The sequence below is a fragment of the Camelus bactrianus genome, chromosome X (genome assembly GCF_048773025.1).
Source record: "Camelus bactrianus isolate YW-2024 breed Bactrian camel chromosome X, ASM4877302v1, whole genome shotgun sequence".
Taxonomy (NCBI): domain Eukaryota; kingdom Metazoa; phylum Chordata; class Mammalia; order Artiodactyla; family Camelidae; genus Camelus; species Camelus bactrianus.
Window position 1 is genome coordinate 48,536,999 of NC_133575.1, and position 72,089 is coordinate 48,609,087.

Consider the following 72,089-nt stretch of genomic DNA (forward strand, 5'->3'; position numbering starts at 1 on the left):
CAGTATGCCCATTTTAATAATATTGATTCTTCCATTCCAGAAGCATGGGGTATCTTTCCATTTTTTAAAGTTTTTAAAAACTTAATAAAAGAATTTTTTAATAGACTTTATAATTTTAGAGCAGTTTCAGGTTCACAACAAAAGTGAGCAAAAAATAAAGAGCTCCCTCAAAGCCCTCCCCACCCATACATATATATTCCCCTACCCTCAAGATTCCTCATCAGTGTGGTATATTTGGTACAATCAATGAACCAACATGGGCACATTATTATAAACCAAAGTCCATAGTTTACATTAAGGTTTACTCTTGATGTTGTACATTCTATGGGTTTTGAGAAATACATAATGACATGTAGGCAATATAGTATCATATAGAATAATTTTATTGCCCTAAAAATCACTTGTGCTCCATCTATTCATTCCTCCCAACCTCCCTCTCCCCAAACCCCTGGAAACCATAATCATTTTATTGTTTCTGTAGCTGTGTCTTTTCCAGAATGTCAATTTGTTGGAATCATATAGTTTTCAGCCTATTCAGACTGCCTTTTTTAATTTAGTAATATGTCTTTTAAGATTCTTCTGTCTTATGTGGTTAGATGGATCATTTTTTTACTGCACATATATTTTTAATTTACATGTATGTACTGTTCATTGTTTCTAAGAATGTTTAGAGCTTCACCTTTTTTTTTACATTTTTATTGATTTATAATCATTTTACAATGTTGTGTCAAATTCCAGTGTACAGCACAATTTTTCAGTCATACATGAACATATATATATATTCGTTGTCACATTTTTTCTCTGTGAGCTACCATAAGATCTTGTATATATTTCCCTGTGATATACAGTATAATCTTGTTTATCTATTCTACAATTTTGAAAACCTGTCTATCCCTTCCCACCCTCCACCCCCTTGGTAACTGCAAGTTTGTATTCTATGTCCATGAGTCTGTTTCTGTTATGTATTTATGCTTTGTTTGTTTTTGTTTTTGTTTTTTTAGATGCCACATATGAGCGATCTCATGTGGTATTTTTCTTTCTCTTTCTGGCTTACTTCACTTAGAATGACATTCACAGAAGCATCCATGTTGATGCAAATGGCATTATGTTGTCGGTTTTTATGGCTGAGTAGCATTTAAATCTAAATATACCATTTCTTCTTTATCCAGTCATCTGTTGATGGATATTTAGGCTGTTTCCATGTCTTGGCTATTGTAAATAGTGCTGCTATGAGCATTGGGGTGCAGGTGTCATTTTGAAATAGGGTTCCTTCTGGATATATGCTGAGGAGTGGGATTCCTGGGTCATATGGGAAGTCTATTCCTAGTCTTTTGAGGAATCGCCATACTGTTTTCCACAGTGGCTGTACCAAACTGCATTCCTGCCAGCAGTGTAGGAAGATTCCCCTTTCTCCATAGCCTCTCCAGCATTTGTCATTTGTGGATTTTGGAATGATGGCCATTCTGACTGGTGTGAGGTGATACCTCACTGTAGTTGTGATTTGCATTTCTCTGACAATTACTGATATTGAACATTTTTTAATGTGTCTATTGATCATTTGTAAGTCTTCCTTGGAGAATTGCTTGTTTAGGTCTTCTGCCCATTTTTGGATTGGGTTGTTTGTTTTTTTCTTATTAAGTCATATGTGCTGTTTATATATTCTGGAGATCAAGCCTTTGTCTGTTTCATTTGCAAAAATTTTCTCCCAATCCATAGGCTGTCTTTTTGTTTTACTTATGGTTTCCTTTGCTGTGCAGAAGCTTGTAAGTTTCATTAGGTCTCATTTGTTTATTCTTGCTTTTGTTTGTATTGCTTCAGTGGACTGTTCTAGGAGAACATTTTTGAGATGTATTTCAGATAATGTTTTGCCTATATTTTCTTCTGGGATGTTTACTGTCTCTTGTCTTCTGTTTAAGTCTTTGATCCATTTTGAGTTTATTTTTGTGTATGGTGTAAAGGAGTGTTCTAGCTTCAGTGATTTACATGCTGCTGTCCAGTTTTCCTAACACCATTTGCTGAAGTGACTGTCTTTATTCCATTGTATATTCTTGCCTCCTTTCTCAAAGATTAGTTGACCAAAAGTTTGTGGGTTAATGTCTGGGCTCTCTATTCTGTTCCATTGGTCTATATGTCTGTTTTTGCACCAACACCATGCTGTCTTAATGAATGTGGCTCTATAGTATTCACTGAAAACTGGAAGAGATATTCCTCCAGCCTCTTTCTTTCTCTTCAGTAATGCTTTGACAATTGTAGGTCTTTGATGGTTCCATATAAATTTTAATATAATTTGTTCTAGTTCTCTGAAATATGTCCTGGCCAGTTTCATAGGGATTGCATTAAATCTGTAGATTGTCATGGGCAGTGTGATAATTTTAACAATATTGATTCTTCAAATCAAAGAGCATGGAATATTGTTCCATTTTTAAAATTCTTCTTTCATTTCCTTCATCAAAGGTTTATAGTTTTCTGTGTATAAGTCTTTCACCTCTTTTGGATAGATTTATTCTGAGGTATTTTATTTCTTTGGGTGCTATTTTAAAGGTGATTATTTCTTTACTTTCTTATCTGTTGATTCATCACTAGTGTAAAGTAATGCAAATGATTTTTGAACGTTAATCTTGTAATCTGCTGCCTTGCTGAATTCTTTGATCAGCTCTAGCAGTTTTTCTGTAGACCTTTTAGGGTTTTAAATATATAGTAACATGTCATCAGCATATAGTGACACTTTTACCTATTCTTTTCCAACTTGGATGCCTTTTATTTCTCTCTCTTGCCTGAATGCTGTGGCTAGGACTTCCAAAACGATGTTGAGTAGGAGTGGTGATAGTAGGCATCCTTGTCTTGTCCCAGATTTTAGTGGGAAAGTTTTTAGTCTTTCACCATTGAGTACTATGCTGGCTGTAGGTTTGTCATATGTAGCTTTTATGTTGAGATATACTCCCTCTATACCCACTTTGGTGAGAGTTTTTATCATAAATGGGAATTGAATTTTATCAAATGCTTTTTCTGCATCTATTGAGAGAATCACATGGTTTTTGTCCTTTCTCTTGTTGATGTGATATATTACATTGATTGATTTGCATATGTTGAACCCGCCTTGTGTCCCTTGGATGAACCCCACTTGGTCATGGTTTATAATCCTTTTTATGTGTTGTTGGATTTTATTTACTAATATTTTGGTGAGGATTTTGGCGTCTATGTTCATCAGTGATATTGGCCTATAATTCTCTTTTTTGGTAGTGTCTTTGCCTGGTTTTGGTATCAGGGTGATGGTGGCTTCATAGAATGGGTTTGGGAGTATTCCCTCCTTTTCAATCTTCTGGAAGAGTTTGAGAAGGACTGGTATGAATTCTTCTTTGTATGTTTGGTAGAATTCCCCAGTGAAGCCGTCTGGTCCTGGACTTTTATTTGTAGGGAGGTTTTTAATTGCTCTTTCTAGTGATCGGATTGTTCAAGTGTTCAGATTCTTCTTGATTCAGTTTTGGTGGACAGTATGTTTCCAGAAACTTGTCCATCTCCTCTAGGTTATCCAATTTGTTTCCATATGGTTTTTCATATTATTCTCGTATGATATTCTGTATTTCTGTTTTATTTGTTGTAATTTCTTCATTTTCCTTTCTTATTTTGCTAATTTGTGCTCTCTCTTATTTCTTCTTTGTGAGTTTGGCCAGAAATTTGTCGATTTTATTTACTTTTTCAAATAAACAGCTTTTGGTTACATTGATTTTTTTCTAGTTTATTTTTAATCTGTATTTTAATTATTTCCTCCCAGCTCTTAATAATTTCCTTCCTTCTGCTGCCTTTTGGGAATTTTTGTTCTTTTTCCAGTTCATTCAGGTGTGGGTTAAATTGTTTATTTCAGATTGTCCTTCTTTTTTGAGGAAGGCCTGTATCGCTATAAACTTCCCTCTTAGCACTGCCTTTGCTATGTCCCATAAATTTTGAGTGGTTGTGCTTTCATTTTCATTTGTCTCAAGGTATTTTTTAATTTCAACTTTGATTTCCTCATTGACCCATTGGTTATTTAATAGCATGTTGTTTAATCTCCATGCTTTCCCTTTTTTCTCCTTTGTTTCTCTGTTGTTGATTTCTAGTTTCATGGCATTGTGGTCAGTAAAGATGCTTGATGTAATTTCTATCTTCTTAAATTTGTTGAGGTTTCTTTTCTGCCCAATTACATGATCAATCCTAGAAAATGTTCCATGTGCACTTGAAAAGAATGTATATCCTATTTTTTGGAAGTGTAATACTCTGAATATACCCACCAAATCTAGTTGTTCTGTTGTATTATTTAGTTTCTCTGTTGCCTATTTTATTTTGTGTCTGGAAGATCTGTCTAGTGATGTTAACGTGGTATTAAATCTCCAACTATGATTGTATTCCCATCAATATCCCCCTTTATCTCTGTTAGTAATTGTTTTATGTATTTAGGTGCTCCGATATTGGGTGCATATATATTAATGAGTTTAATATCCTCGTCTTGTATTACTCCTTTAATCACTATAAAATGTCCTTCTTTAACTTTATGGCCTTTGTTTTAAAGTCTATTTTGCCTGAAATCAGTAATGCAACACCAGCTTTTTCAGCTTTTCCATTTGCATGGAATATCCTTTTCCATCCTTCCACTCTCAATCTATATGTGTCCTTCTCCCTAAAGTGTGTCTCTTGTATGCAGCATATTGAAGGCTCTTGCTTTTTTATCCAGGCTGCCGCTTTTGATTGGAGCATTTAGTCCATTAACATTTGCCATCATTAATGATAGATGTGTGTTTATTGCCATTTTGAACTTGTTTTTGCAGTTGATTTTGTATTTACTCTTTGTTCCTTTCTTCTTCCTTTTGTGGTTTGGTAATTTTCCTTTGTATTATCATGGATTTCGTTTAGTTTTTGTGACTCCCTTGTAAGTTTTTGGCTTTTGGTTACCCTTTTCTGTATGTCTATTAGCCCATTACAATATCTTGAACACATTCTGCCATAAAGAAAAAAATTTAAAAAGAAAGAGAAATAAATACTCTATATTTTCTTCCTTCCCTCTCCCACTCCTAATGGTTTAGACATCTTCATTAACAATTTCTTGTTCATTTTATTTGTAATTCATGAGTTATCACCTTTCCAGTTGTGATTTTCTCATTTCTGTAGCATCCTGCTGCTTTTCTACTTAGATTAGACCTTAGACCTTTCAATATTTCTTTTAGCATGGATTTAGTGTTGGTAAACTCTTTAAGTTTTCACTTGTCTGTGAAATTCTTTATCTCTCCTTCTATTCTAAAGGATAGCCTTGCTGGAATGAGTATCCTAGGCTGCATCTTTTTTTCATTCAGGACTTTGAATATATCTTGCCACTCACTTCTGGCCTGTAGTGTTTGTGTAGAGAAATCAGCTGAGAGCCTTATGGGGGTTCCCTTGTAACTCACTATTTTCTTTTCTCTTGCTGCCTTTAGGATCATTTCTTTATCCTTGTTTCTGGCCATCTTGATTATGATATGTCCTGGTGTGGGTCTGTTTGGGTTCTTCCTGTTTGGGACCCTTTAATCTTCCTGTATTGGATATCTGATTCCTTCTTTAAGTTTGGGAAGTTTTCAGTCATGATTTCTTCAAAAACCTTTTCAATCCCCTTTGATCTTTCTTCCCCTTCTGGGACCCTTATTATGCAAAAATTGGTATGCCTTATATTATCCTATAGGTCCCTTATGTTGCTTTCATTTGTTTTTATTTGTTTATCTTGCAGTTGTTCTGATTATGTGCTTTCTGTTTTCCTGTCTTCTAGGTCACTAATTCATTCCTCTGCATTATCTGTTCTTCTTTGCACAGCCTTTATATCTGTGCTCTTCTCAGCCAATGTGTTTACCAATTCTACTTGGCTCTTCTTTATAGCTTCAATTTCACTTTTGTCATATTTTATATCTCTAAACACTATGTCTTTTAGTTCCTTTAATTCTTTGATCACTCCTTTTTTGAAATCTTGATCAAGTAAGCTATTGATGCCTATTTCATTGATCATTCTTTCAGGGGATTTCTCATTTTAATTGGGAATGGTTTATCTGCTTCTTCATCTTGCTCATATCTCTCTGGCACTGTGGCTTATGGGGTATCAGTTATCTATTGTGGTCCTTAAAGGAGTTCATTTATTTGTCTATCTAATGCCTATGTAGGAATAAAACAGATTTTTGGCGTCTTTGTCTTTTGAAGAGGACAATGTTCTGTCGCACTTCTGCAGGTGCTCTGGTTGGCTGAGTGGGTCTTTGGATGTGAGTCTTGGTGCATCTGTGGGAGAGGGAGAGCCACGAGTGTCCTATACTCCACCATCTTGGCCTCATTCTTAGAGCTTCAGCTTTTTAAACTTACATAGGTATCAAAGAAATAAAGCCAACCACGAAATCAGAATTAACTCAAAAAGTTACATTCACCTTTCTATTAACAGAAATATTTATAATTGCCAAGCCATGGAAGCATCCTAAGTGCACATCAATAGTTGAATAATGGAGATTCAGTATATATATTTGCATACAACTCACCCATAAAAAAGAAGGATAATTTGCCAGTTGTAGCCCTTCATTCTCTTTGTTTTCATTTCAAAAACTAGAACTTTATAATGGGCAGAGGCATTTCCATTACATCAAAAACAATAAAATACCCAGAAATAGACTTAATCAAGGATATTACCTATACTCTGAAAACAGAAATGACACAAAGAATTGGAAAGATTTCATGTGCTCTTGGATTGGAAGAATCAACACTATCAAAATGGCCACACTATCCAAGGCATTCCACAGATCTAACACAACCCCTGTCAAAACACTTGTGAGATTCCTCACAGAAGTAGAACAAACAAATCCAAAATTTATAAGGAACCACAAAAGACCCAGAACAGCCAAAGAAATCTTTTGTAGGTCTCTCTCTCTCTCTTTTTTTTTTTCTTTCTTTCTTGGTTTTGTTCTCTTTTCTTATGGTTTGATGACTAGAGAAGGTCCTTTAACATTGGTTGTAAAGCTGGTTTTGGTGGTCCTAGAATCTTTTAGCTTTTCTTTATCTGTTTAGCTTTTAATTTCTCCATCAAGTTTGAATGAGAGCCTTGTTGGATAGTGTATTCTTGGTTGTGTGTTTCCCCCATGCATCACTTTAAATATATCATGCCACTCCCTTCTGGCCTGAAGGGTTTCTACTGAAAAATCAGCTGATAACTTTATGGGAATTGCTTGTATGTTATTCATTGCTTTTCTCTTGCTAATTTTAATATTTTCTCCTTATCCTTAATTGATGTCAATTTGATGACTATGTGCCTTGCTGTGTTCCTTTTTGGGTTGATTCTGTGTGGTAGTCTCTGTGCTTCCAGGACTTGGGTGACTGTTTCCTTTCCTAAGTTGGCTTAGTTTTTGCTTATTATCTCTCCAAAATTTTTCTCAGGTCCTTTCTCTCCCTCTTATCTTTCTGTAATGCTATAATGCAAATATTAGAGCACTTCATATTGTTCCAGATTTCTCTTAAATTATCCTCATTACTTTTTATTCTTTTTCTATTTTTTCTGTTCTGAAGTAGTGATTTCCACTGATCTGTCTTTAGCTCACTGATCTTTTATTCTGCCTCATTAATCTATTCTTGGTTCCTTCAAGTGTATTGTTCATTTCAGCAATTTTATTCTTCAACTCTGTTTGGGTATTCTTTATATTTTCCAACTGTTTGCTAAAAGTTTCACTCTGTGCATCTATACTCCTCTTGAGTTCTCTGAACATCTTGGCCATCATTACTTTAAACTGTTTCTCAGATAAATTGCCTATTTTTTCATCACTTATTTTTTCTGGGATTCTATCTTGTGCCTTGGCATGGGAGATATTCCTTTGCCTCTTCATATTATCTATCTTTCTATGTGCTTGTGGATTCCTTCTGCAGGCTTTTGGATTATTGTTTTCTTATTTCTAGTATCTGCCCCTGGTGGATAAGGCTGGACTAGAGGCTTATGCATTTTCCCTGGCAGGAGGAGCAAGTGTCTGCCCACTGCTGGGTGAAGCTTGGTCCTGGACCACTGGTGGTTTTGGGTTTGTCTAGTGGCTTTTGTGGCTTAGGAAGTCTCATGATGGTTGTGGCTGTGTTCCCACCCTGTATGTTGTTTGGTCTGAGGCTTCCCTACAGTCTGTTGTGTGGGGCTAGGTCTTGGTGCCAATGATCCAATCAATATGTCAACCTCAAGGAAAACTCATGTAGATTAACGCTCCCAGGATATCTACCCCCAGGTTTTATGTCCCTTGAGTGAGCCACAGCCATCCACTATGTCCCCAGAAGACCCTCCAAATCCAGCAGGCAGGTCTGGTCCCAGTTCCTATGAAATCACTGCCTCTTCCCTCTGACCTGGTACACGTGAGTTTCTGTGTATGCTTCTTAAGCAAATGGAGTCTCTGTTTTCCCCAGTCCTGTGAGGCTCCCAGAGCCAAGCCCCGCTGGCCTCCAAAACCAGATGTCCTGGGGTCTCCTTCTGTTCCCAATGCCAAGACCCAAGCTGGAGAGCCTGAACTGGGGCTTAGAGCTTTCACTCCTATGGAAGTGCCTCTGTGATTTAACAAATCTTCAGCTTGTGGGTCACCCACCTGGGGGGGTTGGGGCCCAATTATATCACAAGCACACTCCTCCTACCATCCTGCCGTGGTTCCCTCTTTATATTTCCAGTTGTAGGACATCTTTTTTGCTCGGTTCCAATCTTTTTTTGGTGGTTGTTTTGCATTCAGCTGTGGTTTTGTTGTATTTACAAGGCAAGCTCGTGGTCCTACCACTCCACCATCTTGACCGGAATTCTCTTAATGAATGTTTTGTAGTTTTCCATGTATAAGTCTTTCATCATTTTGGTTAGATTTATTCCTAGGTATTTTATTACTTTGGGTGCTACTTTAAAAGGGATTGTTTCCTTACTTTCTCTTCTTGTTGATTCATCATTAGTGTAAAGAAATGCAACTGATTTTTGTGCATTAACCTTGTATCCTGCTATCTTGCTGAATTCTTTTATTAGTTCTAGTAGTTTATGTGTGGAGCTTTTTAGGGTTTTCTATATATAGTATCATGTCTTCTGCATATAGTGTTGATTTTACCTCTTCTTGTCCAATTTGGATCCCTTTTATTTCTTTTTCTTCCCTGATTGCTGTAGCTAGGACTTCCAAGTCCATGTTCAATAGGTCCAAGTGGTGACACTGGACAGTTTTGTCCCAGATTTTAGTGGGAAGGTTTTCAGTTTTTCTCCATTGGGTACTATGCTGGTTGTAGGTCTGTCATAAATAGCTTTTATTATGTTGAGATATGTTTCCTGTATACCCACCTTTCTGAAGGTTTTTATCACAAATTGTGTTGAATTTTATTAAATGCTTTTTCTTCATCTATTGAGATGACCATGTGATTTTTGTTCTTTCTCTTGTTGATGTGGTTTATTACATTGATTGATTTGCATATGTTGAATCATGCTTGTATTCCTGGGCTGAACCCAACTTGATCCTGGTGTATGATCTTCTTTATGTGCTGTTCAATTGTGTTTGTTAATATTTTGTTGAAGATTTTTGCATATATGTTCAACAGTAATATTGGTCTGTAATTCTCTTTTTTGGTAGTGTCTTTGTCTGGTTTTGGTATCAGGGTGATGGTGGCTTCACAGAATGAGTTTGGGAGTACTCCCTCCTTTTCAATCTTCTGGAAGAGTTCGAGAAGGACTGGTATGAATTCTTCTTTGTATGTTTGGTTGAATTCCCCAGTGAAGCCATCCAGCCCTTGACTTTTGTTTGTAGGAAGGTATTTTATTGCTAATTCTTTTTCATTTCTAGTGATTGGTCTTTTCAAGTGGTCAGTCTCTTCTTGATTCTGTTATGGTGGACTCTATGTTTCCAGAAACTTACCAGTTTCTTCTAGGTTATCTGGTTTGTTTCCAGAGTTGTTCATAGTATTCTTATATGATATTTTATATTTTTCTGGTATTAATTGTAATTTCTCCATTTTCCTTTCTTATTTTGTTTATTTGTGCTCTCTCTTTTCTCTTCTTCATGAGCTTGGCCAAAGGTTTGTCAATTTTGTTTGCGCTTTCAGAAAAACAGCTCTTGGTTTGATTAATTTTTAATTGTATTTTTTTAGATCTATAGTTTATGTATTTCCTCCCTGATTGTTATTTTCTTCCTTCTGCTGACTTTTGGTTTTGTTTGCTCTTCTTTTTCTAATTGTCTTAGCTGGTAGGTTCAATTGTTTATGTGAAGTTGTTCTTCTTTTTTGAGAAAGGCCTGTATATCTATAAAGTTCCCTCTTAGCACTGCCTTTGCTGCATTCCAGGATTCTGTGTGATTGTGTTTTCATCATTTGTCTCAAAGTATTTTTTAATTTCTTTTTTGATTTTATCATTGACCCATTGGTTTTTTAGTAGCATGTAGTATAATCTCCATGCTGTCTTTTTATTTTCCTTTGTTTTTCTGTAGTTGACTTCTAATTTCAAGGTATTGTGGTCAGTAAAAATGTTTGAAATAAATTCTATCTTCTTAAGATCATTGAGGCTTCTTTTGTGTCCAAGTACATGATCTGTCCTAGAAAATGCTCCACGTGCACTTGAAAAGAATATATATCCTATTTTGGGGGGATGTAATGTTCTGAAAATATCAACCAAGTCTAGTTTTTCTATTATATCATTTAATTTCTCTGTTGCCTTATTAATTTTTTGTCTGGAAGATCTGTCCAGTGATGTTAATCAGGTGTTAGTCTCCTACAGTGATAGTATTCTCATCATTTTCTCCCTTTAAATATGTTAGTAGTTGCTTTGTGTATTTAGGTGCTCCTCTATTGGATGCATATATGTTAATGAATGTAATACCCTCATCTTGTATTGCTCCTTTAATCTTTAAAATATCCTTCTTTATCTTTATAGCCTTTGTTTTAAAGTCTATTTTTTTCTGAAATCTGCTTTCTTGTCATTTCGATTTCTGTTGAATATATTTTTCCATCCTCTCACTCTCCATAATATACTGTTTTAATTACTGTAGCTTTGTAAAATGTTTTGAAATCAGAAGTGTGATGTCTCCAGCTTTGTTTTCCTTATTCAGGATTTCTTAGACTATTTGGGATTTTTTGTGGTTCAAAATTAATATTAAGTTTTTTTTAATACTTCTGTGAAAATGCCATTGGAATTTTGATAGGGATTGCTTTACATCTGTAAATCACTTTGGGTATTGTAGACATTTTAACAATGTTAAGTATTCCAATCCATGAATACAGAAAATATCTCCATGTCTCTTGTTTTCTTTAATATTTTTAATCAATATTTTGTAGTTTCCAGTGTAAGTCTTTTACCTGCTTGGTGATGTTTATTCCTAAATATTTTTGATGGTATTCCAAACAAGCTTTTTTTTCTTGATGTCCTTTTCAGATGGTTTGTTACTAGTTTTTAGGAGCACAATTCATTTTTTGTGTGTTGTTTTGGTATATGTTACATAATTTTTTTATTAGTCATAACAGTTTTTCATGGTGTATTTAGGGTTTTCTACATATAATATGATGTAATATTAAAAACAAAAATTAATTTCTTTCCAATGTATATATCAATTATTTAATTTTCTTCTCTAATTGTTGCAGCTAAGACTCCCACTAAATGTTGAATAGAAGTGATATGAGTAGACATCTTCATCTTCTCCCTAACATTAGAAAAAAAGCTTACAGGGTTTATTTTATTTTATTTTATTATTTTATTTTGCCATTTATTATAGTAGTTCTAGGTTTTTCATATGTGGTCATTCTTTCTATACTTAGTTTGTTGAAAGTTTTATCATGAAAGTGTGTTGAATTTTTCAAATGCTTTTTATGCATCAAATGACACAATAATGTGATTTTTAAATAATTATTTTTCTGTTCATATGCTGTGTCACATTAATTGATTTGTAAATGCTGAGACATTCTTGCATCCTAGAGGTAAGTAATGCTTGGACATGATAAATAATCTTTTAAATATGCTGTTGAATTAAGTTTACTAGTATTTTATTGAGAAGTTTTTTAATACATTTCTCAGGGATTTTGCCATCTAGGTTTTTCATGATTTCAATGAAGTATAGTTGATGTACAGTATTACATAAGTTTCAGGTGTACAAAATAGTGATTCACAATGTTTAAAGGTTATATTCCATTTATAGTTATTACAAAATATTGAATATAGTCCTTGAGTTGTACAATGCATCCTTGTTGCTTATTAATTTTATACTCAGTAGACTGTACCTATTAAACCTCTATCTCTGTCTTGCCCTCCTTCCTTCTCCCCACTGTTAATGACTAGTTTGTTCTCTATATCTGTGAGTCTGCTTCTTTTTTGTTATATTCACTTTTAAAAAAATTTTTTTGGATTATGCATATTACTTTATTGTACTTGTTAAATTACACATATATGTGATATCATGCAATTTTTGTCTTTCTTTTACTTATTTCACTTAGTGTAATACCCTCCATGTCCATCTATGTTGTTGCAAATGTTTGACATCTGTTTTGTTTTGTTTTTTTGTTTTTGTTTTTTCTTTTTATAGTGGGTTTTACTGGCTTTTGTATCAGATTACTGTTGGTTTCATAAAATCAGTTTGGAAATGTTCCATCTTTCTTAACTTTTGGAAGAGTCTGAGATGAATTGTATTAATTTCTTCTCCTTCTCCTCCTCCTCCTCCTTCTCGTCCTTCTCCTCCCTCTTCTCTGTCTTCTCCTTCTCCTTCTACTTCTCCTCCTCCTTCTCCTTCCTCTTCCTCTTCTTCTGTTGTTGTAATGTAATATTTACTTTTCTGAAATGGATCTGCAGTTCTGCTTGTCCATGTTTTTCAGACTTTAAAGCACCCATACAGCTTTCACTTACCTTAGGGGAGTACAGAGGAATAATAAAATATCTTCACTTTTGCAATTTAATTTTCCTTTAAGAATCCATTCCAGAGCCAGAAAAATTTCCAATGCAGCTTTTGGAGGAAGAAACAAAAATGAATGAATTTGTATGAATTAAGCTCTATAGACATACTTTTTTACGTATAATATCATCTCTTTATTATGATACAGTATCAACTAACACTTGCTTTTTTCCCTTGGAAGGAGTTGAATTGGACTTTATGATTATGAAAGAAATGCTCCACAGTCTCAGATCACACATTGAAGAGATTTATATCTAGTCTAAAGAGAAAACTGACCTCATAAAGGGAAGTTGTGTTCATCTCTTCTAATTTATGAATACATTACCTGAACACTTACAAACTCAGTAACTACAGTCAAATTTCATGGAAGAGAAATTATTGCACTACTATCTTCCCCAATTAATATTTTTTCTAATTCTAAGATCTGCTGTCATAAAACATTTTAACAATCCTGTTCTTGACATGTTTGATAGAATTCACCAGTGAAACTATCTGGTCTTGAGCTTTAACTTTTTGTTAAATCTTTATTTTTATTAGTGATGAAAGCTTATTCATTATTGGTCAGCTAAGATTTTCTATTTCCTTATGATTCAGTCTTGGGTAGGTTGTATATTTCTAAGAATTTATTATTTTTTCTATAGTATCCAATTTGTTGGTGTATAATTGTTCATAGTAGTATCCTACAATCTATTTTATTTATGTGACATCTGTTGTAATGTCTCCTCTTTTATTTCTGATTTTATTTACTTGAGTCTTTTCCCAGTTGGTCTAAATAAGGGAATTTCAATTTTGTTTACCTTTTCATAAAAACTAACTCTTAGTCTTATTGATTTTTTCTATTCTCTTTTTGATTTATTTCTGCCGTAGTCTTTGCTATTTTCTTCCTACTGCTACTCTTACTTATTTTTTTTGTAATATCTTGATGCATAAAATTAGGTGATTAAAAAATATTTTTCCCTTTTTAGTGTGGGTTTTTACGACTATAAACATCCACTTTAGTACTGATTTTGCTGAATTCTGTAAGTTTTGGTATGTAAGTTTCCCAAATCTTTCTTGTTACTGTGCACACATAGTCAGAGTGCGTTCTGTCAGCAGAGAGTGTGTTCAGTCACCTGAGAATCTTCTGATCTCTGACTAAATCTATAGTTTAAACAAAAAGTTGATTCTCAATACTTCAGATTCAGTGTTATCATAAGGAACATCACTGTGAGGAAGGAATTACCTAGCAATTCATCTGTGCAAAGAACAAAATAGCATTATAACTGGGTAGCATTTACAAAAACTTTACTGTGATACATTATATCACGGGAGAAATTAATTCTTACAGAAGACATTTATATGCACTTTGTGGCTGAAAATTTTGGTTCTATAAAAATAAAAAAATATTTATTACCAAGAGAAAGAGGGTGAGAAAGGATAAATTTGGGAGTTTGAGATTTGCAAATTTTAATCACTCTCTATATATAAATAGATAAAAACCAAATTTCTTCTGTATAGCACAGGGAACTATATGCAGTATCTTGTGATAACTTTTAATGAAAAAGAATATGAAAACCAGAAATTGACACATTGCAACTGACTACACTTAAATTTTTTAAAAGTTAAAAAATAAAGCAATTCTTCCAAAGGCCTTAAACATAATATTTTGCTTGTTTGCTTCTCTCAATGTGTATTAGTGTGGTGAAGAAAGCCTGCACCTCTCAGGGTTAGATTCAGGTATGTGGAATAGAGAACACTTAAATAGTCACTTAAACAGAGAGAGTTTCAGTCTTTTATGTAAAAAAAAAAAAAACTGGTAATGGGAAGTCCACATTATTCCTAAAAATTAATAGGTATCCAGTTTCTTTTCAGCTTCATGATCCCTAATCCTTATAAGGATTCTCCCTAATCTTAATACATACAATATAAAAATCTTAATACTGAGAAATATAGAACTAAATTTCTTCATATATTTTCCCTTAATTTCATACATAAACAACTTGTTTTCTAAACTATATTGTAAGGTCATTGAGGTCAGGAATCATATTTTATGATCTCTTAGTACCTTCTAGTACATATTTACACAGGCTTATCATAGGCCTGTTTTGTGCCTAATTTCAGTATCAAGTACAGAGTATAAACTTAGAAAATATATTTTGAATAAAATTAGATATAAGACAACTGAGAAATAATTTATCTTATGAAGTAATTTTTTGATATCAACAGTAATCCCGCTAACCAGGTGTTTGAATAATCTTAATTTCCTTCTGGACCCAACTTTATAGCAAAAGTTACAAATGAATAATTAAAAGGACTTCCTTTAGTTTTTCTTCACCAAAATATTCTGTCCTCTAGATTCGATAGACATTAATCAGTTCACAGAGTTCTACTAGTGAACAAATACATTGTAACTGCCATAAAATACCTGAATTCTTAGCCTAAACTAAGGATTATGTTTTAAACAAAGACATCAAATTATGCTACTGGACCATGCAGTTATCCTCTATATGATAAGCTCAGAGATTAAGAAAACATCATTGTGTTCTTGATTGTGATCAAATTTTTTTTTCTGAAGAAGAATTTATGCTTACCATTCAGTTAATCATGCAATGTTGTTATCATGAACAGCATTTCCTGACTATATTGGTTAATCTAGATATTAGTATATGGTCATAAATATTTTGATTAATATCTGGATAATCTGATGCCTTTTCAACTAAATTTGAATGCTGTTTTAATATAGAGTTCTAAAAATTACTTCTGAGTAAAGCTGATATTTTCATGGGGTTTTATCTTTGAAAATTTAAGAAATGTATCCTAATAAAAAAGTTTTTAACTTAAAGCTGTATAGCTCTTCCCCATGTGTAACCCACCTGTCTTCACTGTGATAGTGGTATGCTGTCACTGAATGTTGGAAGTAATTAAAATTGTAAAGTAGAAAAGAAGTCATGGAATGCCTTGTTTGTATAGTAGAGTAGAACAATGGAGCAAGTGAACTTAACCTCATTTAGAACACTGTTTTTGAAAACTCTAAGGATTGGGACATATTTGATCTTATTCAAAGTTTCCTTTCTTCTAAGTTACACTTTAAAAAATTTATCTATCCCCTTTTTTGTTTTCCTGTAGTTTATATATTTTTCAAATGCAATTCAAAGGGACTTTTCATTACAAAATTACAATGAGGTACTATTCTATAGTGTCCTTTATACGTAAGTTGAAATTCCGTTAGGGAAGAAATACTTTCTCAATTGCTTTAATTTGCATGTTGTATTTCATACCTGGCTCTAGAAACAAATGTTTCCCAGTGATCCCTGGGTCCCAATCCTGGCTTCACTACATAGTATCCGTATAACTTTGGGCTGGTTACTTAAACTTTTTGCCTCAGTTTCTTTTAAAATTTGGCATACAATGATATCTACCTCCCTATGTTTTTGCATCATCTAAATTAGTTAAGACACGCAAAATAGAACAATACCTGTCACATAAAGTAGTACCTAATAAAGCTGTTTGAAAATATTCTGGCTTTCTCTTTCTAAGTCATCTCTTGCCCTCTTGAAGTTATATGCAGCATGAGAATTGTTCTGATAAATTAAAGGTGAACAGAGTGATATGTGTCACAAGAGGACAGATAATTTAAGAGCTAATTCAAAGTTTAACACATTATTTTTCCTCTGCCAAGGAGACTAACAATGTTCCTGATGGTGGCTGATTTTTCAGTCTGGACCAAACTCACAGTAAACATACAGTGTGTCAGGCAATAAATCATTGTGGTTTTGAGATATTAAGTTTTAGGGGTGCTTGTTATCACAGGACAACCTAGCTATTATGACTAATACATATGTAAAGTTTTCAATGAAATAAAACAGTCAATGAATGTTATGACTGTATTCTTGTCAATGTATTGTAACTAATACGTACATAATGTAATTAATGAATGGGTTCATTCATTCACTTATTTATTCAAACTCTTTATGCTTTAGTAGATTATTTAAGCACTTGAGAATTTTTTAAATACAATATTGCCATGTTAATTATAATAAAAATATGTGCCTCTGTTTTATTCTCTACACTCATTCAAAATTTATTTTTTCTTAACAGAATTTACATTCCTATGCTGTAATTTTCCTAGAGTTTTCATATGCTTATCAGAGATCCATTTGCCCTACATATTGTGTATTTCATACTTGCATGGACTAAATTACATTTCTCCCCAAATTAATTTGTTGAAGCCCTCACCCCTAATGTGTATTTGGAGATGAGGCTTTGGAGAAATAAATAGGTTTAAATGAAATCATGAGGATGGTCCCCTCATGGTGACATTAGAGTTCCTGTAAGTAGAGATACCAAAGTTTTCTTTCTCTCTCTCTATCACTTGTTCATGCAAAGACATAGCAAGAAGATGTCCAGCTGCAGGCAAGGAAGTAAGCCTTCAGAAGCTAGCCATGCTGCTACACTGATCTTAGACTTGCCAGCTTCCAGAATTGAGATAAATAAATTCCTATTGTTTGTCACCCAGTTTGTGGTATTTTGTTATGAGAGTCTGAGCTGAGTAACAAAAAACCTTAATAGAAAATTGTATATAGATTCCAAAATATAATTTGTATTTTAAGAATATTTTGCTTAAAACTTTCCAATCTCTCTTCAAATTACCAATTTATGTTTACTACTATCATTCTTCATTCCTATGGCCCTTGAAATCATAACATGATCTGCTCAATCAGGAGATTTGATAACATGGTGAAGCTGGGATTTCTCTGAGAGAGGCTAAGTCAACAGGAATACACAGAAATGTCTGAACTGCTAAGTCATTGCCTAGATTCTTTGTTCATGGAAATCTGTAGCACATGAGAATTGATGGGCTATAAAAAATACATTTATGAAAATCTTTGTGAAAACTAACATTAATCTATATTGAAATAAATTTCATAGAAAATGACAAATGGAAGCACAAAAATGTAGAATTATGGGGTATAATTAGAGAAACAAAATGTACATGTGGAGAAAGCATACATTTTGTTTAATTACCCAGCCATAAAAATCAGAGGAAAAGAAAGTGTATTTCAAAGGTTATATCCTTAATGTTACTGTCAGTGTTTAGGAAGGGTTTGTAATATAACTAAAAGTCTGGCTAAATGTATATCATTATTCCCAGAATTTCAGCATGCACATTGACTCAAATATAGTTGGTGATTTCTACCCTTATAATCCACCAGAGATTAAGAAATATTTCAAAAACTATTGGATTAAGTGTGTGAATAAGGGTTTATATATTTTTCATTATTTTGTATTATGGAAAAATACACATAATGTGAAATTTATCATCTTAACTATTTTTATATGTATAGTTCAGTGATATTAAATGCATCCATAATACTATGAAACCATCACCATCATTCATCTCCATAATACTTTTCATGTTGTATAACTGAAAATCTATACTCATTAAATGACAATTTCCCATGATTAACTTCCCCTACTCCCTGGTGACCACAACTGTATTTTCAGCATCTATGAATTTGATTAAGTATCTCATATAAATGGAATAATATAATATTTGTCTTATTTGACAGCCCTATTTCACTTAGCATAATTTTTAAGGCATTTCCTTGTAGCATATATCAGAATTTCCTTCTTTTACAAGTCTGAAAAATATTTCATTGTATGCAGATACATTTTGTTTCTCCATTCATCTATCAATAGACACTTGGGTTACTTTCATGTTTTGGCTATTATAAATAATGCAGCTGTGAACATGGGTGTACATATATTTATTTGAGTCAATGCTGTCAATTCTTGTGGGTGTAAATCCAGAGGTGGAGTTGCTGGATTATATACTAATTCCATTTTTAATTTTTGAGGAATAGTCACTTTTTTTTTTATAGGGCTAAAACATACACTTCTGCCAAGAGTATATAAGGGTTCCAAATTTTCTACATCATTGCCAACACTTGTTATTTTCTGTTTTTAAGATAGTAGCCATACTAAGGGGTGTGAGGTGGTATAATTAGTGTTCTGATTTGCATTTTCCTAATGATTACTGATGCTGAACATCTCTTAATTGCTTATTGCAATTTGTATATCTTCTTTGGAGAAATGTTTAACTTTTTTGCCCGTATTTGAATCAGGTTGTTTGCTTTTGTTGTTGTATTAATTTTCTTTATATTCTGGATATTAACCTATTACATATGACTTGCAAATATATCATCCCATTCTGTGGGTTTTCTTTTTACAGTTGATATTTTCTTAAAGCAAATATTTCTATATTTTCTAAATTTTTATGAAGTCAGTTTGTCTATTTTTCTTTGTTACTTTTTCCTTTGTTATCATATTCAAGAAACCTTTGCCAAATCCAATATCATGAAGCACTTGCCCTATGTTTTCATTTAAGGGCTTTATGATTTTAGGTCTTACATTTAGGTCTTTGTTCCACTTAGAGTTAATTTTTGTACTTCTTGATAGATATTGCTCTAACATCATTCTTTCACATGTGGATATTCATTTTTCCTAGCACCATATTTTGAAGAGGCTGTCCTTTTCCAGACATCAGTATCATAATGGAATAAGACATTCCTTGTTTTTGCACTTCAAAAAATATCTTCAACAATAAATCTTCAAATACAAATATCTTCAACAAATATTTACTCAACAACAAATATCTGACATCCATTCATGAATTCATGAACATGAACTCTGTGAGAGTTGTGGGATATAGTACCATACACCAAAGGACCCAGGAGAAGTCTTGCTCACTTGTGAATCTAGCAATAGGAAGACTGACCTCAGTACAGACTGTGGAAATGGCAAGACCTGTGATCCAGCTCTATCCTCTCATGGCTGTGGTATGGGAACATCTGAAATCACTGACTTGGACAGATGTTCATAAACAAGAAAGCATTTGTGAAAGACCAGATTTTCAGAGAAGAATTTCCAGCACTCTGAGGGAGTGAAAATGAGTTTAGATGAAAATAAGTGTGTAAGAGGAACAAGCTGACTTTACCAGGATCACCCCTCATTCAGAGGTGGCACAGCTTAGGACTAAACTAGCTGATTCTCTCTCCCATAGGGGAAAGCAAGCGTGATAAGTAAGTGCTTGGCTTCCCCAGCTGTGAATAATGATAACTAGAGACAAAAAAAAAGATCATTGTATAATGACAAGAGTGTAAATAGATCAAGAAGATACAGTGATCATAAATATATAAGTACTCGACTCTGGAATACCTACATATAGTAAGGAAAGAATAATAGATATGAAGGGAGAAACAGACAATACAAGAAGAGGAGGGGACTTCAAAACCTCACTTTCAACAATAGATAGATCACCCAGAGGAACAAAAAATCAACAAGGAAACATAGAACTTGAAATGTACTTTAGACTAAGTGGAATATATATATGACATTCTATCTAACTAAAACAGAATACACATTCTTATCAAATGTGCACAGAACATTCTCCAGAAAAGATCATATGATAGGACACAAGACAACTCTTAACAAATTTATAAAGTTTGAAATCATACCAGGTAATTTTTCTAATCATAAAGGTATAAAACTAGAAATCCACAAAAGGAAGCTGAAAATAATACAAGAATGTGGAAATTAAATAAAACATTCCTAATCAACCAGTAGGTCAAGGAATTTTTAAAAATTAAAAAATATTTTTTAATCTGAAAAAAATTGAAAATGGAAGCACAACATACAAAACATACAGGATGCTGCAAAAGTAATTCTAACAGGGAAGTTTAAAGTGATTTTATATATATATATATATATTTTATATATATATATATTTTATATATATATATAATAAACACACACATATATATGTGTGTGTATACACACACACACACACACATATATATATAAAATGAAAAAAGTAAGATCTCAGATAATAAACACAATAGCACATCTCAAGGAACTAGGAAAAGAAGAACAAAGTAAGCTCAAAGTTAGTTGAAAAAAGGGAATGACAAATATCAAAGCACAAATAAGTAAAATTTATCCCAGAAACTTAACAGAAAAAATCTGCATAACTAAGAGCAAGCTTTTTTTAAATAAAGAAAATTAAAAAACCTTTACTTAGACTATGTGGGAAGACTGAAATAAATAAAATCAATACTAAAAAGTGACATTACAATGAATACCAAAGACATCATAAGAAACTTCTATGAATCTTTATATCAGAACAAATAGGAAAACCTAAAAATGGATAAATTCCTAGAAACATATAATTACCAAGGGTAAATAATGAACGAAATAAAAAATACAAATGAACCAATACAAGAAAGGAGATTGAACCAGTGATCAAAAACCTTCCAACTAAGCAAATGTCAAGAACAGATAGATTTAGCTGGCGAATTCTAACAAATATTTAAAGAATTAACACCAATCCTTTTCATCCTCTCCAAAAAAATCAAAAGTAAAGGGATACACACAAAATCATTCTACAAGGCTAGGAATACCGTCACATCAAAGCCAGATATGAACATTACTAGAAAAGAAAGCTACTGACCACTATCTCTTATAGTTGTAGATGCAAAAATTATCAAGAAAATATTAGCAAAGTGAATTCAACATCACATTAAAAGATTGCTCCATATTCACAAATCAAACAATTATACACCACATTAATAGAAGAAAAGACAAAAATCAGAAAATCATCTCAATAGATGCAAAAAGAGAATTTGACAAAATGCAACACTCTTTCATGATAAAAGCACTCAGAAAAATGGTTATAGAAGGAACATAATTCAGCACAACAAAGATCATGAATGACAAGCCTTCAGATGACATTACATACAACACTGAAATGTCCAAAGGTTTTTTTCCATAAAATCAGGAGCAAGAAAAGAGTGCCCACTCTCAACACTCTTTCTTTTTCCTTTGTTTTGATTTTGCTTTTTCGTCTCATGTTTGTTTTTTGTTTCTTTAAACATTTTTTATTGATTTATAGTCATTTTACAATGTTGTATCAAATTCCAGTGTAGAGCACAATTTTCAGTTATACATGAACATATATATATATTCATTGTCATATTTTTTTCTCTGTGAGCTACCATAAGATCTTGTGCATATTTCCCTGTGCTATACAGTATAATCTTGTTTATCTATTCTACAATTTTGAAATCCCATCTATTCCTTCCCAACCTCTGCCCCCTTGGCAACCCCAAGTTTGTATTCTATGTCTATGAGTCTGTTTCTGTTTTGTGTTTATGTTTTCTTTGTTTTTGTTTTTGTTTTTTGATTCCACATATGAGCGATCTCATATGGTATTTTTCTTTCTCTTTCTGGCTTACTTCACTTAGAATGACATTCTCCAGGAGCATCCATGTTGCTGCAAATGGCATTATGTTGTCGGTTTTTATGGCTGAATAGTATTCCGTTGAATAAATATACCACCTCTTCTTTATCCAGTCATCCATTGATGGACATTTAGGCTGTCTCCATGTCTTGGCTATTGTAAATAGTGCTGCTATGAACATTGGGGTGCAGGTGTTTTTTGAAGTAGGGTTCCTTCTGGAAATATGCCCAGGAGCAGGATTCCTGGGTCATAAGGTAAGTCTATTCCGTCTTTTGAGGAAACTCCATATTGTTTTCCACAGTGGCTGCACCAAACTGCATTCCCACCAACAATGTAGGAGGGTTCCCGTTTCTCTACAGCCTCTCCAGCATTTATCATTTGTGGATTTTGGAATAATGGCAATTCTGACTGGTGTGAGGTGATACCTCATTGTAGTTTTGATTTGCATTTCTCTGATAATTAGTGATATTGAGTATTTTCTCATGTGTCCATTGATCATTTGTATGTCTTCCGTGGAGAATTGCTTGTTTAGGTCTTCTGCCCATTTTTGGATTGGGTTGTTTGGTTGTTTCTTATTAAGTCATATGAGCTGCTTATTTAATTTGGAGACCAAGCCTTTGTCGGTTTCATTTGCAAAAATTTTCTCCCATTCTGTAGGTTGTATTTTTGTTTTACTTATAGTTTCTTTTGCTGTGCAGAAACTTGTAAGTTTCATTAGGTTCCATTTGTATTCTTGCTTTTATTTCTATTGCTTGAGTAGACTGTTCTAGGAGAACATGTTTGAGATGTATGTCAGATCATGTTTTGCCTATATTTTCATCTAGGAGGTTTATTGTATCTTGTCTTCTGTTAAAGTCATTGACCCATCTTGAGTTGATTTTTGTGTATGGTGTAAGGGAGTGTTCTAGCTTCATTGATTTACATGCTGCTGTCCAGTTTTCCCAAAACCATTTGTTGAAGAGACTGTCTTTGTTCCATTGTATATTCTTACCTCCTTTGTCAAAAATGAGTTGGCCAAAAGTTTGTGGGTTCATTTCTGGGCTCTCTATTCTGTTCCATTGGTCTATATGTCTGCTTTTGTACCAATACCATGCTGTCTCGATGACTGTAGTTCTATAGTATTTTCTGAAGTCTGGGAGAGTTATTCCTCCAGCCTCTTTCTTTCTCTTCAGTAATGCTTTGGCAATTCTAGGTCATTGATGGTTCCATATAAATTTTATTATGATTTGTTCTATTTCTGTGAAATATGCCCTGGGTAATTTGATAGGAATTGCATTAATTCTATAGATTGCCTCGGGCAGTGTGACCATTTAAACAATATTCATTCTTTAAATCCAAGAGCATGAGATATCTTTCCATTTTTTAAAGCCTTCTTTAATTTCCTTCATCAATGGTTAATAGTTTTCTGTGTATAATTTGTTCACCTTCTTGGTTAAGTTTATTCTAGATATTTTATTACTTTGGGTGCTATTTTAAAGGGGATTGTTTCTTTACTTTCTTTTTCTGTTGATTCATAGTTAGTGTAAAGGAATGCAACTGATTTTTGAATGTTAATCTTGTAACCTGCTACTTTGCTGAGTTCTTTGATCAGCTCTACTAGTTTTTGTGTTGAGCCTATAGGGCACTCTTACCACTCTCATTCAATATAATATCAGAAGTACTGGCTGGCAACCAGGCAAATTTTTAAAATGACAACCAATTCAGAAATGATTGTATATATAGAAAATCCTAAAACCAAATTAAATTAATTATTAAATTCTGGAAAGTTTCAGAATAAAAAAATGAACATAGAGATATCATTTTTATTTCTATACATTAACAATGAAATATATTAAAATATCTAAAAAGCAATCTCATTTACAGCATCAAAAAGAATACAATAATTTATAAACTTAAACAAGGAAGTGAAAGATTTATATAGCGAAAAATACAAGACTTTAATTAAAGAAATTGAAGAAGACATAAACAAATATAAAGATATCCTGTGATTAAGGATCAGAATAATTAATATTGTTAAAAAGTCCATACTACCAAAAGTAATTACAGATTGAATACATCCTTAATAGGACTCCAATAGCATTTTTCACACAAATAGAAAAAAATCCTAACATTTATATGGAACCATAAGTGTGATAAATGATACAAAGCAATCCCTAAGAAAAACTGGAGGTATTACACTTCTTGATTTTAAACTATATAACAGAGATTAAGTATTCAAAACAGCATGCAAATAGAAAAAAATTGTCATATAGATCAATTGAATAGTATTGATAGTCCATAAACAAACTCCCCTGTATATTGTCAACTAATATTTGACAAGGAAGTCATGACTAATCAATGGTGAAATGATAGTCTCTTCAATAAATGGTGGGGGGAAAACTAGATTACCATGTGCAGAAAAATGAAATCATATCCCTATCTTACACCACTCAGAAAAATCAACTAGAAATGGATTAAAGTATAATTTGATACCTGAAACTTAAAACTCCTAGAAGAAAACAGGGAAAAAACTTTTAGACATTCGCCTTGGGGAAAAACTGATTTGACATCAAATGCACAAGCAATAAAGGCAAAAACCAATAAATAAAATTACATCAAACTAAGAAGCTTCTGCACAGCAATAAAATTAATCAATACAATGAACTAGCATCCTACTTAATGGGAGAAAATATTTCCAAGCCATATGTTTGACAAAGGATTATTATCCAAAGTATGTTTTTAAAAACTCAGACAGCCTTCAGCAAAGAAAAGACTAAGTATCTTCACTGATGTATTCTACCAAACATTTAAGGAAGCATTAGTACCAATCCTTAAACTCTTCCATAAAACAGAATAGCAAGAACATCTTTAAACTCAATTTTTGAGGTCAGCATTACTCTCATACCAAATTCATATAGGAACACTGCAAGAATACAGAAAATTATAGGTCAATATTCCTGATGGCATAGATGCAAAGATTCTAAACAAAAGATCAAAATTTGAGTTTAACAATACATTAAAAGTATCTTACACCATGATCAAGTGAGACTTATTCCTGCAATATCAGTCTGGCTCAAAATATTTAAATTGATAAGTGTGACATACTACATTAACAAAATAAACTATAAAAATATTATCTAAATATATGCAGAAAAAAGCATTTGACAGAATTTAAGATCCTTTAATGACAAGAACTCTCAAGAAATAACCTTGAAGAAATAAACCTTAACATAATAAAGGCAACATATGACAAGCCCAGATTTAACATCAAACTCAGTGTTGAAAAGCTGAAAGCATTTTTTCTAATATCAGGGCAAGACAAGGGTGAATAATCTCATTCCTTCCATTAAACATTATACTGGAAGTCCTAGCAAGAGCAATTAGAAAAGAGAAAGAAACAAAATACATCTAAATTGAAAAAAAAATGTAAAACTGTCTCTGCAGATGTCATAATTTTATATATAGAATATCTTAAACATTCCACTAAAACACTGTTAAAACTAATAAACAAATTCAGCAAAATTTAGGATACTAAATCAACATTCAAGACAGTTTAATTTATATACACTAACACTATGTTATCTTGCCATATTAATAAAGCAAACCTATTTACTAAAGCCTCAATAGCATCAAAAATAATATAATAGGCAGTAATAAATTTAACCAAGGAGGTAAAAAAATCTGTAAATAAAAATTGTAAAAAATTGATTAAATAAATCTAGTAAGGCACAAATAAATGGAAAAACATCTTGTGTTCATGAAATGGAAAAATTAATTTGTTAAATTTTCCATTCTACTGAAAACAATATACAGATTCAATGGGATCCTTATGGAAATTTCAGGGGCATTATTTTCAAAAATAGAAAAAAAGTAATTCTAAAATTTGTATGCAAAAATACACCTTAAATAACTAAGAAAATCTAAAGCAAGAAAGACAAATCCAGCAGCCTCACACTTTTTTCCCTTTGAAGTATATTACAAAACTATAGTAAATAAAAGAGTAAAGTACAGAAGACATATAGATGACCAGCAGGTACAGGAAAAGATGCTCAACATTCCTAATTATTAGAGAATTGCAAGTCAAAACTGCAGTGAGGTACCATATCACCCCAATAAGAATGGCCATCATCAAAATGTCTACAAATAATAAATGCTGGAGAGGCTATAGAAAAAAGGGTATCCTGCTACACTGTTGGTGGGAATGTTAATTGGTGCAGCCACTATGAAGAACAGTATGGATGTCCCTTAAATAACTAAACACAGAGTTACCATATGCTCTAGCAAACCTGGGCATATAGTTGGAAAAGATGAAAATTCTAGTTCAAAAAGATACACGCACCACAGTGTTCATAGCATCACTATTTGCAATAGTCAAGACATATAAACAACCTAAATGTCCACTGACAGATGAATGGATAAAGAAGATACTATATATATATATATATATATATATATATATATATATATATATACACACACAATGGAATATTAGCCATAAAAAGAATGAAGTAATGTTATTTTCAGCATCATGGATGGATCTAGAGATTATCATACTAAATGAAACCAAAGACAGCTATTATATAATATCACTTATATGTGGAATCTAATAAAAGAACATAAATGAACTTATTCACAAAACAGAAATAGACTCGCCAACATAGAAAACAAGCTTATTACTGAAGAGGAAAGTGGTGGATAAATTAGGGATTTGGGATTAGCAGATACACACTGCTATATATAAAATAGATAGACAATAAGAACCTACCATATGGCACAGGGAGCTATATTCAATATCTTGAAATAACCTACAATGGGAAAGAATCTGATAATTCTGAATCACTTTGCTGTACACCTGAAACATTGCAAGTCAACTATACTTCAATAAATTAGAGAAAAAGTATAGTACAGGCATAAAATCAAGCCATTGGAATAAAAGAAGGAGTCTAGAAATAATATCTCATATATATGGTCAACTAATTTTTGACAACGTTTCAAACAATACAAAATGGGGAAAGGATAGTGTCTTCAATAGATGTTGCTGGGAAAATTGTATCTATAATGCAAAAATTAAAATAGGATCTTTTTTCTATTCCATACAGAAAAAATCAACTCAAAATAGATTAGCCTTGAAACTTTAAAACTCCTTGGAGAAACAGCAGAAAAAACTCTTTGACATTGTTCTTGGCAAAGAATTTTTTGGATATTATACCAAAAGCACAAACAACAAAAGCAAAAATAAACAAGCGGTACTACATCAGACTAAAAAAGCTTCTGAACAACAGAGGAAACAATCAACAAAACAAGAGGGCAACCTATGGAATGGAGGAAAATATTTACAAACCCTATATCTAATAAGGAGTTAATATCCAAAATGTATATGGAACTCATACAATTCAATAGCATAAAAATTTAACCTTATTAAAAAGTGGATGAAGGAACTGAAAAAAGACATTTCCAAAGAAGATATAAAAATAGTCAAAACGTATATAAAAAGATGATCAACATTACAGTCATCAAGAAAATGCAGATTCTCTACTATAATGAGATATCATCTCATACCTGTTAGGATACCTATTATTAAAAAGTCAAAAGATAAAATGTTTTAACCAGGATGAGAAGAAAAAAAAACTTGTGTGTTGGTAGTAATATAAATTGGTACAGACATTATGTAATACATTAAGGAATTTTCTCAAAAAATTAAAAATAAAATTGCCATATGATCATGATCACGTCTGGGTATTGTATTCAAAGGAAATTAAACCAGTATCTTGAAGAGATATCTGCACTCCCAAGTTTATTGTAACATTTTCACACTACTCTAGATACATGAACATTCTAAATGTCTGTTGATAAATCAGTGGGTGAGAAAATATGGTATTAGTAAATATGTCTATCTATCTATGTATCTAGCTATCGACAGTAAAATATTATTCAGCCTTAAGGAAGAAGGAAACCCTGTCATTTGCACCAACATGATGGAAACTGGTGGACATTATGCTAAGTGAAATAACCTACATATAGAAAGACAAAATATCACATAATCTTACTTATATGTGGAATTTCAAAAGAAAGTGTCCATCTCATTGAAATAGAGAGTAGAATGGTAGTTACCAGTATCTGGGGCTAATTTCATTTTGTTATGAAATTCTCAACCAGGTAAAATATGTACAAGTTTTATTTGTCAATTTTACCTCAATATAGCTAAAAAAGGAAATACAATATAACATATAATAAATGAAGTTACAATGAAAATTAAAAGATATCCTAGAAAATCTCCTTAATGCAGTAATGGGGGTATAAATGTATTTTAAAAATAAGACATTTAGAAATGCAATAACAAAACAGCAGTAAATATTATATTACCTATTATTACATTACATGTTAATGGATTAAACACTCCAATTTAAATATTGGTAGAATTGATTTTTGTAAAGGGTTCAACTATATGCTATTTATACAAAACATGACTTAGACTAAAAGACACAAATGGGTTGAAAGTAATAGGATGAAAAAAATCATATCCAAAGTCAAATGAGATTAACTGTACTAATAAAAGCAAAACTTTAAGACAAAAACCGATACTATAGACACAGTGGGCATTGTATAATGACAAAATATTCAATATGAAATATGTAACACTTATAAACATATGTGAATATCACTTCAGGCTCCAAAATACATGGAGAATAAAACTGTTGGAATTGAAGGGAAAAAAAGATAATTCAGCAATTATACTTACAAACTTAAATTTTATCATTGATTGTTACAGGAGATACATACAGGACATGTGCAGAGCCTCAAAGATTCTACCCCAAAATATTTATTAACTCCTATGAAGATTTTTAAATTCCTGAAATATTCTCCCTACAGGAAGTGGAGTTTAATTCCAGTTTCTCTGAATTTAAATTTGATTGAGGTCCTGGATTTCACATAAAATATTATAAAACTGGGAAAAAGTAACTTCCAGTAGTGAAACCACCTTACCAAATGATCAGTGTTTGCATTATCAGTAATTAAATCATGTCAACATAATGTATCCCTTGATAATATGCAATGAGAAGGACACATCGCCTCTGTGATATTCTTTTTATATATTACAGAATCATTGTTCCACTATTTTATTTTATTTTTTTCTTGAAGTACAGTCAATTACAATGTGTCAATCTCTGGTGTAAAGCACAATGTCCCAGTCATGCATATAAAGAAGTTATGGTACATATATACAATGGAATACCTCTGTGATATTCTTGCCAAAAATATAAAACTCCACTTGTTCATAAGAAAAACATCAGACAATCTTAAATTGATAGGCATTCTACAAAATACCTAATAAATACTCCTTGAAAGTTTCAAGATCATAAAAAATAGAAAGCCTGAAAAACTCACTGAGGTGACTAAAAAGGCATAATAAATAATGGAACAAGGTACTGAATTGGGTCCTGACAGAAAACAAAGAGTATTCATTTTGCAAACACTAGGGAAAAATGAAGAAAAACAAAGTTGGAGTATTTACACTATCAAATTTTAAACACTGTACAAATCTACACTAATTAAGATAGTATGCTAATATCACAAGGTTAGACAGATGTATATAACAGAATAGAGTACCGAAACACAACCACTATAGGCTAAATTAATTTTTATAAGAGACACCAGTAAAATATAGTGATGAAATAAATGTTTTTAAATAAATTTTGCTGGACTAATTGGGATAACACTATTGAAAAATTGCCTGTCTATCTATCTTGACTCATACATCACACTCTAAACAAAAATTAACTCAAAGTGGATTAGGATGTAAACATAAAAGTCAAAACTGTTGTTTCTTTTTTTAACTATAAAATTTCTAGAAAACTTATAAGATGATATCTTTGGGCTTTTGGGGTATGATATCTCTTAAAATGAAAAAAATGAATAAAGTGGATTTGCCTATTAAACCTTTTTCTCTTGAAATAAATACAGCATTACAAAAGTAAATAAGTAACACAAAGACAAGGAGAAAAATATACAATACGTATATCTGATAAATAATTTTTCTTCAGAATATATATAAAAATATCTTACAACAAAGTTGTAGTAAGACAAAGAACTCAATAAAAATGAGAGAAAATACTTTAAAGAGACATTTGACAAAAAAAGAGCCACTAATCACATAAAAAATGTGCTCAACATGGTTAGTTTTCAAGGAAATGTAAACTGAATCCTAATGAGAATGTCATATCAGTATTCTGGCAGAATAGGAGTCTCAAAGCTCTAGTTCCTCCATGGAAAGAAAGCAACAAGCAGAAATTGAGAAGCAATTTCATTAGAACTCTGGAAAATAGTCAAAATGTACAACGATCAAGCAAATGCTAAATCAAGAAAAAGGCTCTTCAAAACTTCAGAAATGTTTGTGTTTATTCTATTTGCCCTTACCACACCCCCTTTGAGGAACAAGAGTGGTTTAGTTTTGGAAGCCACAATAACTTGCATTTCCAGTGTGGGGAATAGTTCCTTTGTTCTGGAGGTATAACACCAAACTTTAATAAAAAATATTGTACTTGTCTGTTCTAAACTAGGCACTACCCAAAGGACTAGCACAAGGGTTCAGGACAAAAAAGCAGGAAGAATTAAAAAGAGGTTTCTGGGAAGATGGTGGAATAAGAAGCATCACGAGTCTATTTCCATCTAAACATAATTGCACTAACAGAATATCTCTGATGTGACTCTTTTGGAACTTCAGAGAATATTGAAAGTTTGCAATTTCCAGATAAAGTCTTGGGCAGTGAGCTGCAATACATTTTGTTTAATATAACTCTTAGGATTGGAGTTAGTACCCACCTCTTACCTCCATCCCCATGGAAGGAATATGTGCATAATTTTCCATAGCAACTTGTATGACTCTGTCCTCCAAATATTCAGGAACTGTACTCTGATTGCTGCTGGTGATTGTAGAGATATAAAAATGATGCAGATGATGATATCATTGTTGCAAGCTTCTTCCCATCAAGTTGAGTGACTTTCAGGATATTTAAAGAGTTACCACATTCCCTTCCCCCACTTTTTTTTCTCTTTTGGGAGCCAGACATTAAAGACCAGAGCATCACAATAAACTGTATATACAAAAAATTAGGACATGCCTGTGCATGCCCAGCAAAACATTCAGAAACCTCTGAGAAGACATTAAATGTGCACCTCAGACTGATGCTCAACACAAAGATAACCTATAAAAAAATTAAAGCCAATAATCAAAAACCATGAAAACCTCTAAACCTTAGAGAAGGGATATAATCTGATCTCTAAATATATAATATTATTAGATTTAAATATCCAGTTTTCAACAAGAAAGTCACAGGACATACAAGAAAAGGAAAGTATCACTCATTCAAAGGGAAAAATTAACTAAAACTGTCCCTGTAAAAGTCCTGATGATAGCTATGTTTGACAAAAGACTTTAAACAACTGTCTGAAAGATGCTCAAAGAACTAAAGGAAGGTGTGGAGAATGTCAATCAAACAATGTATGAACAAAAAGGGAATATCAGTAAAGAGATATAAAAACTAAAAAGAAATCAAAGGAAATTCTGAAGCTGAAATATACAATACTTGAAATAAAAAATTCACTAGAGGAAATATAAGGTAGATTTGTAAAAAGCAAAAGAAAGAATTCATGAATTTGAAGGTAGGACAATGAAGATTATCAAGCCTGAAGAACAGAAAAAAAAAAAAAAAGATTGAAGAACAATGAACAAAATATAAGGAAATTGTGGGAAGCCATTAAGTAAATCAATACACATATTGTAGAAGTCATAAAAGGGAAACAAGAAAGAAAAGGGAAGAGAATATTTGAAAAAAAATGGATAAATTGAAAATTTTGATGAAACACATGAATATAAACATTCAAGAAGCTCAAAATTTATGAGTAAGATGAACTCAAAGAGACCCACACTGAGACATATTATATTTACTTCAAAACACAAAGGCAGATACTCTTCAAAGCAGCAAGAGAGAAGAAAATTTTTACAACATACATGGAATCCTTCATAAGATTATCATCATATTTTCATCAGAAACTTTGGAGGCTAAAATGCAGTGGGTTGATATATTCAAATTACAAAAGAAAAAAAAGTCAACAAGAATCCTATATCTGGTAAAAATTTCCTTCAAAAGTGGTGAAGAATTTAAGACATTTCTGGATAAACAAAAGCTGAGAGATTTTCTTACCACTATATTTGCCCTGCAGGGTGAAATAAAAGGATATTAAATAGTAGCTTGAATGTGAGTAAGAAATAAAGACCTTGATAAAAGTAAATAGCGTGTGTAAATAAAGGTAAAATCTAGTATTATTTTAACAATGGTTTGTAACTCCGCTTTTTTTTTCTACATGATTTAAGGGATTAATACATTTAAAAACAAACTATATGTCTAAAAACTGATATTGCAAGTGTTGTTTGTGTTTTATATAAGAGACTAAAGTAATTAAAAGAATTATTAATTTATATTTTTGGCCCTACAGTATATAATGATGTAATAATGTGACATCAACTACTGAACTACTGAAAGGGATGGGGTGAAACTGTAAAAGGCCAGAGTTTTTGTAGTATTATTGAAATCAAGTTGGTACAAATTCAAATAAGAATGGTAAAACTTTAGAATGTTAAAATATAATCCACTTGGTAACCAAAATGAAAAACACTATAGACTGCAGGGAAAATAAAATGAGAAAGAAATTTAATATTTCACTACCCCAAAATCAACTGAACCCAAAGAACACAGTAATGCAAGACATAATTAACAAGAAAGCTATTAGAAACAAATAGCACAAAAACAGAAGTAACTCCTTCCATAACAGAATTACCTTAATGTAAACACATTTAATTCTTCAATTAAAAGACAGAGATTAACATAATGAATTAAGTCAGATGATCCAACTATATACTGTCTACAAGTAATTTACTTGAGACTCAAAGCACAAATAGATAAAAATTTAAAGGACAGAAAAAAAGCTATTCCATGCAACTAGTAACCAAATGAGAGCAGGGGTTGCTATACTAATATTAGATGAAATAGATTTTAAATTAAAAAGACCACATGAGACAATGAATGTTATAAATTTTAAAAGACTTGAAAGATCAAGAATATATAAAATTGTAAGCATTTATGCACCTAGTGGCAAACCATATAAATACATGAAGCAAAAAGGGACAGAATGAAAGAGAGAAATTGACAGGTCTACAGTAATAACTGGAGACTTCAATACTCTACACAATACTAGAACAACAACCAGAGAGAAGATATTAAGGAAGTAGAAGAATTAACACATAAATTAGCTACATCTAGCAAACATATACAGAATATTCTACCCCAAAGCAATAGCATGCCTTTCAAGTGTACATGGGACTTTCCCCAGGAGAGACAATGTTAGGCCATTAATTAAATCTTAATAGATTCAAAAAATAGATGTTATACCAAACATCTTATCAAATCACAACAGGATAAAGTTAGTAATCAGTAACAGAAGTTAAACTGAAACATTCACAAATTTGTGAAAATTAAACAAAACACACAATAATCAATGGATTGAAAATGGAATAAAAAAATAAGAAAATATTTCAAGACAAGTGTATATGAAAACAGAACATGCCAAGGCTTATGGGACACAGTGAGTGCAGTGAGAGCTAAGAAATGAACTTTTTAGATTACATTTTAAAAAAGGGAGATCTCAGATCACGACCTAAACTTACTTGAGGAAATAGACCTAACAAGGAAATAGAAAGAAAGAGTAAACTAAACCCAAGTATAACATAATAAAGGAAATAAATATTAGGTTAGAGATAAAAGGGTATCATATATCAGAAAAATTGATACAAACAAACAAAAGTTGATTTTTTTGAAAGATTGACAATAATTTAATTATTGTTAACAATAAACAACAAATTATTAGATAATAACAAACAAATTATTAGACTAAGAGTAAAAGAGAGAACACTTATATTAGTAAACTTAGAAATGAAAATGGTGACTTATCTATGAATTCCACATGCTTAAGGAGGATTACGAGTACTATGAATAATTGTACACCAACAAATTGGAAAACCTAGAAAAAATAGACATATTCCTAGAAACAGAATTCTTACCAAGACTAAATTATAAAAAAAAAAAAATAGAATATCTGAGTAGACCTCTAACTAGCAAGGAGTTTGACTTAATAACAAACAAGTTGCTAAAAAAGAAGTCCTGAACCAGATGCATTAATTGAATGAAGTCAATCAAACATTTGAAAAAGAATTAACACAATCATTCTCAAACTTTTTCAAAAAATTGAAGAGGAAAAACCATTTTATAGCTCATTCTATGATGTCAACATTACTGTGATGCCACCAGACAAATTCACTAAAAGGAAAAAATAAAACTATAGATCAATATCCTTTATGAATACTGAAGCAGAAATTCTAAGTAACATAATAGCAAACCAAATTCAGCAGCATATTAAAAGGATTATACACCACAATAAAATAACATTTGTTCCTGGAATTCAAAGATTGTTCAATATGCAAAATCAATGTAATTCACCACATTAACTGAATGAAGGAAAAATGACATAATATTCTCAAATGATGCAAAAAAAAAGGATTTGACAAAATTCAACCTTTTATGATAAAATGAACAAATTATATATAGAAAGAAACTATCTGAACATAATAAGAGCCATATCAGGGAAAATCCAAAGCCTACAACATACTCAGTCTTAAAGCTTTTCCACTAAGATCAAGAACAAGGCAAGGATGACTATTTTCACCAATTTTATTCAACACAGTACTGGAAGTTCAAGTCAGAGGAATTACACAAGAAAAACAAATAAAAAACATACAAATTGGATAGGAACAAATAATTTTTTTCTGTTTTCAGATAATATGGTCCTATATGAAGAAAATCCTAAATATTTAGCCAAAAATCTGTTAGAACTAATAACTAAATTGAACAAAGTAGCAGAACAAAAGGTCAATGTCAAAAATCAGTTGCATTCCTTCACACAAACAATGAACAATCGGCAAAAACTTATGAAAATAATTCCATTTATAATAATGTCAAAAAGAGTAAAATATTTAGGAATTAACTTAACCAAGGAAATAAATGACTTGTATACTAAAAACCACAAAATATTGCTGGAAAAAATTAATGAAGACATAAATAAGCAAAACATCCCATGTTCATGCACTGGAAGACAAAATTAATAAGATGTCTATATTACCTAAAGTAATCTACAGACTTAATGAAATCTCTATAGAAAGTCCCAATTACTTTTTGGCAGAAAAAAAATCTTAAAATTCATACAGAATCTCAAAAGTCCTAAAATAGCCAAAACAATCTTGAACAGGAAGAACAAAGCTGGAGGTATCATACTTCCTGATTTCAAGCTATACCACAAAACAATAGTAATCAAAACAATGTTACTGGCATAAAAATAGATGTTTAGACCAAAGTAATAGAATAGGGAGCCTAGAAAATAAACACACATATAAAGTCAAGTAGTATTTGATGCACTGTCATGAATACACAATAGGAAAAGGATAGTCTTTTTGACATCTGATGCTGGGAAACCTGGATATCAATGTCCAGTAGAATGAAGAGAGACCAATACATAAAAATCTACTGAAAATAGAATAATGACTTTAAAATAACACCTGAAATCTTAAAATCATAAAAAGAGGAAAAAAGCTCCTTGATATTGGCCTTTGTAATGATTTCTTGATATGACACAAAATCAAAGGAAAAAAATAAACAAATGGGACTACATCAAAGTAAAAAGCTTTGCACAAAAATGAAAATAATCATCAAAATTAAGTCAATCCATGAATTGGGAGAAAATATTTGCAAACCATATTTCTCATAAGTGTTTAATATCCAAAATATGTAAGGAATTTATACAACTCAATAGCAAAATCACAAATAACACAATTAAAATGAGCTAAGGACTTGAATAAATATTTTTCCAAAGACATACAAATAAGCAACAGGTATAAAAATGGTTCTCAACATAACTAATTGTCAGGGAAATGCAAATCAAAACCATAGTGAGATATCACCTCACACCTCTTAAGATGGTTATTGTCAAAAAGGAAAATAAAGATAACAGGTGTTGGCAAGGACACAGAGCAAAGGAATCCTTGTACACTCTTGGTAGGAATGTAAATACATACAGCCATTATAGGAAAGCATATGGAGGGTCTTGAAAAAAGATAAAAATATAACTACATTTTGATCCAGTAATTCCACTACTGGGTATATTTCTAAAGGGAAAAAAACACTACATTGAAAATATATATGCATTACTATGTTTATTGCAACATTACTCACAGTAACCAAGGTATGGTAACAACCTAAGTGTCTATTGATGGATAACAGGTAAAGAATAAATTGTGACACACACACATAGTGGAATATTATTTATTCTCTAAAAAATTTAATCCTGCCACTTGCCACAACATGGGTAAATCAGAAGGGCATTATGCTGACTGAAATAATCCAGTCATAGAAAGAAAAAACTGCAGACCTCTCTTATATGTAGAATCTACGATAGTGGAATTCAAAGAAATAGATGGTAAAATTGTGGTTGCCAGGGCCTGGGGAATGGGGAAAATGAGGATGCATTTGTCAAAGGATAAAGAGTTTTAGTAATGTAGAATAAATAAGCTGGAGAGTTTTAATGCACAGTATGGTACAATAGTTAACAATACTGTACTGCATAATTAAAATTTACTGAATGTAGATTTTAAGTGTTTTCTTAAAAATGATATGTATGTGAAGTGATGGATATATTAATCAACTTGACTGGTAATAATCATCACAATGATTATATATCAAAATATGTTGTACATATATATATACAAATTTTATAAAAATAAAATATTTCATAAATTTAAGGCAGCAATTGATAGTTTACAATAATACTTGGGACAGACTTAAATACACAACATTAAAATGAATAGAACAGGGGAGAGAAGCAAGATGGCAGAGTAGAAGGACGCTTGTAGCTCACCTTCTCCCACAAATACACCAAAACTCACATCTACGGACCCACTCAGCCAACCAGAGCACCTATGGAACTCCAACAGAACATTGCTCTCTTTGAAAGACGAAGACGCCAAAAACCTGGTAAGAGAAAAGGAAAAAGAAAGAAGAAAAAGCAAAACGGTGCAGGATCGGCCCTGAGGGGAGGGAGTGGCAAAGAAGGTATAGCGCTTGTTCACTGGGTCTCCTCCCTTCAATGGAGAGGCCAACAGGATGGAGGGGGAGCCTCCGAGGCTCAGATCTGCCCCAAGCACCCCTTGACTGACAGAACTAAGTTAAATAGGCACAAAGGGTCCCTGCCACACCCAGCCCGAGATGCAAGCCGGCAGCTGGGGGGTGGGGCAGGCTGCCTGAGCTGGGCAGAGGACTGGAGCGGCTGCATTGAGGCAGCCCTGGGGGACTACAGGGTACTGCGTGCCATGGCTGGGAGGTGATAAAGAGTAGAACAACCTCGGTCTTCGATAAATTGTGAAAATAGCAAAGCAACATGGCTGATGTGACCTGGGGGGAGGGGCACCATAGCCTTTGTCTCCTCAGACCCGAGGTGCCATTACTGGAGCTTCTAGCGAGAAGAGAGGCGGGGCCTAGCCACAGCTGCCATATCCTCCTGTGCAAAGTGCCTGGGTGGGGTCAGGGCCGAGACCTGTATTTGTATGGGGCAGAGGGGCTCCTCAACCTCCTAGGCAAGACTGAGACTTGTTTACAGCCCGAGGCTGAAAGGATCTTCTGCCCTGGCACCTCAGAGAACTCACACTGCCAAGACAAACAAGGAGCTGAGATTTGGCACAGAGCAGGGGCGGGGCTGTTCTGCAGTCTTCCCTGAGCCTGCCTAAGGAACACCTACCCGAAGCAGAGCAGGCAGCTGCAAAGAGCAGCCGAGCAACTGATGCCGGGAGAGGGTGGCAGCCACCCGCCTTCCTGGCAGGAATGCAGCACCTGACCATGGTGCTAGGAGGGGGCACGATCCGCCCACCTGCCTCGCCCGAGCACAACATCTGACTGCCACACCGGGAGGGGGAGTGACCCACCCGCCCACCTGTGCCAGAGAGATATGAGCAATATGAAGAAGCAGAGGAACCACTCACAAATAAAAGATCAATAGAAATCCCCTGAAAGCACAATCAAGGAAATAGACATTGATGGCCTACTAGATCAAGATTTCACAAAAGGAGTGATCAAAGTACTGAAGGAACTAAAATAAATAGTGTTTAGAGATATAAAATATGTCAAAAATGAAATAGAAGCTATTAAAAAGAACCAAGTAGAATTAGTAAACTCATTTGCTGAGATGAGAGCTGATCTAAAGGCTGTGCAAAGCAGACTAGATAATGCAGAGGAACAAATAAGTTACCTAGAAGACAGGACAACAGGAAGCACCCAATCAGAACAGCTGAGAGAAAAACAAATAAAAAACAATGAAAACAATATAAGGGACATATTGGCTAAGATAAATCATGCCAATCTACACATAATAGGGGTTTCAGAAGGGGAAGAAAAAACAAAAGGGATTGAAAAGGTATTTGAAGAAATCATGACTGAAAACTTCCCAAACTTAAAGAAGGAATCAAATATCCAAGTACAGGAGGCTCAGAGGGTCCCAAACAGGAAGAACCCAAACAGACCCATACCAAGACATATCATAATCAAGATGGCCAGAGTCAAGGATAAAGAAATGATCCTAAAGAGTTTAGCAACACTAAACCCATGCTAAAAGAAATATTGACAGGTCTACTCTAAATAGAAAAGAAGCAGGATGCTACAAAAATGAAAAACTCGTAACTGGAAAGGTGATAACTACCATGAATTACAAATAGAATAAATACAAAATTGTAAAAGAAGGTATCTAAATCATTAAAAGTGGGAGACGAAAGCAAGGAAAACCACTGTGGAAAACAGTATGGAGTATCCTTAAAAGACTAGGAATAGCCTTACCATATGACCCAGGAATCCCACTCCTGGGCATATATCCAGAAGGAAGCCTACTTCAAAATGACACCTACACCCCAATGTTCATAGCAGCAATATTTACAATAGCCAAGACATGGAAACAGCCTAAATGTCCATCAACAGATGACTGGATAAAGAAGATGTGGTGTATTTATACAGTGGAATACTATTCAGCCACGAAAACCGACAACATAACGCCATTTGAAGCAACACGGATCTTCCTGTAGGGTGTCATTAGAGGTGAAGTGAGCCAGAAAGAGAAAGAGAAGAGCCATGTGAGATCTCTTATATGTGGAATCTAAAACAAACAAACAAACAACAACAACAACAACAACAACAAAACATAAATACAAAGCAGAAACAGACTCTAGACATAGAATGCAAACTTTTGGTTTCTGGGATGGCGCGGGGTGGGAAGGGACAGACTGGGATTTTAAAATGTAGAGTAGATAAACAAGACTGTGCTGTATAGCACAGGGGAATGTATAGAAGATCTTGCAGTAGCTCACAGTGAAAAAAAGTGACAATGGGTGTATGCATGTTCATGTATAACTGAAAAATTGTGCTCTACACTGGAATTTGACACAACATTGTGGAATGACTGTTACTCAATAAAAAAGTGTTAGAAAAAACAAATAAACAAACACTACACTGTTAGAAAGATATATGCAATGTAAGTTTGAAACAGAATTATACATATTTAATGGACAAATAAATACATATTTGAAGAGTGTTTGAAATAAAAAATGAATAGAACATCTAAGGAGAATGTCAATAGGAAATAGATGATTTGAACACTATAAACCAATTAAATATAACAGAGAGATTTAGAATATTCCATCTAACAACAGCAGAATATAAAACATTTTCTAGTGCACATGAAACATTCTCCAGGATAGAAACTGAAAACAGAAGGAAAAAATAACTATACCTATCTCAGGTTGGTAACAAAGTCACAATATAAAAAGGGATAGATATTTAACACAACAAAAAATAAAAGAAGAGGTGGAAAAGAATGGAACTTGTATAGGTAAATGAAGATAAGATGCTGTCTTCAGAGAAAGGACTATTTTATCTATGAGACATTATATACAAAACATATATAGAGAGTAGGGACATAAAACATAAAAAAAGAGAAAATTACCCTCAGAAAACCACCAAACTAAAATGGAAGACAGAAGCACAAAGAAAAAAATGGAGATACAGAGGAACAAGAAAAGAAAAAAATGGCAGAACTAAGTCTTTATATATCAATAATTATCCTAAATGTAAATGGACCAAATTCACATATCAAAAGACATAGAGTGGCTGGCTGGATTAAAAGCCAGGATCCAACAATATGCTGCCTCCAGAATATTCATCTCAGCTCTAAAGACAAACATAGACTCAAAGTGAAGGGATGAAAGATGATACCCCAAGCAAATGGCAGCCAAAAGAAGCAGGTACTGTAGCCATATTCATATCAGACAAAGTAGACTACAAACCAAAAAGGTAACAAGAGAGAAGTCTGAACATTATATAATGATAAAGTGAACAAATCATGAAGAAGACATGACATAACATATATTAATATATATGCATCTAGCATAAAAGCACCAAAATATATAAAGCAATTATTAATATCCATAAAGAGAGAAATTGATAGCAACATAATAATAATATGGAAATTTAACACCCTACTTACATTAAAGGATAGATCATCCAGACAGAAAGTCAACAAGGAAACTGTGGCTTTGATTAGAACAGTAGACCAATTGACTGAATACATATTTACAGAACATTCTCTCCAAAAGCAGCAGAATACACATTCTTCTTTTTACACATGGAACATTCTCAAGGATCAATCATATGTTGGGATGCAAAACAAGTCTCAACAAATTTAATAAGATTGAAATCATATCAAGCAACTTTTTTCAGTTATAATAGTGTGAAACTAAATGTCAACTACAAGAAGAAAGCTGGAAAAAATCACAACTATGTGGAGACTAAACAACATGCTACTGAACAGCTACTGGGTTAGACAAAAATAAATCTCAGGAAACATTTAAAAATATATATAAAGACAATTAAAAATGAAAATGTGAATAATAATTAGTTCATTTGTGTCTTTTGACTGTCATTTATGATTGAATTACTGCATTCTGTTGATTCTTATTTTGTGGTTAGCTTTATTCCTTTGATAACTATGTAAGTTTAAAGTGCTAAAGCTCTAAACTGTTCTTAGAAACAATGAACAGTACATATATTTAAATTTTAAAATGGTTTTATTTCTCAATAAGTTGGACTTCCTAGAATAAACTTTGTTTACCCCAAATAATAATAATAAAAATAACTGAACAAAAATGTAGTAGAATATTAACATTCACTTCATATTGGCCATTAGTATCTTTCACAAAACTTTGAGATACACTGTATTTAAAAGTTATTTTATATTCCCCATCTCCTAGTGGCATGTTATTTCATATTACTAATGATATTGTCAAGAAAATGAAATGAAATTTGTCTCAAAAAAGAAACAACTTTGAATCTTCTGATGCTGTGATCATAATTATGACTTTGTTTCTGACTCTTTCCACATAGCAGAGTCCTAGGCAGTTCATTTCTTTTGAAGACTAATGCATCCTCAGCCACTCAACTTCGTGACTCTGAGTTCTGGAGGGAAATGTCATTATACATGACTGCCTAAAATACTATAATTTAAATTTGGAAATAAAATGCTAAGATGCTGAAACTGGGATAATTTCTAATAAGAGTACCACTAAAGATAATTTCTATTTTTTCCAAACATAACATAGGGAATGGATATGGTTATACTACTGTAGAAGATGTTCTTTAGTTTTAGCTAAAATTACATTACCAGAGAGATTGATATATTCATGTAATTCTCAATATAAAAATAAAATGTAATATCTATCTAAAACTACAAAAACATGAAAATATGACATGCCAAAATTTATGGGATACAGCAAAAGCTGTACTAAGAAAGGAGTTTATAGCAATGCAGGTCTACAACAAGATAAATCTCAATTAAACAATCTAACCTTACACCTAAAGGAAATATAAAAAAAAAAAAGGAAATAAGCCAAAAGTTAGTGGAAAGAAGGAAGTAAAAATCAAAGCAGAAATGAATGAAATGGAGGTAAAATGACAGTAGAAAAGATCAATGAAAGAGATAGATGATTCTTTAAAAAGTTAAACAAAATTGACCTAGACTCACTAAGAATAAACAAAGAGAATGCTCAAATAAATAAAATCAGAAATGAAAATGTGGTTACAATTGATATCACACAAATACAAAAAATTATAAGAAGGATAGGGATCACATTGAATCTGCAGATTGCTTTAGGTAATATGTATGAACAAATGAATACAATAAAGTTGCAAGGTATAATGTCAATAATAAAAAATATGTTGGGTTGCTATCCATTAACAATGAAATAGCAAAGGAGAAGTTAAGAAAACAAACCCAGTTTGAACTGCAAAAAAATAATAAAGTACTTAGGAACAAATTTAACTAAGGAAGTAAAGAGCCTGTATATTGAAAAGCATAAGATTTCTGAAAGAAATTGAAGACAAAAAAAAAATGGAAAAATATTCCATGCTCATGGATTAGAGGAATTAACTTTGTTAAAGCACCCATATTACCTAAAGCAATCCCAATGATATTTTTCACAGAACTATAAGTAAAAAGTCTGAAATTTATGTGGAATAACAAAAGACCCCAGTCAAAGCAATCCTAAAAAGAAAAATAAAGCTGAACTTATCACACCTCCAATTTCAAATTATTCTACAAACTAAAACAATTAAAACAGCATGGTATTGGCAGAAAAACAGATACACAGATCAATGGAACAAAGTTGACAGCCCCAACATGAACCCATGTATACATGGACAACTAATTTATGATAAAGGAGCAATGAACATACAGTGGAGAAAGAAAAGTATCTTCAAAAAATAATGTTGGGAAAACCACACAGTCACATGTAAAATAATGTAATTAAACCACTCTTAAACCATACACACAAATTAACTAAAATAGATTAATAGTATACTTGTTTTCACCATTGATATTGAACATTATACTGAAAGTCCTATCCAGATCAGTTAGAAAAGAAAAATAAATAAATAGCAACTGAATTGAAAAGTAAGTTACTTCTGTCTTAGATAACATAACCTACATATAGAAAATTTCAGTGAATCCACAAGAAATGTACTAGAGCTGTTTAATAAATACAACAATATTGTTGACTACCACAAGTATAGCACATAAAAATCAGATTTAATATCTGAAATACATTAAAAATACTTAAATACAACAACAAAAAAACAACCTAATTAAAATGAGCAAATGACTTGTATAGAGATTTCTTCAAAGAAGAGACATAAATAACCAATAAACACTGAAAAGAGTTCAACATTTTTAATCATTAGGAAAACACAAACAAAACTATTTAACATTTACCAAGATGGCTATCATAAAAAAAGAAAAAAAAAGTGTTCATGAGGACATGGAGAAATTATAATCCTCATATATTGCTGATGGGAATCTAAAATGGTACAGCCACTATGGAAAGGTTTGGTGGTTCCTCAAATGGCTAAATGTAGAATTACTATATGACCTAGCTATTCCACTCCTGGGTATATATACTCAAAAGAATTAAAAATAGGGATACTTTTATGTTGCTAGTCATTGCAGCATTATTCACAATAACCAAAAGGTGGAACCCAAGTGTCCATCAACAAATAAATAAAAAATGTTTATAGGAATATTATTTACATAAACAGGACTGAAGTTCTGATATATAGATGAGTCTTATAATTATGACATTAACCAGACTGAAAAGGATAAATATTGTATGATTCTACCTACATGAAATATCTAGAATAGGAAAATTCATACAGGCAGAAAGTATATTAGAGTTTACCAGGAGTTCAGGGGAAGAGATAATAAGGTGTTACTGTTGAGTGGTTACAGAGTTTCTGTTTGGGGTGATAAAAAAAAAAAGTTTTGGAAATGGCAAGGGCTGCCTAATTGTGTGAATGTAATTAATGCCATTTTGCACAAAAATGCTGTGCACACAAAAATGGTAAAAATGGCAAACTATGTGATATATGTATTTTACAACAACTAAAAAAACCTTTAAACTTTCCAAAAATAAAAAAGGAAGACACAGCTACACACCCAATGAAAGACTTAAAATTAATAAAGCTGACAAAGATATGGAACAACTGGAACGCTCAAACTTGGCTAGTGCATGTATAAAATTGTAAAAGTACTTTGGAAACATTGTGTCAGTGTCTTAAAAAGTTAAACATACATTTACAATACAAATTAGCCATTCAACTCCTAGGTATTCACCCATGAAAAAAAAATATGACTACATAAGTACTTGTACAAGAAGGTTCATAGTTTCTTATTCTTACAGCTTAGGTGTCCTTATACCTAGTGAAAACTTGAAACAATCTAAATATCCAATAATGGGAATGGATAAATTGTGATATATGATTTGATACTATAAAATAAAAAAGGAACAAATTACCAATATCTGCTTTAGTCTACATAAATTTGAAAAACATAAATGCTGAGTGAAAGAAGCCAGATTCAGTACTATACTATATATGTATGATTCCATTTACATGAGTTCTAAAACAGGCAAAATTAATCTGTGATTAAAAAAAAAAAAGACCAGAAAAGGCACCAGAGGATGGCAGGTAATTGATTATGACTGGAAATCAGGAAACTTTCTGAGATTATGGAAATGTTGATAGTGTTACACAGGTATATGCATTTGTGGGGAGTCAGTGAATTCTACACTGAAGAGCTATGCTTTATAATATATGTAATTATACATTAATAATAATTATATATGATTAGTCATGTCAGGATTTGCAAACATCAAAAACACCTTTACTATACTGAATAGAAGTGGTGAGAGTGGGCATCCTTTTATTGTTCTGGATTTTAGAGGGAAGGCTTTCAACTTTTCACCATGAAGTATTATGCTGGCTATAAGTTTGTCATAAATAGCTTTTATTATATTGAGATATGTTCCCTCCATTCCCACTTTGATTAGAGTTTTTATCATAAATGGGCGTTGACTTTTACCAAATGCTTTTTCTGAATTGATTAAGATAATCACGCGATTTTTGTCCTTTCTCTTGTTGATGTGGTTTATCATGATGATTGACTTGTGTATGTTGAACCATCCTCATGTCCCTGGGATGAACTCAACTTGATCATGGTGTATAATCTTTTTTAAGTGTTGTTGGATTCTATTTGCTAATATTTTGTTGAGGATTTTTGCAAAGCATGAAGCTGGAAGAATAACATCCCTAGACTTCAAACAATGCTACAAAATACAGTAATCAAAACAGCACAGTACAAAACATGGTACAAAAACAGACATATGAATCAATGGAAAAGAATAGAGAGCCCAGAAATAAACCCACAAACTTTTGGTCAATTAATCTTTGACAAAGGAGGTAAGGACATACAATGGATTAAAGACAATCTCTTCAGCAAATGGTGTTAGGAATACTAGACAGCTGCATATAAAGCAATGAAGTTAAAATACTACCTAACACCATACACAGAAATAAACTCAAAATGGCTTAAAGAAGTAAATATAAGACAAGACACTATAAACCTCTTAGAAGAAAACATAGGCAAGACATTATGTGACATAAATCTTAGCAATGTTCTCCTAAGACAGTCTACCCAGGCAATAGGAATAAAAGCAAAATTAAACAAATGGGACCTAATTAAACTTACAAGCTTTTTCACAGCAAAGGAAACCATAAGTAGAACAAAAAAGACAACCTACAGAATGTGAGAAAATATTTGCAAAAGATGAGACTAACAAGGGCTTGATTTCCAGAATATATAAACAGCTCATACGACTTAATAAGAAAAAAACAAACAACCCAATCCAAAAATGAGCAGAAGACCTAAACAAGCAATTATCCAATGAAGACATACAAATGGCTAATAGGCACATGAAAAAATGCTCACTATTGCTTATTATCAGAGAAATACAAATCAAAACTACAATGAGGTATCACCTCACACCAGTCAGAATGGCCATCATTCAAAAGTCCACAAATAGTAAATGCTGGAGAGGCTGTGGAGAAAAGGGAACCCTCCTACACTGTTGGTGGGAATGTAGTTTGGTGCAGCTGTTATGGAAAATAGTATGGAGACTTCTCAAAATACTAAAATTAGACTTATCATATGTTTCAGCAATCTCACTCTTGGGCATGTATCTAGAGAGTATTTTAATCCAAAAATATACATGCACCTCAGTGTTGATAGCAGCACTATTTATAATAGCCAAGACATGGAAACAACCCAAATGTCCAACGACAGATGACTGGATAAAGAAGTTGTGATATATTTGTACAATGGACTACTACTTAGACATAAAAAATGATATAATGCCATTTGCAGCAACATGGATGGATCTGGAAATTGTCATTCTAAGTGAAGTAAGCCAGAAAGAGAAAGAACAATGTCATATGATATCACTTATATGTGGAATCTAAAAAAACAAACAAACAAAAGACAAATGAGCTTATTTACAAAACAGTAGCAGACTCACAGACATAGAAAACAAACTTATAGTTACTGGATGACTGGTGGGTGGGAAGGGATAAATTAGGACTTTGAGATTTGCAGATACTAATTCCTATATATAAAATGGCTAAACAAGTTTACAGCACAGGGACCGATATTCAATATCTCGTAGTAACTTATAATGAAAAAGAATATGAAAACAAATATATGTATGTGTATGTATGGCTGAACTATTTTGCTATACACCAGAAGTTGACATAACATTGAAAACTGACTATACTTCAATTAAAAAAAAATAAAACCTCTTTACTTGCTGTGATTGTTAATTTGAATGTGTCAACTTGACTAGGCTAAGGGAAGCCCAGATATCTCATAAAACATTATTTCTATTGTTTCAATCTATTAAAGTCCTGAATAGAACAAAGAGGAAGAGGATGGGCAAATTTGCTTTCTCTGCCTGAGCTGAGAGGTCCAGCTTCTCCCTATGAGACATTGATGCACCTTGGTTTTTAGGTCTTAAAGCTTGACCTGTGGCTTACATTTCTGACACACTGGTTCTCTGAACTTCAGACTCAAACTGAATGTTACCATTAGTTTTCCTGGATCTCTAAATTGCAGATGACAGATTATGGGACTTCTCGGCCTCCATAATCACCTGAGACAATTCTTATAATAAATAAATAAATAAATAAATAAATAAATAAATAAATAAATAAATAAATAAATAAATAAATAAATAAATAAATAAATAAATAAATAAACAAACAAACAAACAAACAAACAAACAAACAAGCAAGCAAGCAAGCAAACAAACAAATACAGATTTTCCCCTTGGAAATCTCTGAGAAAAATATATTTTGGTACAGATGGTAGCTATAGAAAAACAGAATTTTGAAGTTGAGTTTTCTGAAAATTTTCTGGTTTTACTAGAATTGGCTCTCTAATCTGATTAGATTCTAATAAGCTAATGAGCTAGTGTATATGATGCTTTCAAACATTTTTAGAAAACTGATTGCTCCTAACGTTTTTAACTGAATTGGTGAAAGAGAAAATGAATTCAGGGATTCAAATTTCAGTTCAAGAGGCACTTAATAACCTAAGAGCTTCTACGTGTACCCTGAAGATGTCCCTTATTTCCTGTAGCCACAGGGCTAAAATTGTTGAAGTTTACACATAGAACTTCATCTTGTATTGGTTAAATTACAATGGAAGTTGAACTCCCACCCTTGCAGGTTGTCTACTGTTAAAGTAATGGCATATATTGAAAATGAATGGGGTCTTGTAAATTGGGATTGGGATATGTCAGAAGATTTTGATGAAGTAGGGGACAATGAGCCTTTAAATCTTGATGAGTTTTCATTGCCAGTGGAAGAGGCCTCCCCCTTTTCAGTGGAAGTGGCCTCCTGACCTCTAGTAGAAGGGTCATACCACTCCCTGTGGTATTGACCTCCCCACCAACAGTGGTATAAGTCTTTCTACCTCTATCTGAGGAGATTAACCCTCCATTGCCTGAGGCCTCCCTTGAGATAGTTCCCATGCAAGACAATGCTGATTTTCCTTAGGATCACCTCCATCCTCAGTTTTGCTTCTCGATCTACAACTAGACTCAAGTTCCAGGAGGCTCCTAAAGGTGAGGTACAAATTGTGACCTGTGAGGAAGTGTGCTACACACGACAAGAACCACTTGATTTTTCTAATTTATACAAACAGAAATCATGGGGAAATATATTTGGAAAAGGGTACTATAGGTATAGGATAATGGCGGAAGAAAAATAAAGTGGTATCAGGCCCAATTTATTGATATGGGCTCATTAAGCAGAGACAGCATTTAATGGTGAAGCTTAGGGAATTAGAAAGGGCTTCAACTGTTTGTTGGTTGGTGGGCTGAAATATGGAACAATAAATTCCCCATCATAAGTAAATTGGAAATGATCAATGGTTTAATGTAGAGGAAGAGATTCAGAGGCATAGGGAGATGAAAATGTTAGAATGGGTTTGTCATTTAAAACCTACTCACACACTGCACATCCAAAGGACATCCTTTTCTCTGATACTTTCAGAAGTATATCTGTGAGGAGAACCCCAACATCCTTGAAGAATTTTGTGATCACTCTTCTTTGTAGGCCAGACCTTACACTGAGAACCACAGCTACTCAAATGGAAAACATGAATGTCACTGAGGTTATTGGATTCAGGTTATTGGATTTATGTGTTTATGTTAGGGGCCAAGTGGTAGGACTCAACTTCCAAAACCAAAGTGGACATGATTACCATAATTAACAGCAGAAAAGTTCTAGCTAGGTAAGCAAAACATAACTTGAATCAAAAACAGAGAGTCACAGGTCCTCAATCAATTCTGAGAACTGAGCCAACAAACATACACAGATCCTCTTGAATTAAGGGGAAACTGGGTCCCCTTAAAGGAAGGACCCCAGTACACTACTGAAAATTTATATTGTTAATTTTCCTCAAAGGGATTTCCCCAAAGGAACCTCTGATCTTTTACCGGGGTAATTGTATATTGAAGTAAAGGAAATAATCAGATCATTTGAGGACTGCTGGCCACTCGCTCTGAACTGACACTGATTCCAGGAGACCCAAAACATTACTGTGGCCCTCAAGTCAGAGTTGGGGCTTATGGAGATCATATGAGCAATGGAGTTTTAGTTCAGGTCTGTTTCATAGTGGGTCCGGTGGTTCCATGAACTCATGATTCTTTCCCCAGTTCCAGAATTAAATTATTGGAATAGATAGACTTAGCAGTGAGCAGAATCTCCATACAGGTTTCATGACCTGTGAAGTGAGGAATATAAATGTGGGAAAGGCTACATGGAAGCAATTAGAATTGCCTTTACCTGGGAATCTAGTTAATTAAAAGGAATAGTGCATTCTTGAAAGGATTGCAAAGATTAGTGCCACTATCAAGGACTTGATATGTGCAGGAGTAGTGATACCCACCACATGCCCATTCAACTCTCATAATTGGCCTGTGCAGAAGGCAGATTTTGAAGAATGTCAGTAAATTATCATAAGCTTAAGCAGGTGATGACTTCAGTGAAGCTGGTTTACCAGATGTGGTTTCATTTGAGCAAATTAACATAATCCTTGATATTTCGTATGAAGTTTCCAATCTTACAAATGCTTTTTCCTCCATTCTTGTCCATATGGTCCATCAGAAGTAGTTTAGTTTCAACTGGCAAGGCCAACAGTACACATTCATTGTCCTACCTCAAGGGTATAACAACACACCAACTCTATGTCATAATTTTGTTCACATGATCTTGTTTACCTTTTTCTTCCACAAAAATCACACTAACCCATTACATTAATGACATTATATTGATTGCACCTTGTGATCAAGAAGTAGCAATTTCTCTAGATTCATTAGTAAGATATTTGCATGTCAGAGGGTGGGAAATAAATCCAACTAAAATTCAGGGGCCTTCTATCTCAGAGAAATTTCTGGGGGTTGAGTCAAGGTATTTCTTCTAAAATGAAGGATACTTTGTTGCATCTGGGCTTTCTATAACCAACAAAGAAGTCATGGGACTTCTTGGCCTCCATAATCACCTGAGACAATTCCTACAATGAATGAAAGAATGAATTCTATTGACTTCATTTCTCTGGAGAACCCTGACTATACGCTAATATATCTAAATTCACATGGTAGATATGCATTGCTCTAACACTTTAATGATATTTATCACATTATTTTTACTTTGTTTTGTAGTTTTATACCCATCTTATATCTTTGTTTTTGGTCTGAAGGCTATTGGAATAATAAAAGATCATGTGTTATGAATTGACATGCCAGCATAACCTCTAGAAAAATGTCTTGCACAATTTAAATGTAAAATAAAATAAACAAGTAGTAATCAAAGTAACTACAGCAGAAAGCCTGATTTGTGAGAAGTATGTATGTAGCTTTCTTTTGGGATTATTTAGATGTCTTTAAAAAGGAGCCTATATCCTTTATGGTATGAATACTTATAAAGGAATGAAGGATGGATATGAAAAATATGTGAAGGAAAGAAAACATGAAATCTTTTCATTTTTAAAAACCCTGAATATAGTTTTAAGCAGTCATAAGTAAACTCAGAAACATAGGTAGAATAATCAGCCAGTTTATTTATAGCTTTTTTTTCTATCTTTATAAAAAAGATTTTGTCCAAACAATGGACAATATAGACATTTCACATCTCATTCACATGTTTTGAGTCTGTTCAGATACAGTCTAAAAGAGAAAAAAGGAAGTCATTTTACACCTATATTTACTAATTCAGCCTTTATTTCTGTGTTCTTTCCTTTTAAACTCACTCTCTCAAAATCTTGCCCATTACCACAACTTAACTGTCTGATCTCTACAGATAAATCATAATCCTTGAGGTATTTTCTTATATAGTTAATCAGACAAAAATATTAATTCATCTCCACGATGCCCCTCAATATTCATTTCTTAAGTTTTTAGCTTATAAATTTCTGTCTGAATTGCTTTCGCAACCTCTAAGCTAGAATCCTTCGACCCAATCTCTGACATTTTCGCCATATCATTCAAGAATATATAGTAGAATTTTGGAAGTATGGAAGCTTGAATATTCCTTCTGACTTCATCTCTTTTCAATCTCCTTATCTTAAGAAAGCCAGAAGTCAGAATTAGCAAACTGACAGAGCTAAGGCATGGATACATTAGAGATGGTGGGTTCTCCAGGAATATCAAAGAGGAAAAAGACCTATAGTCCAATGGGGCAAAAGAGACCAAGCAAAAATGAGACCTTATTTGATGATAAAGGAAGTATTTTAAATCAGATCAATTAATGAGTGATACAGGGACAATTATCACATTTTTGTTCAAAACAGGTGACTTTTCATCTCACTCAGATTAAAATCCAAATCCTTGACAGTTGTCCATAAGATTGTACATGGATCTGGCCCCTGACAAACTCTCTGATCTCATTCTCTTTCTTGCTCACTTCCAATATGGCTACACTAGGCTGCTATCACAAACCTCCAGGCACATTCTGTCTTAAGGCATCAGCAACATGGTTTGCACCCTCACTTTATTCAGGTGTTTATTCAAGTCATCTGCTCTGAAAGGACTTCTTTACCACATATATAGAACAGAATGCCCCAAACCTCATGCTGTCCCTTTACTCACTCTGCTTTACTTTTTTCAAAGCAACCATCAAAAACTGATGTATGTATAAAGTGTGTTGGGAGGGAGAAGATGGGAGTCTGTTTCTACCCTGCATGATATAAATTGTAAGCACTATGAGAGCAAGGACTTTGTTTCTGGCAATTTCCTCCTTCTAAAACAGTGCCATAAATATTATTCAGTTCTGCCTCTGATTTAGTGCCAGAATATGAAAGAACTCTGATATCATCATGAAGCACTGTAAGACCTGATTCTAGACTGGTAGTCCAAGAATAAGGGGATGACTGTCTCTTCCAAGTAGAATGTGAGTTTCAAGAGAATAGACTGAAAGTTTTCTTCATTGCCTGGTCAAGGCTGAGCCCCCCTTTAATTCAAAGCAAGCAGATGTGATATAGAATAATCTGAAACTTGGTTCGAGTCCAAGAGCCCAGAAAGTTATGAGTTAAAGGCATAATTGGTGAACACAGAATTCTACATTTATTTTTTTCTACCTTCCTCCCACTAAGACATAGTTCCATATTTTGCTCACAACTGTATTCTTAACCTCTAAAACAGAATTAGAACCAAGGTGAAACCTTGTTCTGTCTGACTAACAAGTTGTGGGATATTCTCACGTCACTATGAGACAATACAAGGCCTAAGGGCCAGGGATATAAAGGTCATAGGTGGCTGCCTTCTGCATCCCATTAGAATATATGTTCTAAGAGAGCAGGGGTTTTGTTTAGATTGTTCACTGTTCTATCTCTAGGTTCTAGTCCAGGGTTAAGCTTCTCTCTTACTTTATGCTAAAAACCCACTGTCATTACAGAATAATATAACGCTTGATTCAGGACTTGGGGCTTAGTGAGAGAGCAGGAACTAGAAAGTATTATGTATCTAAGATGTATATACAGTTATATTTTTGTTGTCTAAAGACAAACTGTATAGTACAGTTTATCACATAGTACACATGCACCCCTAATCCTTTAACTGTTATTTATCACATTCTTTTTATGTTGTTTTATAGTTTTATACCCACCATATATCTTTGTTATTGGTCTTAAGGTTACTTGAAAGATAAAAAAAAAAAGTGTTAAGGAAGCAAGTTTTTTGTTTTGTCCACTGCTATGTCCCAAACTCTTAAAATAGTGACAGGATTAAGGCCAGGTCTAATCCTGAGTGTCAGAAAGTGGGGTAACTCCAATATTATCATAGGAAAATATGCTTATTTCTGGTCTTGAGGTCAAGGGTGGGTGGTGGATATCTGCCTTGCTACATCCAGAATATAATCTCCTTGACAGCTGAACTTTTGTCTTTGTTTCAGGCAATTGCCAGTGTTGTGGCTTGGGGCAAGCCTCCCTGAGTGTCAGAAGTGGTAAAAGTACCTAGAACAGTGACTTGCATTCTAAGGTCAGTGTTATTGGTTGTTTTTGTTGTTGCAACCCATTCCTCAGTTGGAAAAAAGAATCTCTACAACAAAAAGTAAAAGAAATTCCGTGTCTTAAAGTTTAGCATTCATATTGAAATTTTTTAAAAAACACAAAAATTGATACTATTAATTGTGGTTATATTTGCAGTAAATATATAAAACATAGGCAAGATTCACACCAAATTCATGATAGTGTTTGCCTCTGCGGAGGAAAGAAACATTATATTGCAAATATGCCAAAATGTTGACATTTGTTAATTTTTGGTGAAGGTAAACAAATGCTTATTATATCTTTCATACTTCTTGTATTATGTTTAATTTTTCAAAATAAATAAAATACAAAGAGAATTTAAAACAGTTATACATGATGATTTTATCACAATGTTTTCAGAATTGAACATATGTAGGACATAAGCATATGCAACATGCAAAGACAAAGCATCTGAATAATACAATCAAGAAACTTGATAATAGAGAATACTTTAAGTTTCGTATTTCACAGAGAATATATGTTCCTTTTTAATAGAAAGCTTGAATAAACTACCATTGAAAAGATAAGAAAGCTGATTAAAGATCGACTATCAAAATTGTCACCAGGATTAGACTGTTTTTACAGCTCATTACTAGCTAATTTTTAAAGAACAAATAATTCTAATGCCATTTAAACTATTCCATAGCACAGAAAAAGATTGAAAACTCACCAATTCATTTTTAAAGCTAGCACAGTTGTAATAAAAAACTAGAAAAGTACAGTTTCACTTTGGAATGTAAAGCAAATAAAATATTGGTAAATAATATACATCAATGTATCAAATGATTATTACAACATGACCAAGTAGGATTTATTCCAGATGCACAAGTTTGGTTCAACATCAAATATCTACCACTCTAATTCATTATGTCAACAAATTAAAGGGAAAAAAATCATACTATTTTATCAACAGATGCTGAAAAGACATTTGATAAAATTCAGGAGCCACTTGTAGTAATAACACTATGTAAAACAAGAATAGAAGAAACTCCCTAAACATGTTAACATTTAATGACTATTCACTAATAACCAATGGCAAATATCATTTTAATAGGGAATACTAAAGACAATTCCATGAAAATTGAGAACCAGACAGGCATGTCTGCCATAGTCATTATTCAAAACTGTTTTGGAGAATACAGATCATGTAATAATAATTAATATAAACATTATAAGAAATAGAATTATCTCTATTTGCAGGTGAAATGGTTGTATATCTAGAAAGTCTAAAATATTTTATTTTAAAAACCCAGTGCAATTTAGAGGATTTAGAAAGCTGATTAAATAGAAGAAAACATCTGTAGTTTGTCTGTATTGCCAAAAATACAAATGAGGAGGGAAAAAATAAAAAAAATACTCAGTTAAAAATGTGACAAAAACTGTAAAAATATTTAGACATAATTTAATCAGATGTTATGGACTTATATGAAGAAAATTACAAAACCAAAACCAAAAGACTTTAATGATGTACCAAAATTCTTGATATTAATCATTAATAATATCATTAAAATAATCCTTTAAATAGAAATTCAGAAATGTAATACAATTCTAAGACATCACAATTTTTTAAATGTGGAAAGAAGGCTTCCAAATTTTCAATTGAAAGAATGAATGTATAGGACAGGTTATATAAAAGAAGAAAATAAAAAACTAATGAGAGGAGACTTCCTTTACCAAAGTCCAAAATTTATGTTCAGGTCAGTACAGTTAAACTGGCTCAGGAACTTGAAAATACGTACTTTATTTAATAAATCTGATAGCATAATCAGGTATATGAAAAAAGATGTATAGTTGGACCTCTATCTTATATCATATACAAAAATAAATTCCTGATGGATCAGTTAAAGCTCAAAATTAATATTTTTTTTAAAAAAGGAAGGTAAATATTTGTATGCCTTGGAGTGGGGGTATTCAGCTGAAAAAGACAGGAAACTGAAAAGCTAAAAAGGAAATAGCAGTCTAACTAAAACTTAAAAAAAATCTTTAAATATATCAACAATGAAGTCAAGATTAGTGATAGAAGGGAGAAAATCATAATATATAAGGGCTACAACTGATTACTGTGCACCATATAGTAAATATAGTTAGAATTTCTATAAATTTATAAGGAAAAGATCAAAGATTCAATAGATAAATGAGCAAAGGATAAGCATTGGCAAATCACAAAAAGTCCAAATAGTAAAAACAAGCAAATAAAAACTCATTGAGTTTGTCAATTAAAGAAACAATACTATGTAATTTTTCATCGTTCAGATTTGCACACATTAAAGAATGCTGAAAGGATGCTGGAAAATGAACCTTTTCATTTTGGATGATAATTTTGTAGTATCTCATAAAATTAAATATACACCTACCTAGTAGTCCCATCTCTGGGAAGCTATCCTATAAAAATAAAAGCACCAGTATGTATTGTAGGAGTGTTACGGTGAAAAAATGGAAATAACTTAAAAGGCATCCACAATGGAATGGTTCATGAATGGTACCATTTTGGTACATAAACATGTACTTGTATATGCAGCTATTAGAGGGAGGGAGGAATAAAAGGAGAGAAAGAGAGGGAGAGGGGAAATGTGTGATTTATTTAATAAATGTGATGGCACAATCAGTTATCCAATGTGAACAAAATGTATAGTTGGACCTCTATCTTACACAACATACAAAAATAAATTCCAGAGAAAGATGGGGAGAGGGAGGGAGAGGGAGGGAGAGATATCTGTAGCTACTGATTAGAAAGATATGTCAAGTGAGAAAGGCAATTACAAAGAAATGATGTGGCTTGACATTTCTACAGAAACGACTACAACAAACTTTCTGTAGGAGGATGGAAGGATATATATTATGTTCTTAACACTTGTTACCTGGGGAGAAAAAAAAAGGTTAAATAAGGAAATGGCGAGGGGGGCGCCATAGTGTGTGTACACCATTCATTTTTCTTTATCTAGTTTTTCATTGTTCCAAAGTTTACGAACACTTTTCAATCTTCTATTAGCACCTGATTTAAACTTTTGATTACAGAACAAGTTAATATCAAAGTACCAAAGCACACTTGGGGCAAAACTGTGGAACTAGTTAATGTAAGATATGGAGACACAGTAAGTAATAACAAACTCTTTAATTTCTGACACGAAAACTGTTCTCAAAAGTTCTCATGACATATTTTGCATTTAATAGTTCCACAGCTTTTGAAAAGAACACAATGAATTTAGGGGATTTTCACCAAACCATAGACATAAATGTGAATGTCATCATCAAACTTAATGAAGTAGACAGACGGCTTAGCCACCACTTGATGGATGAAAATGCCGGTTCTCTTGGACCCATCATCTTTGGCGTGCTCCACCTGCTTGCCCACGAGGCTGTCAACCACTTCTCCAGGCTCCCGTTCTGCTGTAGGGAAATAGTAGTTGGAATCTGGAATGATGCGCAGGTCACCATCTTTGTAGTCATCCAGCAGAGTGTACATGTAAAGGACTGGATCTTTCTCGTAGGTGATATAAAACCAAGTGTCCATCACCGGGGCTCTTGCCAGGACCATGCCTTTCCATTCATCTTTTGTACCGTGCTCACCCTCAAACACATGACCCACTGCCTTGCCAATCAGGGAATCTGCCAGGCGCGAATCAATGCGAGGAGTTGGCACTCTCTCAGGAAGGATCTCTAGCGCTAAAACTCTCTTATCTCGGTGCAGTTCTAGTCCATACACACTATCTTTGTCATCATATTTGATGATGTAGAGAGTGGGCTTCACGGAAACCTGCTCGAGCACGGTGCCCTTCCACTGCTCCACAGGCTCGTTGCCTTCCTTCCAGCCGTGTTGAATGCGGCAGCCCACGATGTTCCTACGGGTGAGGAAAGTGGGCTTGCGCCGCTGCTTCCTGTGGGTGTGCCTTTTCTTCATCAGGTATGCCGACACGCCATCTACGCCCACCGGAGGCACAGTTGGGGGTGACATGGCTCAGGGCTTAAGGGGGCTTGGCAACTTTGCAACTTTCTAGATTAAGCTGACAAAAAGTCAACACTATCCAATATGAAATCTTTTCTCGTGATCTCCGAGTCCCTGGTCAGTTCTCCCTTCCCCAAATGCAAAGCTCTCCCCAAGGCTTGGCAGAAGCTCGCTAATTCTGATTGTGGACAGGGACAGCGGGGACCTCTTGACAGTATTCTCTCCCGCCCCGGAGAGGTGCCTGCAGCAGTGGCGGATGCCGCAAGAGATGGCGGGCTCGCCTGTGCTGCCCCCGCCTTTCGCCCGCCCCGACTCCCAAACCCAAGTCCCCGAATTGACCACTTAGCTGTTACCGATGGTGCTGCGGCTGCGATACAGCGACGGAGAAGGGGACGACGGGAAACGGATAGGAGGGATGGCTGCAGCGCCAAAGTCGCAGGCGGCGGCGTGTCTTTGACGAGTCCGCGCGGCCGCGGCTTCGCAATGCTGCTCTGCTCGGCCTAGCTCTGGCGCCAGGGTTTTTGCCGCTTCGGGAACCGGACCCCTCAGAGCCCGCCTGAGCCGCAGCCCCGCCCCCGCCATTCCGTCTTCCGCTGCGCCAGCTGCAGCAGGGCGGGTTCGGGCGCGCACTACGTTCCATCCACACAGTCATAGGCGCTCACTCCCTCTTTTCCTCACGCGCCCCGCGACCGCTTCCCTCAAACCCTAGCCAGATTGGCTGACTCCCCTCCTCCTCTCTGGCCGCCTGTAGCCTGCCAACCTCCTCCACAGCCTCTCCATCTGCTTTCTATCTTCCAGGAATTCCTTACAAAGCCTTTAAAAAATATTCAACACACACATACACACACAGAGTTTGTATATATAAATTATTTTCTTTCAGTTTAAGGATTATAAGACCGGATATAAGAAAAAGTCCTGTACAGTCAACCATCTTGATCCAAGCTCTCCTTTATATTTTCTATCTGTTCACTCCTGGTAATGCTTTTTTAATATATTTTTTTTCTGAATGTAAAACAAATGTACAGACACTTTGGAGATTTTCTGAAATTCAGTGAAACAAAAAATGAAACTAACCTTAATCTTACCATCTAGACTTGCGACAAAATGTTAATAGTTCTGATTTCTCTCTCACTAAACCTATGCTTATATTTTACAAAATTGTGAGCAGATTTCATATCTTTATAGCTTCTTTTTTCATACATCTAGTGAATAATTTTCAAGGTTATTAAATACTCTGAAAACGTGATTTTTAATGATTCCATAATGTTCCTTTATATAGATCATCCATTATTTATCTTAAATGGTCTATAACCTAACGAATAAAACTAGTTTACCCTCGTATATGGATGTAATGAGCCAGTATAAACCATATTTTCAAATAATATTTAATGACATGGAGATCTACATAAGAAATAAGAACAATGTATGAAAAAGTAGGATATTGAAACAAAATTGTGGCCTTAATTTTGTAGAGAGAGAAAAAATGAAAAGATTTTGTGGTATGTATTTTCTGTTTTTCTGATTATAAAAGTGCTGCATGCTCATATGGAAAATCTGAAAAACAGAAAAGAAAGTGTTCTTGATTTCACCTACTTCAAGTCACAGGACCGTTATGAAGGTTAAATGAGAATGTCTATAAATCTTTTATCCTTGTTACAAGATGACAGTAAAAACCAAAGAAGTCTAGGTCTCTCATTCTCATTTCTCCAATCTTCATTGGTAAGAAAGGAAGGTCTCATATCATCATTGGGTAAAAAAAGGCCGTTAATTCATCTGGAAATGTTGGAAAGCAAGGAAGAGAGTTGCAAGGTCGCAGTGCTGACTGCCTGCACATTTCATTACCTTCCAAGACAGGGACAGAAAATCCTAGTCCTCATATCATTTAATAGCTGATTCTGCAGAATATGTGCAGATCCTTCAGTTTCCCATATTTCCGAGGCAAAGAATTTGGAGATGGTATAACTCTCCAATACTATATTACAAGAAAATAATTCTAAGGAAACAATTCCAAGGAAGCAAGAAAACTACATATATTAAAAGGTATCTGTTTAGAATGACATAGTGGTGTGTACATAGTCACACATATATACAATCTATACACTGAAAGTCAGAAGTTATGTCTAACTCTCATGTCATTATGTTCCACAGACAATGCCCTCCAAGGAATTCCCTAAACCAAGATGTGCTGTTATTTTCGCTTAGAAGAGTTATTGACAGGTGAAGACCAGCCACCAGGGACACAAATGCAAACAGGGCAAACAATTCAGGCTCTTTGGTTATACACTTCAATGGAATTCTTGCTTACAATCCCACAAAACAGACTGAGGAGACAAAGAATTTCTAATATCCTTTCTTCTCTAAAACTATGATTCTGATGCTTAAATCATTATCTAACATTATGGATTCAGTGGGCCTAACTATACTAAGATACAATGTTTACTTTGTATGCCTGCCCACTAGACTATAAACTCATTCAAGAAAAGATTTTTATCTTGTATCTCAAGTGCCTTACAGAGAGTAGGTACTCAATAAGTATTTGTTAAATAAATAAATAAGTGGTTTCAGCTGCTCTGCTCTAATCCAAAGAAATCCTCCAAAATGTAACAAGTAGTCTTATACAAGCCTCTGAAGACTGCAGTCCTGGTGATTTAAATTCTCCCATGGCAGCTTTATCCTTTCAAAGCACCCACACACTGATCCTGTGGATATGTGTCCATTAGTCTGAAAACAATTAGGAGAACATCTTCAACTGCAACATAGACATACCTCGGAGATATTGTGGGTTCAGTTACAGATCACCACAATAAAGTGAATATTGCAATAAAGTGAGTCACAATTTTTTTTTGTTTCTCAATGCATATTAATATTGTGTTTATATTACACTAGAGTCTATTAAGTGTACAATAGCATTATGTTTAAAAATCTAAGGTATATACCTTAATTAAAAAACTTTTTTGCTAAAAATTATTAACCATCTTCTGGGACTTTAAAAGTCACAGTCCTTTTGCTGGTAGAGGGTCTTACCACGATGTTGATGGCTGCTGACTGATCAGGGTGGTGTTGCTGAAGGTTGAGGTAGGTGTGACAATTTTTTAAAATAAGACAATGAAGTTTGCCACATTCATTGACTCTCCTTTCATGAACAATTTCTCTGTAGCATGCAATGCTGTTTGATAGCATTTTACCCACAGTAGAATTTCTTTCAAAATTGGAATCAATTTTCTTAAACCCCACCAATCCTTTATCAAATAACTTTACATACTATTCTAAATCCTTTGTTGTTATTTCAACAATCTTCATACTATCTTCACCAAGAGTAAAATCCATCTCTAGAAACCACTTTCTTTGTTCACTCATAAAAAGCAAAACTTCATTCAAGTTTTATGTGAGTGTACCAATTCAGTCACATCTTCAGACTCCACTTCTAATTCTAATTCTCTTGCTATTTTTACTGTATCTGTAGTTACTTTCTCCACTTAAGTCTTGAACTCCTAAAATCATCCATCAACTTCTTCCAAACTCCAGTTAACATTGATATTTTGACCTCTTCCCATGAGTTATGAACTTTCTTAATGGCATCTAGGATGCTGATCCTCTCCAAAAGGTTTTTAATTTGCTTTGCCAAGGTCTATCAGAAGAATCACTATCTATGGCAGCTAATGTATTTCTTAAATAATAAGACTTGGGTGTCAAAATTACTCCTTGATCCATGGGCTACATATTGATGCTATGTTAGCAGGCATGGAAACAATCTCATTGTATATATCCATCAGAGCTCTTGCATGGCCAGGTATATTGTCAGTGAGCATTAATATATTTTTAAAGGAACTTTTTTTCACCTGAGCATTAGGTCTCAACACTGGGCTTAAAATATTCAGTAAATCATGTTGTAAACAGATGTGCTATCATCTAGGCACTCTTGTTCCACTTATAGAGCACAGACAGAGAAATTTAACATAATTCTTAAGGGCCCAAGAGTTTTCTGAATAGGAAATGAGCATTGGCTTTGACTTAAAGTCATGAGCTGCATTAGCCTCTAACAAAAGAGTCAGTGTGTCCTTTAAATTTTGAAGCCAGGCATTAAGTTCTCCTCTCTAGTTATGAACATCTTAGAGGGCATCTTCTTCCAATATAAGATTGGTATGTCTACTTTGAAAATCTATTATTTAGTGTAGCCACCTTCAGTAATTATCTTAGCTAGATCTTCTGGATAGCTTACTGTAGCTTCTACATCAGCACTTGCTGCTTCATCTTGCACTTTGATGTTTTAGAGACAGCTTCTTTCCTTAAGTCTCATGAACCTACCTTTGCTAGCTTCAAATGTTTCTTCTGCACCTTCATCACCTCTCAAAGCCATCATAGAATTGGAGAAAGTTGGGGCCTTGCTCTGGATTAGGCTTTGGCTTACGGGAATGTTGTGGCTGATTTTATCTATTTAGAACACTAAAACTTTCTCAGTATCAGAAAGAAGGCTGCTTCAATTTCTTGTCATTTGTGTGTTCACTGCAGTAGTACTTTTAATTGTCTTGAATAACATTCTTTTTCCATTTACAATGTGGCTGTTTGTCTCAAGAGGCCTACCTTTTGGCCTATCTTGGCTTTTGACTTGCCTTCCCCACTAAGCTTAATTATTTCCAGCTTTTGATTTAAAATGAGAGACGTATCTCTTCCTTTCACTTGAAAAGTTAGAAGCCATTGTAGGGTTATGAATTGGCCTATTTGATATTATTTTGTCTCATGAAATAGGGAGACCCAAGGAGAGGGAGAGAGACGGGAGTGGCCAGTTGGCAAAGCAGTCAGAACACACACAACATTTACTAAGTTTGTCATCTTATAAGGGTGTTGTTTGTGGTGCCCCAAAACAATTACAATAATAACATCAAAGATTACTGATGACAGATCACCATAACAGATAGAATAATAATGAAAAAAGTTTAAAATGTTGCAAGAATTACCAAATATGACACAGTAACATGAAGTGAGCAAATACGATTAGAAGAATAGCACCAAAAGACTTGCTTGACACATGGCTGCCAAAAACACAATAAATGTGAAGCACAATAAAACAAGGTATGCTTGTATGTGGATAATTATAACGTTTACCTGAAAGGGTAGCTGTAAAGGTTAAACGAGAAAATGCAGGTAAATTTCTTAGCACTCAAACTCCATACATCCTTGGTGTCAGTGAGGTCCAGTGGTAAGATAAGCCTCCACAGCCTCTTGGAGACAATGAGATGGTATGAGTCAGTACCCAATTTTCATTATGAAAGTACTGGCAGATCTAAGAAGGGAGCTAAACCTCTATCCATCCTAGCCATATGCAATGAGGCAGTGTGGGTCAGTGCTCCACTTTTGCAAAGGTAGTGCCAAGAGAGCCCACAAAGAAGCTAAACATGTGGCCTCACCTGACCCTCAAGCTATGTAACAAGGGGACTATCTAATAAAGGAAAGTTAAATAGAACAGAGTCTCATAATATCAAAAATGACAAGGATGCAATGAAAATCAAAAGGAACAAAATCACAACTTGAATGAGACAAGACATTTTATAATGCCAAAACCAAGATAAATCAAAATTAAAATGATCTGAAATAAATTTCAAAGCATCTAAAACATTAAAGTGCTTTAAGGCACAATTTTGTAGTATCTTGAAACAAATGGAAAAAAGTAGAAAACCTACGCAAATAAATATAAGTAAAAACCAAATGGAAAATTCAGAATTGAAAAATGAAATAGTGAAAATAAAAATCTCCTGGGATGGAATCAGTGTAAGACTGGAGATAAAAGAAGACAGAGTCAACAAACTTGAGGTTAGAAAAATAGAATTTACTCCATATGAACAAAAGAGAGAAAACAGATAAAAAGAACAGTCTCAAGAACCTGTAAGATAATAACAAAAGAGCTAACATTTACAATTGCTTTAAGGAAAGTGAAATTCTTAGGTATAGGTCTATCAAAGTGTGTACAAGATTTGTGTACTGAAAATTAAAAATATTAATGCCAGAAATTTAATAAGATCTAAATAAACTGAACGACACACTGTGTTCACAGATTGGAAGATTCAACATGGTAAAGATGTTAATTCTCCCTAAATTGATCTATAAGTTTAAGGCAATTTCTATGAGAATTCAAAGTTTTTCATAGAAATACACAGGATTCTTCTTAAATTTATATAGAAATGCTACAATATCTAAAACAATTTTGAAATAGATATATATAGTAGAAAGAATCATTCTACCTGATAGCTACATAGCTACAGTAACCAAGAAAGTGTGATGTTAAAGAAAAACAGACTTATAAATCAATGACACAGAAGAGGGAATCCAGAAATAGAATTACATAAGTATGTCCAACTGATTTTTTACAGATGTTCAAAAGCAACTTAATGATGAAAAGAGCCTTTTCAAGAAATAGTGCTGGGGGGTTGGACATCTCAAGGTCTGAATGCACACATATACACACACATGCACACAAAGGACCTACACCTAAACCTCTTATCTTATTCAAAAATTAACTTGAAATGAAAAATTTACTAAAATGTAGAATTTAAAGCTACAAAAATGTTTACAGAAAACATAGGAGGGAATCTCTGGGACATAGTACCAGCTGAAGATTTCTTATTCCTGACACCAAAAGCAGGATTCCTCATGGGAACAATTGATAAATTTAACTTCATTAATTTTTTAAAAAAGTATGCTCTATGAAAATCTCTGTTAGGAGCATGAATGGACAGGCCACATAAAGGGAGAAAATATTTGCAAATCATATATCTAAAAAAAAACTTTGATCCTGAAAATATAAAGAACTCTGAAAACTCAATGGTAAAATAGCCAACAATCCAATTAGAAAATGGTGAAAGAAGTGAATATTTCACAAAAAGGATATACAACCAGTAAATAAGCACATGGAGAAATCATTAGCCATTAGGAAAATATAAATTATGCCACAATAAGATACCACTACACACTTATTAGAATAGTTAAAATTAAAAAAGAAAAATAGTGAGCATGCCAAATGCTGGCCAGGATGCAGAGAAACTGGTTCTCTCTTACACTGATGGTTGGAATGTAAAATGATGTATCCTCTCTGTAAAAGATTTGTCAGGTTCTACAAAAATAAACATGAAATAAACATGAAATATATAACCTACAATCATACTCTTAGACATATACCTTAGAGAAATAAAAATTTATGTTTATATAAAAACATGTGTGTGGATGATCATAGAAACTTTATTCATAAAATCTAGAAATAAACCACATGTCCCCAAATGGGGTATGACTAAAAAAAGAAAAAACAATACATTCATAGCATGGAATACCACTCAGCAATAAAAAGGGACATGCTACTGACATAAGTGAAATTTTGTAATTGTATTGAAGGGAATTATGCTGAGTTTTAAAAAGTCAGTCTCAAAAGTTACATATTATATTATTATTTTCACATAGCATTCTTAAAATGACAAAATTCTATTTTAACAGCTTCCATGGATTAGGGAGCTAGGGTGGGAGGGAGGCAACTGTAGTTAAAAATGGGTGATATGAGGAATTTTTGTGACAGAACTCTTTTCATCTTGACTGCAGTGTTTGCCACACTAGTTTACACATGTGATAAAACTGCATAGTATTAATTACACACACATGAGTTCATATATAACTGGTGAAATCTCCATAAGTTTGATAACTTTATCAGTGTCACCTTCCTGTTGTGATTTTTTACTATAGTAATACCAGATGTTACCACTGGAGTCAGTTGGGGCAAAAAGTACAGAGAATTAGTCCCCCCAAATTTTTTTTTTAAAAGAAAAAGGTGAAACTGTAGTATATAATAGATAAGAAGTTGTTATATATATATATATGAATGACAATGTGCAGAAAATTATATAATATGATAATATTTCTTATTAATGTAAATAATAACAAATGCTATTTTATGTATAAGAAAAAATAAGTATGCAACTTTGGACAAGTCATTGAATCTCTGCTTCCATTTCATCAGACAAAAACTAAGACAGTTGGACTAATTCATCTGTAAAGTCTTTTCTTGCTTCAAACCTCTATGGTTCAATGAAAATTAAAAGCTGGAAAATAAAACTGGGTTTAGGAAATGAATTTGAGATGTCATTATCCAGTTAGCCAGAGCATGTAAATTTTTATAAGGAGAAAATGCACTAGGTAAGCTGAGAGCAAAGGGACAGAGCACTCTAAAATCAACAGATCAAGAATTTTGTTTTCTCTCAGGAACTGTAGAGAGATTTGTGATGCTGCTAAATTGCCTGTGAAAATCTAATCTTATGATATTTTGGCACGATTGATAGTGAGAGTTGATGAGAGGAGTGAAATTGTGAATTGGTCAGTTCAATATACCCTGAATGAAAGCTTTGGCTTTGATTATCAATGGCATTGGTTTAGGATTTGACTATGTTGATCCAAATATCAAAGATTTCCTCTAAATACTGGATTGAAGATGGAGATCAGTGATTAAAAGTCAAATAAATTTTGTGTTAGTTGGATCCCTAAATATAGTTATTGATTTTTTCTTATTTTTACAAAAATAGCTTTTTTTAAATAATCAAGGTATTATAAAAAATTGATGAGCAGAGATAAAACTCCTTAACATTATGGAGAATAATAAACTGACCTAAAATATGTTTTTTTTAAATAAGTTATAGTCAGTTTACAATGTTGTGCCAATTTCTGGTGTACAACACAATTTTTTAGTCATACATGAATATACATATATTCATTTTCATATTTGTTTTCACCATGAGCTACTGCAAGATCTTGAACATATTTCCCTGTGCTATGCAGCATAAACTTGTTTATCTATTCTATACATACCTGTCTGTATCTACAAATCTCAAACTCCAGTCCCTTCCAACCCCCTTCGATCCTGGCAACCACAAGTTTGTATTCTATGTCTGTGAGTATGTTTCTGTTTTATATTTAAGCTCATTTGTCTTATTTATTTATTTTTTTAGATTCCACATATGAGTGATATCACACGGTATTTTTCTTACAGTTTTGGTCTTACTTCACTCAGAATGACATTTTCTGGGGCCAACCATGTTGCTGCAAATGGCATTATGTTGTCATTTTTTATGGCTCAGTAGTATTCCATTGTATAAATATACTACAACTTCCTTATCCAGTCATCTGTTGATGGACATTTAGGTTGTTTCCATGTATTACCTATTGTAAACACTGCTGCTATGAACATTGGGGTGCATGTATCTTTTCAAATTAGAGTTCCCTCTGGATATATGCCCAGGAGTGGAGTTGCTGGATCATAAGGTAAGTCTATTTTTCATTTTTTGAGGAATCTCTGTACTGTTTTCCATAATGGCTGAACCAAACTACATTCCCACCAACAGTGTAGGAGAGTTCCTCTTTCTCCACACCTTCTCCAGCATTTATCATTTGTGGACATTTTAATGATGGCCATTCTGACTGGTGTGAGGTGATACCTTATTGTAGTTTTGATTTGCATTTCTCTGATGATTAGTGATATTGAGCATTTTTTCATGTGCCTATTGATCATTTGTATGTCTTCCTTGGAGAATTGCTTATTTAGGTCTTCTGTCCATTTTTGGATTGGATTGTTTGTTTTCTTCTTATTATGTCATATGAGCTGCTTATATATTCTGGAAATCAAGCCTTTGTCGGTTTCATCATTTGCAAAAATTTTCTCCCATTCCATAGATTGTCATTTTGTTTTACTTATGTTTTCTTTGCTGTGCAGAAGCTTGTAAGTTTATTTAGGTACTGTATATAAGTATTTTTATTGAACTATAGTCAGTTTACACTGTTATGTCAAGTTCTGGTGTACAGCATAATGCTTCAATCATACATGAATGTACATATATTTGTTTTCATATTCTTTTTCACCATAAGTTACTATATGATATTGAATATAGTTTTCTGTACTATAGCATATAAACTTGTTTATCAATTTTTTTTTTATATATTAGTATCTCTAACTCTCAAGCTTCCAATATAATCCTTTCCACCCCTTCCCTCCTGGTAACATTAAGTTTGTTTTCTATGTTTGTGAATCTGTTTCTGTTTGGTAAATATGTTTATTTTTAATTCCAATATAAGTGATATCATATAGTATTTTTCTTTCTCTTTTTGGCTTATAGAAGTTAAAATGACAATCTCCAGGTCCATTAATGTGACTGCAAGTGACATTTTTTTTTATATTTTATAGCTAAGTAGTATTGCATTATATAAAGAGCATTTTTGGATGTGCCCATTGGCCATTCGTATGTCTTTACTGGAGAATTGTTTGTTTAGGTCTTCTGCCCTTTTTTGGATTTTTTTTTCATAGAAAGTAGTATGAGCTGTTTATATATTCTGGAAATTAAGCCCTTGTCAGCCTCATCTTTTGCAAATATTTTCTCCCAATCTGTAGGTTGTCTTTTTATTTTTCTTATGGTTTTCTTTGTTGTGCAAAAGCTCATAAGTTTAATTAGGTACCATTTGTTTATTTTTCCTTTTATTTCTATGTCCAGAGTAGACTGCTCTGGGAGAACATTGCTGAGATTTATGCCAGATAATGTTTTGCCTAAGTTTTCTTCTAAGAGGCTTATAATTTGTTGACTTATGTTTAAGTCTTTAAGCCATTTTGAATTTGTGTTTATGTGTGTGTATGGTGTGAGGGAATGTTTAACTTCATTGATTTACATGGAGCTGTCCAGTTACTCCAACACCATTGCTGAAGAGGCTGTCATTACTCCATTGTATGTTCTTGCCTCCTTTGTCAAAGATTAGTTGATGAAAAGTTTGTGGGTTCATTTCTGGGCTCTCTATTCTGTTCCATTGATCCATGTGTCTATCTTTGTACCAATACCATGCTGTTTTGATTACTGTATTTCTGTAGTTTTGTCAGATGTCTGGGAGGGTTAGTACTCCAGCTTCATTCTTTTTCTTCAATATTACTTTGGAATTTCCAGATCTTTTTTGATTCCATATAAATTTTGAGATGAATTGTTCTAGTCCTGTGAAAAATGTCCTAAGTAAATTGATAGGGATTGCATTAAATCTGTAGATTGATTTTGGTGGTATGGCCATTTTAATAATATTCATTCTTCCAATCCAAGAACATGGGATACCTTTCCATTTCTTTAAGTCATTTTTAGTTTCCTTAGTTAATATTTTGTTGTTCTCCACATATAAGTCTTTCACTTCCTTGGTCAGATTTATTCCTATATATTTTATTTTTTAGATGCAATCTTAAAAATGATAGTTTCTTTACATTCCTTTTCTGATATTTTATTGTTAGTGTAAAGAAATGCAACTGGTTTCTGTATGTTAATCTTGTACCCTGCTATATTGCCAGATTCTTTTGTCAGTTTTTGTGTGGAGCCTTTAGGGTTTTCTATATATAGGATCATGCCATTCACGTATAATGACAATTTTACCTCTTCTCTTCCAATTTGGATCCCTTATATTTATTTTTCTTGTCTAATTGCTATGACTAGGACTTCCAATACTATATTGAATAGAAGAGGTGACAGTGGTCATTCTTGTCTTCTTCCAGATTTAAGCAGGAAAGCTTTCGCTTTTCACTGTTGAGTATTATGTTGACTGTAGGTTTGTCATAAGTAGCTTTTATTATATTTACATATGTTCCCTCTATACCCACTTTGGTTAATTTTTTTTTTAGCAGAAATGGGTGTTGAACTTTATCAGATGCTTTTTCTGCATCTATTTAGAGGCTCATGCAATTTTTGTCCTTTCTCTTGTTGATATGGTATATCATGTTGATTGACTTGTGGATGTTGAGCCATCCTTGTGTCTCCTGGATGAACCTAGCTTGATCATCATGTATAAATTTTGTTATGTGCTGTTGGATTCTGTTTGCTAATATTTTGTTTGGATTTTTACATCTATGTTCATCAATTATATTGGCTTATATTGTTCTTTTTTGTAGTTTCTTTGTCTGGTTTTGGTATCAGGGTGATGGTGGCTTTATAGAATGAGTTTGGGAGTATTTCCTCTTCTTCTATCTTTTCAAAGAGTTTGAGAAGGACCAGAATGAGCTCTTCTTTGTATGTTTGATAGAATTCCCCAGTAAAGCCATCTGATCCTGGACTTCTGTTTGCAGAGATTTTTTATTGCTGATTCTTTTTCATTTCTTCTGATTGGTCTATTCAAATGATCTAATTCTTCTTGATTCAGTTTTGGTTGGCTGTATGTTTCTAGAAACTTGTCCATTTTTTCTCAGCTGTCCAATTTATTGCCATATAGTTGTTCATAGTATTCTCTTATGACATTTTGTATTTCTATGGTGTTGGTTGTAATCTCTCTATTTTAATTTCATATTTTACTTGTGTCTTATCATTTTTATTCTTGGTGAGTCTGTCTATAGGTTTGTCAATTTTGTTTACTCTTTCAGAAAATCAGCCCTTGGTTTGATTGATTGTTTTTCTGTTGATTTCTATAAATCTCCATTTTATTTATTTCCTCCCTGATCTTTATTATTTCTTTGCTTCTGCTTACTTTAGGTTTTACTTGTTCTTCTTTTTCTGATTCTTATAAGTGGAAAGTTAGATTGTTTATTTGAGATTGTTCTTCTTTTTGGGGAAGGCTTGCATCACTATGAAATTCCCTCTTTGGACAGTTTTTGCTGCAACCCATAGATTTTGTGTGGTTGTATTTTTATTGGCATTTGTCTCAAACTATTTTTTAAAAATTTCTTCTTTGATTTCATACTCACTCCAGTTTTTTTAGTAGCATTTTTCTAGTCTCTATGTTGCCATTTTCCTCTCATTTGTTTTTCTGTGGTTGAATTCTTGTTTCATAACATTGTGGACAGAGACAGTGCTTGGAATAATTTCTATCCTTTTAAATTTATTGAGGATTCTGTTGTGCCCAAGTATGAGGTCTATCCTAGGGATGTAATGTCCTGAAAATATCAACAAAGTCCAACTGTTCTATTGTGTCATTTAGAATCTCCATTGTTTTATTGATTTTCTGTCTGGAAGAATTTTCCGATGATGTTTTTGGGTTTTTTTAATCTTCTACTATTATTTTATTCCTATCAATTTCTCCCTTTATATCTGCTAGGATTTATTTTATTTATTTAGATGTTCCCATATTGGGTGCATATATGTTAATGTATATAATACCCTCATCTTGCACTGCTACTTTGGTCATTATATAGCGTCTTTTTTTCTGGCCTTTGTTTTAAAGTCTATTTCGTCTGATGTGAGTATTGCTACTCCAACTTTCTTGTCATTTCCATTTGGATGAAATATATTCTTCCATATTCCCACTTTCAATCTATGACTGTTCTTCACACTAAACTGGATCTCTTGTAGGCAGCATATTGTAGGATTTTGTTGTATTATCCTGTCTTGCCATTCTATGTCTTTTGATTGGAGCATTTAGATCATTGACACTACAGTAATTATTGATAGATGTTTTTATTGCCAATTTGAACTTTGTTTTTACTTGATTTGATATTTCTTCTTTGTTCCTTTCTTTTCCCTTGTGTTATTTCTTTTTGTAATTTGATAATTTTCTTTTGTATTAGGTTAGTTTCTTTTTGGTTTTTGTAACTCTATTGTATGCTTTTGATTTATTGTTTCCCTGTTTGGCAAGTATGTTTATCCCTTATGTATCTGTTTGCTTTAGACTGGTATTCATGTAGGCCCAAATACATCCTAATAAATAGGAAAGGGGAAAAAAAAAAAAAAAGAAGAAAGAGAGAAAAAAATTCTACATTTTTTTGCTCCCCACTCCCACCTTCTATGAATTTGATGTCCTTTTTTCCTTTCTTTCTTTTTTCTTTTTCTTTACATCTGCACGTTTATTCTTTTGCAGCTCATTGTAGTTATTGCATTTCCAACCACGGTTTTCCTGTTTCAACAACCTCCTTTTTATTTTCTACTTAGAGTAGACCTTTAATATTTCTTTTAGTATAGGTTCAGGATTTCTGACTTCTTTTAGTGCTGCTTGTCTGTGAATTTCTTTTTCTCTCAACTACTCTAAAAGATAGTCTTGCCAGATAGAGTATTGTAGGTTGCAGCTTTTTCTCATTGAGGACTTTAAAAAAAATCTTGCCACTACTTTCTGGCCAGCAGTGCTTGGGTAGAGAAATCAGCCAAAATCCTTATGATGGTTCCCTTGTAACTAACAATTTTTATTTTTTCCTTGTTTCCTTTGAATCCTTTCTTATCATTAGCTTTGTCCATCTTAATTATAATATGTCTTGGTATAGGTCTACTTTGGTTTTTCTTGTATGGGGGCCTCTGTGCTTCTTGTTTTTTATTATTTTGTTTGTTTGGTTTTTTGTTTGTTTTTCTTGAAAGGATGCATGTGGTTTTTTATTGATTTATAATCATTTTACAATGTTGTGTCAAATTCCAGCCTACGGCACAATTTTTCAATTATACATGAACATATATATATTCATTGTCACATTCCTTTCTCTGTAAACTACCATAAGAACTTGTATATATTTCCCTCTGCTATACAGTATAATCTTCTTTATATATTCTGCTATTTTGCAATCCCAGTCTATCTCTTCCCACCCCCTACCCCCTTGGAAACCACAAGTATGTATTCTATATCTATGAGTCTATTTCTTTTCTGTATTTATGCTTTTTTTTTTTTTTAGATTCCACATATGAGTGATCTCATATGGAATTCTGCTTTCTCTTTCTGGCTTACTTCACTTAGAATCACATTATCCAGGAGCATTCATGTTGTTGCAAATGGCGTTATGTTGTCAGTTTTCATGGCTGAGTAGTATTCCATTGTATAAATATACCACTTCTTCTTTATCCAGTCATCTGTTGATGGACATTTAGGCTGCTTCCATGTCTTGGCTATTGTAAATAATGCT

The 72,089-nt window shown here is 33.3% G+C and overlaps 1 protein-coding gene across 1 annotated transcript; it reads right to left on the reverse strand.

Annotated features, from left to right (window-relative positions):
- Positions 1-53,403: 53,403 nt before the first annotated feature.
- Positions 53,404-57,251, reverse strand: SPIN4 (spindlin family member 4). The gene has a single exon (XM_045509964.2). The coding sequence runs from the start codon at positions 57,245-57,247 to the stop codon at positions 56,498-56,500; it is 750 nt and encodes a 249-aa protein (XP_045365920.1). The 5' UTR covers positions 57,248-57,251; the 3' UTR covers positions 53,404-56,497.
- Between the last annotated feature and the right edge of the window lie 14,838 nt (positions 57,252-72,089).

Bases quoted from the DNA above. Each gene is read 5' to 3' on its own strand.
- SPIN4 (XM_045509964.2), bottom strand. From the start codon at position 57,247: ATGTCACCCCCAACTGTGCCTCCGGTGGGCGTAGATGGCGTGTCGGCA.